This window comes from Haliotis rubra, unplaced genomic scaffold, assembly GCF_003918875.1.
Source record: "Haliotis rubra isolate DU_JTF1 unplaced genomic scaffold, ASM391887v1 Scf333, whole genome shotgun sequence".
In the NCBI taxonomy this organism is placed as follows: Eukaryota; Metazoa; Mollusca; class Gastropoda; order Lepetellida; family Haliotidae; genus Haliotis; species Haliotis rubra.
The window spans coordinates 995876-1056823 of NW_025767006.1; the positions used below are offsets into that span (position 1 = coordinate 995876).

The window sequence follows — 60948 nt, forward strand, 5'->3', positions numbered from 1 at the left end:
AATGGGCGTTACTAGGCTGGACGACCATCGTCTTTAATTTAGCAACGACAGTGCTTGTTTCACTTGCAAAAGTTTCCGCCGACACCCCGTCGCTTGATTACGAGTCCTACGCTCTACTATCACACCACCGGGACTCCCGAACAGTCAATATTCGTAACTTTGGATCTAGGCTGGAGGTACATCGAAGGATGCCTCACGATAGACCATCGCCGTTTTTAAGGGGGGCTGGGGAACTTATTTCATAAAAATAAGCCTCTAAGCCGCATGTGTGGCAAAATCCCCCCTCTATTACTACTCTTAGATATAAACACCATTCTGCACTATTCTTTGTCTGCCACAAACTATAAATGAAAATATTTTTAGTCCATTCATTGTACGTAGTAAGCGAGTGAGTAAATACATTTAGCAATATTCCAGCAATATCACGGCGGGGGACACCAGAAATGGGCTTCACACATTCTACCCATGTGGGGAATCGAACCCGGGTCTTCGGCGTGACGAGCGAACGCTTTAACCACTCGGCTACCCCACCGCCCCGTACGTAATAAGCGTTCAGTTAATGTGTTACATGTCTTGCCCCTGGTCATTGTCCATTACACGTATTTTTCCCATGTAACTGTCGGGAGCGGGCTTTAATAAGTTAATAACTTGTGCCCAATCCCTTTCAACACTTAATAAAATATGTTCAAACAAACAATGACTGTATATAGTTTTAGACAACGGAAGATCGAAGAATACAAACGCTATGATCTAAGAAGGCTTATTCCTGCGGAATATTCATTCAGCGGATGAAGCCATTAGTACTGATTTGATTGGCTAATCTGTTCGGTTTATAGGAAGGTCGGTTAGTTTATTGATTGTCAACACGAACACCTTCGCTTTAAGCCTTTGCTTTAATGCAGTATTTGCGATCAGATCCGGGTGTTGGATCTACAACATGACGAACGAAGAAGGACGTTTCAAACTTGTACAATTCCGCCAGAGCTGGTAGTCTCTATGTTCAGTACGTCTCGCACTGTGATTTCAAAACTTTGGGGCAGGTTTCTTCACATTCGCGACTACTCGTGTCATTCCGGCAAGCCTGATGGCGACGCGTACACGTCTCGTGGCCATGTTCACGACTTGGCCTTGTCTAAGGCACGGAGACGAAAATAATCTAGGACTATTTCCAAGGAAAGATAACTCTGAATTTCCAAACATGGCTACTTCTAGAAATTTATGATACAACACGAAAGTCACTTTAAGTAAGTTTCTTATGTCGTTAACAAGTATCAGTAACAAGATAATTTCATAATCACGGAAAATAATAACGAAAATCGATAATCGAACAGAAACTATTTGACTCATTTCACATTTTACTACGCGCGATTTGATTGGTTTGCCACGGTTCTTGGCAATAATAGCGGACTGTGCGAGTCTTCTTCTTCTTTCTACGGAAAGTGGCGAGTAGTTATGAATGGTTTCTTCAGACACAAACAGTGCGCCCAAAGGCAACAACACAAGCCAGGTCGACTAAATTAGAATCAAGGCTTTATGAAATCGGGTTTAATCAGCAAGTACTTGTTGTACAACCGTTAATAGATCTTCATATCGTATTCAGACGCCCCTTGAGTGTACAGCGTAGAAACTGGAGAAACTCCCTGTGGTCTCATGTTGTGATTTCTTTCTGGACATTCATTTAGGCGCGGAACCCGTGAGGATCCCTTCACGGGATATTGTCCCTTCTATGGATTCATGCTTTATTGTATTTATAATAACTCTTATCGAAATCGGACCCGAAAAAGATCCGGGTTAAAATTGGTCTTCAGTAGCCCATGCTTCTGATTTGATTGGCTAATCTGTTCGGTTTATAGGAAGGTCGGTTAGTTTATTGATTGTCAACACGAACACCTTCGCTTTAAGCCTTTGCTTTAATGCAGTATTTGCGATCAGATCCGGGTGTTGGATCTACAACGAGACGACTAACGGGATCGGGTGGTCAGGCTCGCTGACTTGGTTGACACATGACATCATATCCCGATTGATTGGGTTGATTAATGCTCATGCTGTTGATCACAGGATTGTCTGGCCCAGAATCGTTTATTTACAGACCACCGTCATTTTGCTGGAATATTGCTGAGTGCGGCGTAAAACTAACTCACTCACTCTATTTCCTTCGTATCCAGCCATAACCACACTCTTTGTATTTCCGTCATCTGGTTTTTCCAATATCCACTTCTTTATTTTGAGATAACATATCAACCATAAGTATGGGGAAATCACTCGACTATTGATTTTCAAGTAACATTAACTAGCCTCAGGGGCAGATTCAAACAGTCTCTCCTTCACATTCTAAACAAACAGCCGTCAACAGACTAAAATATTTTAAATCGATGCTGCACGAAGCCTAAGCTTAAATCTGACACATAAATTGCTGAGTTGAAACATTCTCGACATATGTCCTCTTAATAATTTTTTAAAATCTATTTTTTAAATTTCTTAAAAGGTTCACGGAGAGGATGTTTTTCTTTATTTCCGCCTATGAGGAATCTAAGCTTTCGTAAGCAAACGTAATAACATACAATCGTTGATAGGTTCTTGTTTACCAGTGGGCCATACGGATGACGCTGTTAGTTTATATTCAAACCACCCATACAAAACCTACATCTGTAGCCATTAACAGTACAGTGTGACTGTCGCGGGTAATGCGATGCCAACAGCATTATCTACGTGTCTCAGACACTTTTCCAAGCTTCACGGAATCAATAGCATACTGCTGCAGGCTTACATTCAATCCTTGTGTTGAGTTATAGCTGGAGGCGGAAGGTCGTCATAATGTGTGTAATTGAAGAGAAATAACCATCATATCAATTAATAATAAGTCTTAGGACATAACAAGTAGCATCCTGAAAGCGTAGACGTGGACTACATGCCACTATTTCATACTTTGCCCTTTATCATGAATCCTATGAGCGGTCAGAAGATATACTGAGGGAAACAAATACGGGAACACCTGTTCATGGCGGCGTTTCTGTTTATTCTCAGATTTCAACCTCAGTACAATACAAATCTTGCGCGTATACCTGGAAAAAATATATAAACACTTGTTATCTCATGTGTTCACTTATTTGTTTCACTGGGTATACATTATTTTGAAATATAGTCAACGGTAGGCAATTAATGTAAAATGTTCTGGAAAAAATGTTACCAATAGAGGTCATTATTTGCATCTGAAATAAACAACTCATAATACAGAACAAATACCAAAGAACAACCTTCAAGAAAATGTCCCATCTGAAAAAAGAACCATGTGCATAAGAGAATGTCAGTGACATGTAAAACCACACACACACACACGCATGCACGCACGCACGCACGCGCACGCGCGCACACACACACCCTCAGTAAGGCATGTTGGTAACATGAAGCAAGGCATGTAGTCATTCCACAAACGACATCCTTACCTTGTCAGCCTGCAGCCAGGTATAATCTCTTAGGTCATGTGGACAAGTGTTCCGTTTACGGATGACAAGGTCTGTGGATCGAATCCATCATGGAAATTTGTATGGCTGCTACGTATGATTCAGAGTTTCCATATTTGTCAGATTTCTAAGACTGGTATAAACATCAGCAAAATATTCATCAAATATTCTTGTTTTCAGGTGATAAAACGCTCAATATATAATCGAATGGCATAATTACATGATGCATCTCGGTGTTTCTTGCGCCTTGCATGCATTTATAACCAGCACAGCGGAACGGGTCGATTAAAACTCGGCATACTGTGTTAATTGCAGCGTCAATGTTTTAACAGAATGACGCCCATATTAGTCACTGTATCTAAAAGGGCGACAGTTGTCAGGGCAAGTAGCGGGCAAACTGGCAACTTTATCTGTTTTGTTTAGCTTGTGAGTGAGTGACTATGGTTGAACTCCGCTTTGAACAATATTTTATCATCCAAAACTGTGTTCCACAGGAGATATCGCTTGTGTGAGATCAAACGATATCTCCTAGGAGATATCATTTTGACAGAAGATTTTGTACAATGCCCTGACAATGCTATGACGTCATGTACTTGATGACGTCACAATGCTATGACATCGCTGCACTGCAAGTGTAATGGCAGTACCGTGTTGAGAGATGTACATATTTCATTGAAAATTAATGAAAAGTGATTTTGGGATGATAAATAGAATTTCACCCTCGTGTCTTCTGATATCAAATATATCAACACTCGTTGAGAAAAAGTTAAAATATCCTCGGCAAGCCTCGGATATTTGCAACTTTATCAACTCGTGTTGATATAATTGATATCAGAACACACTTGGGTGAGATTCTATATCTATTACATCAACCAGAGTTATGCAGATTTTAGATATTTACAAGTGGCGTGGAGCAAACAAGCCAGGTTATATAATGAAATAAATCTGAGATTCGAACCATTGAACTAATGACACATAGACAATGTGTCAGAACAGCACAAGTCAGTAATGACGCACAGACAATGTGTCAGAAGAGCACAAGTCAGTAATGACACACAGACAATGTGTCAGAAGAACACAAGTCAGTAATGACACACAGACAATGTTTCAGAACAGCACAAGTCACCAATGACACAAAGACAATGTGTAAGAACAGCACAAGTCAGTAATGACACACAGACAATGTGTCAGAATAACACAAGTCAGTAATGACACACAGACAATGGGTCAGAACAGCACAAGTCAGTAATGACACACAGACAATGTTTGAGAACAACACAAGTCAGTAATGACAAACAGACAATGTGTAAGAACAGCACCAGTCAGTAATGACACACAGGCAATGTGTCAGAAGAACACAAGCCAGTAATGACACACAGACAGTGTTTGAAACAGCACAAGTCATTAATGACACACAGACAATGTGTCAGAACAGCACAAACCTTTAATGACACACAGACAATGTGTCAGAATAACACCAGTCAGTAATGACACAAAGGCAATTTTTGAGAACAAAACAAGTCAATAATGACACACAGACAATGTCTGAGAACAACACCAGTCAGCAACGACACACAGACAATGTTTGAGAACAACACCAGTCAATAATGACACACAGACAATGTTTGAGAACAACACCAGTCAGTAATGACACACAGACAATATGTCAGAATAACACAAGTCAGTAATGACACACAGACAATGTGTAATAACAACACAAGTCAGTAATGACACACAGACAATGTGTCAGAATAACACAAGTCAGTAATGACACACAGACAATGTGTCAGAATAACACAAGTCAGTAATGACACACAGACAATGGGTCAGAACAGCACAAGTCAGTAATGACACACAGACAATGTTTGAGAACAACACAAGTCAGTAATGACAAACAGACAATGTGTCAGAATAACACAAGTCAGTAATGACACACAGACAATGTGTCAGAATAACACAAGTCAGTAATGACACACAGACAATGTGTCAGAACAGCACAAGTCAGTACTGACACACAAACAATGTGTCAGAGTAACAAAAGGCAGTAATGACACAAAGACAATGTCTCAGTTCGTTTTGACAAGGTATTAAAAATGTCTCGGCTTGACTTAAGTCAGTAAATAAAATGTCTAGGGAGAGAAATGAAAACTACCCGAGACAATTGATTGCATTCCCACATAAACTGACCCTGACTGGAATCTAATTCAATATTTCATTTGCAGTTCAGTCGATTTCTGGTATTCGTTAGGAGATGCTTCACACATATTACATCGATTTGTGCTACTGCGTGGAATTCAAAGGCAGAAACACTGTTATACGGCCTATTCTGTTCCGAAGAACTCCCCACATGGGTACAATGTGTGAAACCCATATCTGGTGTCCCCCGCCGTGATATTGCTGGAATATTGCTAAAAGCGGCGTAAAACCCAACTCACTCACTCACTCCGAAGATCTCTTTGGATGAAATAAACAAGACAGAAACCTTGTACAAGCACAAACAAATCTGTGCTTGTTCGACTTGTCCAGGTGGTCCTGGATCATTGAAAAATAGAAATGATAGCAGGTGTTCGCGAAAAGATACCTTACCATACCGATTGCACCGTCACAGACACGTGTAAAGGCGAGGTGTGTTATAGTATTAACAATGTATATCAGCATATATCAATGTGACGGTAATGGGGCGTCGTGGGCGAGCTGGCTAAGGGGCCAGGCTAGTGGTGCTTGAGGTGACGGGATCGAGCCAACCTGTGACCGGGTGTAAAAACCTTGGATGCAACGTTGCGTGCAGACTCTCTCAGTGTTGTCACAAACCCTAGTGTACAGTACACAACCCTGTACACTTAAAAGAACCCACGAATCCGTTGGTATATGACCAGATGGTGGCCACATGAATACGTGCAAACACCTAGTTGCGGGTAGAGCAACGTGCAGTAAACTTGGACAAAATACTGTGACTACGTGTCCCAATCCACCCAGCTGTAAATGGGTACCTCCTAAGGATGGGAAAGCCACATTAACTCGGTGCGCCTAGTGGCTGCAAGAGTTGTATGATCCCCAGGGAGTTGAGATTGATATTACATTTTGCCGTTTGAGACTGACATCCAATGATCGAGGGAAAAACAAAGCGCCTTTGAGCAGGTGATCTGGATATTGGCGCTATTTAAATATATAGAAACGAAGAACAAACAATACAACTCCATTAAGCCAAACGCGCTATTGAATAATGGAAATACGCCATAAAAATAGACAAGTTGTTAAAGCGGTCGCTCGTCACACCGAAAGTCGCAGTTCGATTTCAATTGGTACAATGAATGATGGTCATTTCTGAAGATGCGAGAAAATGTGAATGTATATACGACATGATAATTGATGTGGGCGGGAGAGAGAGAGAGAGAGAGAGAGAGAGAGAGAGAGAGAGAGAGAGAGAGAGAGAGAGAGAGAGAGAGAGAGAGAGAGAGAGAGAGAGAGAGAGAGAGAGAGAGAGAGAGAGAGAGAGAGACTGACTGACTGACTGATTGACGCTGGTTTTACAGAAGATAGCGTGATTGAAGTTTTGTTTAACGCCGAGTTAAGCTTAAAATTTGTATGATATATCGCAACGCAATACTGGAAGAAAGTCCGAGGTGCATGTTCACGCTGATCATGTAGGGGGAACAGCACAAGATAGTGCTAAAACACAAAGGAAAATAATCAGGACCAATACAGAATCAAGGATTTTGGCACGCCTGAAAAACGCAATCATGGACAGCCTCGTCTCGGCCTCTTTACAGTCGATCAATAAACGTTTACTGGCTCTCACCTTACAATACATATTTTAGAAGACACGTTCTGCCAGCTTTACCTGACACACCCGTCACAGTCTCCTGAATATCGCATATCGCTAATACAGGTATATGCAACCAAATCCTTCCCCCACCCAGAAGAAATATAAAGCAGAGACGATCGTACGATTCTGGGTACACCATGAGCAAGTGTTTGTGAATTGCTATCAATTAGTAATGATGTCAGGTGTTCGCGAAAAGGTGAGCGTACCCTGTCCCACCTGTGACGCTCCTCACAGACATGTGCAATGACTACTCAACTGTTCACTAGAAAAACACACGGAAGCAAAAGGTACAAGACAGTGGAAGGAATTACTTATAATAATAATAATAATAATAATAATAATAATAATAATAATAATAATAATAATAATAATAATAATAATAAGAATAATGCTATTTTTTGCGCCTAGAATCCAGCACGATGCTGCTCTCCGGTGTTACATTATTACCCTGACGGAATTGTACTTTCAAAGCTGCTACTAAGCGCTTCGCGCGACCGTATAGGTCCATACATCCGCTTCTCAGGTACCCATTTGAACAGCTGGGTGGACTGAGTGCAATGTGGACGAAGTGCCTTGCCCAAGGACACAACACAGCATGAGACTCTGGTCACAAATTTTGGTGTCTCCACCGGGATTCGAACCCGGGCCTTTGGCGTGAGAGGCCAGCATGCTAACCATGTGCTCCACTTATCAGGGCCCCGTTCCTCAAAGCGATCGTAACCCTACATGATCTAAATGCCCATCAATAGTCTAAGATGATCGTAACTCATACTTTAACATAGACTTACGACAGTCGTAGCACTACGATCGCTTGGAGGAAGGAGGCCCTGATTAGTAATGAACGACAATAGATCATGGATATACATGTAACATCAGTTAAACTTCAAGCCCAAATGATCTTGTCTTGATTTTGCCAACCCGAACAGAAATTCTGCTCACATGCATAAAGTAACAGATCGGCAAGAAGAGGAAAACAATTGGAGCATATTTCTTGCCTAATGTTGTAACTTCAAATTTTACGTAGCTGTAACTTTGAAAGATATTTCTGTCTCTCACGACCCATTGTGGTTTTTATTGTCCCCAAGGTGAAGATAGCTTGCCATGCGTTCAGTAGCTAGAATAGTTTATGAGGGAGACGTTATACAACATCCACATACTCATATGCCACAACACTATATAATACAAAGGAAAACAACGATCGATATATGTGATTGTTTCACAGTAATTCCCATTATTTCTGTGTGGAGTATGTCAATGAAATACCATTGTGTCAGACGTACAGACACCACGAGATATATATTATTAACACCTCTCGGCAAATGTGGAACAGGACGTTCATCACATTGACATATCCTTGTCGAACACCTACACCGATACTACAGTATTCTGTAGATTCAGAGAAGTTTATTCAGGATAATAGCAACATGCCCAGGCAGATGCCATTACTTGTATATAAACGTGCTGGTGTTGGTGCTGGTGTTTGTGCTGGTGTTGGTGCTGGTGCTGGTGCTGGTGTTGGTGTTGGTGTTGGTGTTGGTGCTGGTGCTGGTGCTGGTGCTGGTGCTGGTGCTGGTGTTGGTGTTGGTGTTGGTGTTGGTGTTGGTGTTGGTGTTGGTGTTGGTGCTGGTGCTGGTGCTGGTGCTGGTGCTGGTGCTGGTGCTGGTGCTGGTGTTGGTGCTGGTGTTGGTGCTGGTGCTGGTGCTGGTGCTGGTGCTGGTGCTGGTGCTGGTGCTGGTGCTGGTGCTGGTGCTGGTGTGTTGGTGCTGGTGCTCGTGCTGATGTTGGTGGTGCTGGTGCTGGTGCTGGTGCTGGTGCTGGTGCTGGTGCTGGTGCTGGTGCTGGTGCTGGTGCTGGTGCTGGTTGGTGCTGTGTTGGTGTTGGTGCTGGTGTTGGTGTTGGTGCTTGGTGCTGGTGCTGGGTGTGTTGGTGTGGTGTTGGTGCTGGTGGTGTTGGTGGTGTGTTGGTGTTGGTGCTGGTGCTGGTGGTGTTGGGTGTTGGTGTTGGTGTTGGTGTTGGTGTTGGTGTTGGTGTTGGTGTTGGTGTTGGTGCTGGTGCTGGTGCTGGTGTGGTGCTGGTGTTGGTGCTGGTGGTGCGCTGGTGTTGGTGTTGGTGCTGGTGCTGGTGCTGGTGCTGGTGCTGGTGCTGGTGCTGGTGTTGGTGCTGGTGTTGGTGCTGGTGCTGGTGTTGGTGCTGGTGCTGGTGTTGGTGCTGGTGCTGGTGCTGGTGCTGGTGCTGGTGTTGGTGTTGGTGTTGGTGTTGGTGTTGGTGCTGGTGCTGGTGGTGCTGGTGCTGTGTTGGTGTTGGTGTTGGTGTTGGTGTTGGTGTTGGTGTTGGTGTTGGTGTTGGTGTTGGTGTTGGTGTTGGTGTTGGTGTTGGTGCTGGTGTTGGTGTTGGTGCTGGTGCTGGTGCTGGTGCTGGTGCTGGTGCTGGTGCTGGTGCTGGTGCTAGACCCGTAATATATTAATCTATTATATAAATTATTATATATCGGATGTACGCCTAACGCATGTTTCCTCTGATCCCTGTTAGATACATATTAATAACAAATTGCCGATAACACATGCACTTATATAGGACATGCATGTTCAATCAATGAGCATTCAAACTAATAAACTGATTATAAATATAGTTTGCGAATATTTTTGAGGGAAAAATGAAATTTGAGAAATTGTTGTTTTTTTTCACTTGTCTTTAAATAGATACATTCTCGGAGTCACATAAACCCCATTAATTCGAACCCCTACTATTCCAATTCCAATGACTTTACTGTTAGAAAATATAGCTCAAACAGCCATAACAGAACTGGTTTATGGAAAATAAATGTGATAAATATAAAAGCTTCAGACAGCCAAACTGATACTTATCACTGACAAATGTGTCCCCTGATAAAGTATTATTGCAATTGCCTATTCAAGGGAAAAAACACATTTGCGAATCTTCAATGTCAGGGATATTTGAAAAGTTCATTTACTTTAAACAGACTTATTTTACTTTATTTGAACTTTAAAATTAAATGAACAGCTGGGTGTAATTACGTTAGAATATGTTTTCAACAGATTAGTTTTATTATTCTTATTTGCGGTAATAAACCAGGTTCAATTCAAAACAGCAATGTAGAGGTGCTTCTTCACTGTTTGATATCATTGGAATCACTACAGAAATAAACCTATCGATCTTGTTTAAAGTAGTTCTGGCGTTCATACGCCAATATGGAAGTTGAGGGACACGAGTATCTGTTCAGCTTGACCCGGAATAACACGAGTTGGTCAAGAATATAGACAGACAGACAGACAGACAGATTTTATTGACGCAAGCCATATGGGCCTCTGGCCATACATACAATACAATATAGATAATATTTATGTTGGATGGTGAGGATGACATTATTAATAAGTTAAAAGTTGTTTCTTACACGGAATGCTTCAAACACATAATTACATAGAGAGCGTTGAGTACTAATATTTTCTGATGATAATAACTGTACACATTTATAAACTGAATAATTCTTACAATAAAGAAAAAAATATTTCTTTAAATGAATAGATCTTAGGTTAGTGTACGATGAACATTTGAGTAAAAAGTGAAATTCGTCTTCTATGTCATTAAGATTACAGTTAGTACAAATTCTTTCATCCCGTGGGATTTTATTACTACCATGTCTACCAGTTTCAATTAATAATGTATGATGATAATCTTAATTTGCATAATGCAGACCTGTGGTTACAATTTAAAACATTAACTAAATACATTTCAGAGCCAAATTTTACCTTAAATTGTTTGAATAACATATAAGTAGTAGATTAAGCACCCAAGCATATCGGGCTATGGACTCCAGGGGCTAGATTTTCGAAGCTCTCTTAGCGCTAAGATAGTCGTTAGTTGATGTTAATGAATGGCACTTACGACTATTTTAGCGCTAAGAGAGCTTCGAAAATATAGGCCCAGTAATTCAAGCTGTTCATACGATTAAATTAATCTGTCCTTGTTTATCGACGGCCCTCATGAGCAGTTAGAGCATGGGTAGTTATACACATGTTGTCTGGTCCATTCTTTTACAAAGAGCTCAACATATGCTTGAGGGCTACACTAATCAATCAATAATTTGAAACCGGTCGAGGGGGACATGTTTTTCAATTTAACTTGGGGCAGTGGGGTAGTCTAGTGGTTCAAGCATTAGCTCGTCACGCCGAAGGCCCGGGCTCCATTCCATACATGGGTACATTGTGTGAAGCCCATTTCTGGTGTTCCCCGCTGTGTTATTGCTGGAATATTGGTAAAAGCGGCGTAAAACCAAATTCACTCACTCACTCAATTTCCACTACAGTCCATGGAATATGTACTAGGTGAATACATCCTGACGTTTAAAATTTAATATTTAATGTGTGAGTGCATTGTATACTACTATACCAACCCACCAGCCGGGGTTTGTCACAGATGATCACTTTCAGGAGGTTCCAATGCCTGCATTCAGTACAAGACATTGACGATCAATGAAGCGCAGAAAATAATAGTGCCCAAGACGTGGATCGCGAAGCCTTTGTTTCGCTATCTTGTCACGACACTGCTAATGCCTTCAGTGTTTTGTGCGCCCCCTCCCCCCGTCGATAATAATTTGCCCTAGGGGCCAGCATAATAGGCCTAGTGATCCGAAATTTCTATGACGATTCTAATTATCTGACACAAAATGAGACTAAGGTCTCAGTTGACAAAAGTGTTGAATTAATTAGTTCGTCTAATTTAGCGAATAAGTCGAATGGCCAGAACGTCAATATTTGATACAAAAATACCTGTTGAGTTTTACTGCTCACACAATTCATTCTTCAAATAGTTTATCTAAACGTTTCAGTGTACTTTCGTTGTGTGCCAGATGTACAGTGCTAGATATACATCCCAGAAACATCTCAGGTTCCTGAATGGTTGCCATTCAAGCCGGCAATTTATGCCTGAATGCATGCATGATGTACGTGCATCTCGATTTCAATGTTGTGTTTGTGCGAACTCTTCCCTTTCCACAAACAAAAACATTTCAAACCTCAATCTCAAACAATACGTTATTGGGCAATACAGACTATACGACCACGATTCATGTTTTCCTCAAACTTGACTTCCGGTGTATATCTGAATAGGTTCAAATACTCCATTGATACTTAAATGTTATTTCCAATATTACGGCGTTTCTTTTGCCTTTCAGTATATATAAGAAACAAAATATGCCGTATAGGGCTTGATATACTGTTTATAGGTAACAGATATATGTTGTATACTGCTTAATATACTGTCTATAGATAGCAGATATATGTCGTGTACTGCTTAATATATTATTTATAGATAACAGATATATGTTGTGTACTGCTTGATATACTGTCTATACATAACAGATATATGTTGTATACTGCTTGATATACTTGTTTATGGGTAACGGATGTATGCTGTATACTAGTACTGCTTGATATACTGTTTATAGGTAACAGATATATGTTGTATACTGCTTAATATACTGTTATAGATAACATTCTGTTGTCAAATAACGTCACAGCAGGTGACGTCACGCTCCATAATGGCGTCATAAATCTTGTTTCATGATCTAACATTGTTGGGTCAACAGCCCGTTGCGAGTAAGTTGTTTGAACTTAAAATTATATTTATGATACTGTTTTGTCTTTTTAAACACAAATTCCACCCGTTTTAGCTGGATAGGGGAGTTAAATGACCTATGGCTTCTGCAAATGACAATGTCCTGCAAAGCAGTGTTACCTCAATAGTGTAGGGATACATTCAAAGGTTTTGGTGAATCGGTTTTCAAATTGCGACCGTATATGCTGATTATACGGTCGGAAATTTATAGCATTGACCAATCAGAGCTCGTGTTACATACTAAGTTGAATTAGAATAACAGATATATGTTGTAAACTGCTTAATATACTGTTAAAGATAACAGATATATGTTGTATACTGCTTAATATACTGTTATAGATAACAGATATATGTTGTATACTGCTTGATATACTGTTTACAGGCACTTGCTGAGCTAGACCACCTAATTATGATTAGGTCCCTAACACTAACCCTTACCCTAAACCCTAAACCCTCAGCCCTAACCCTAACCCTAACCCTAACCCTAACCCCTTGAAATAATCCTAATAAATAGAATGCATTGACCGAACCGGCAGTATTAAAATGCAAAAGGAAAAACAACAAATGGTACTCACGTATTACACCAGACATGTACCTACTATATTGGATTAGGTCCCTAACCCTAACCCTAAACCCTAAACCCTAAACCCTAAACCCTAAACCCGAAGCCCTAAGCCCTAACCCTAACCCTAAAGTACCTAACCCCTTGAAGTAATTCTAATAAATGCATTGACCGAACAGGCACAAACATGACTGACGTGTCCAGTGTAATGCATTATTACAAAAGGAAAAACAACAAATGGTACTCACGTATTACACCAGACATGTACCTACTATATTGGATTAGGTCCCTAACCCTAACCCTAAACCCTAAACCCTAAACCCTAAACCCGAAGCCCTAACCCTAACCCTAAAGTACCTAACCCCTTGAAGTAATTCTAATAAATGCATTGACCGAACAGGCACAAACATGACTGACGTGTCCAGTGTAATGCATTATTACCGCTTCGAAAAATAAAATACTAATGAAAAACTTTTCTATGTTATGGTGCAAATTACTGAATGAAAAAAAAGATATATGTATGTCAGTTTACACTGGTAAATAATTTAGACTTAACAGTTACTTAGAACCCAAAATATAAAATATATTTACATAATTTAAATAATTACATTGACCAAAATTGCGAATAAATTGCATTCTCGCTAAATCTAAAAAACCCAAAATACAATAATACACAAAACATAACACCTCAGCACCCCGTAATACAAACAAATATGAGCGTATTAGTGAAAAAAGAAAAATATTTCAAACTTGTGCTTGCAAAAAATTGCGCAACCGCCGGTATACAACTACTGGAAACTCTCAACATCGTTGGGCTTATGCAATGACATAGCTAGTAGAGATGAAACACCAATGAGCGGAGCTTATACGCACTCGCTGAGCTAGACCACCGTGTTGTCATGCAGGCGTCATAGGGCATTGTTTTGAGAACGTGCTTTCGAACAAAATCACATTACATTACGTAAAAGAGTATTATGACGTATTTTTAAAGTTTGTGGTGCTGTATTCTAAAGGTAGGCCCGTAACTTTATCAACTCGTGGTGATATATTTGATATCAAAGGACACTCGGGTGAGATTCTCTATATATTGACGCAAATGTAGTTATATAACGTTAAATTTACGGCTATATAACCACCGGTATACGTCCCCAATTCGTCAAACACAGTACAGTTATCCCCATTCTGATTCAACTCGTTTTACGGTTTTTTTTCGTGAAAGAAATTCATTATTTAAACCAGGTCAAAGTTCCTCTAGGTCAAAGAAAAAGTAGCTCCAGTTTCAAATTTCAACACGTTTATTATGTGCACACTGACTAAATCTGACAATGATGAATAAATCATAGTGTTATAGCTGATACGGACAGAATTATCATGAAACCGCCCTCTAGTTATCAGAAATGAGCGGGCCGTTGCAAATGATAATGACCCGCTGATTCCTCAACGACGGGCCATTATCAGTTTTGTTTGTCAAATGACGTCATAATCTTGTTTCATGATCTAACAGTGTTGGGACAATAGTTCGTTGCGAGTTAGTTGTTTCAACTTACAATTAAATTTATGATACTGATTATTTTTTTTAACACAAATTCCATCCAATTTAGAGTGATATGGGGAGTTAATTGACCTAGGGCTTCTGCAAATCAAAATGCCCTGAAAAACAGCGTTACCCAAAATAGTGTATGGATTAATTCAAAGGTTTTGGTGAATCGGTTTCCAAACACATGCATGCTGATTATACGGTCTGAAATTTATAGCATGGACCAATCAGAACTCATGTTACATACTAAGTTGAATTAGAATGCTTAATATACTGTTATAGATAACAGATATATGCTGTATACTGCTTGATATGCTGTTTATAGGTAACAGATATATGACGCATATATCATGTACTGCCTGACATACAATTTATAGGTAACACATATGTTTTGTACAGCTTAATATACAGAAATTACAGATCACAAACATACGTCGACTGATACTTGACATAAAACCGAATGGTAGCAGGCATGTACACTAAACAAAAACATTTAGTAAGGGCCACCAAAATAACCTAAAAATCACACGCAAATGTCAGCCACAGATTGAAACATTGATAACAACGTGTTTTAATGTATTAGAACAATCTGTAGCACGACTAGATGCTACCTTTGGCAGCCATAATCTGATATCAGTCACAAAATATTGAGACGACCTATAAGCAGCAAGGTTCACGCCATCAACAGGCTGTCAATGTAAAACTTTGTACACAATGTCAAGAATGTTCACAGTGATGTCAATATCGCGCGTGGCCTCCAAAAGCACTAATCAGTGCTTGACAACGCTTTGTTAAACTTTGAACGAGTTTCCTGAAAGCGGCTTGGGGGATTCGTTGCTATTGGCAACAGGCAGTCAGAAATCCGGTTCTGCACGAAATCCTAAGCATGCTCAATGGGATTCTGTTCCCATTGGATTTCTCTCTGGTGAATAGGCTGGTCATTCTAATCGCTCGACACTTTCTCTCTGAAGATACTGTATTATCGTCCATTACCAGGAATTCCTGGCTTATGACGCATACGGATGTTCGCACGTTGGATGAAGGATCTCATCTCACAGTTGGCTTTGTTCCATTCTGAATGACTTACAGGTCTTTGGTTCCGTCCAAACTGATGCCTCCCCGGACCGTCACTGACCCTCTTCCAACATTGGTCGTGTTACACGACATAACAGTTAGCAAACCTCTCATGTTTCGAGCGCCAGACACGAACTCCAACCATGAAAGTTGTGGCAAAAGCGTGACTCGTGTGTGGATAGAATGGGTCGTAACTCATTCACTCCCCTGCTGACACATTGTGTAGCGACTTCCACACAGTTCTCGCATGTGAGGTCAATGTAATGTTTCTGAATTCATTGTATTTTTATTTATTATTTATATATATTTTTATAGCGCTAATATCCAGATCACCTGCTCAAAGATGCTTTGTTTTTCCTTCGATCATTGGATGTCAGTCTCAAACTGCACAATGTATTATTAATCTCAACTCCCTGGGGAGCATACAACTTATTATTCAGGAATTTGAGCTAAGAAAACCGATTTCGTTTGGCAAGTAGGGTCACTTGGCGATCTTCCCAGGGCGTGGTTTTCTTTGGTCGTGCTGTTTTAGGACTCTTCTTCCCTGACCAAAATGTCTGATACCTGTCCCACAATCTATGACTGACATTAAATTAACGTCCCACTTTCCAGGCTTTTTTTCAGTAAACATGGCGTTACTTGGTTTAACTGGGAGATGAAACCAACAAAGCATTTCGCTTGTCTAAGGATAGTAAACATCAGGGAAGACTAACGGTGTGTTTTGGCAACAAGAGATGGTAATGTCAGACCATGACCCCAACAACACGTGTCTGACCATGACCCCAACAAGACGTGTCTGACCATGACCCCAACAACACGTATCTGACCTTGACCTCTGAAACACGTGTCTGACATGACCTTTACAACACGTGTCTGACCATGACCCCAACAACACGTATCTGACCATGACCCCAACAACACGTATCTGACCATGACCCCAACAACACGTATCTGACCTTGACCTCTAAAACACGTGTCTGACCATGACCTCTACAACACGTGTCTGACCATGACCCCAACAACACGTGTCTGACCATGACCCCAACAACACGTATCTGACCATAACCCCAACAACACGTGTCTGACCATGACCTCTACAGCACGTGCCTGACCATGACCCCAACAACACGTGTCTGACCATGACCTCTACAGCACGTGTCTGACCATGACCTCTATAATGCGTATCTGACCGTGAGCTCGACAACACGTGTCTGACCGGAAACTATGGATATCTGCTTGGGTTACAATCATCAAACTTATATGTTTTCTGCCATTCTGTCAGAACTTATTAAGGGTTCTTAGACTTTTTGTTGAGTATATGAAGCTGTACATAAATTTAGCCTAAACGTTGTCTGTTATATAGGCCTATACCGATACTTTTTTCGTGTTTGGGTTCCTGCAAGAGATAGGTCCGCATGAGGTGGTTCGGTAACATGTGTCTACAGAAGCAGTGTAAACCATCAAGAGGTCAATACCAGCGAAACGGTTAACTGCATGTCACAGCCATACAACAGACAGTGAGTGAGTTTAGTTTTACGCCGCTTTTAGCAATATTCCAGCAATATCACAGCGGGGGACACCAGAAATGCGCTTCACACACTGTATCCATGTGGGGAATCGAACCCGGGCCTTCGGTGTGACGAGCGAACGCTTAACCCACTAGGCTACCCCACCGCCTCTAGTAATCAAGGAGCCCTCGGATGTAATGAATAATGCAGGAATCATACAGAGGCAATCACGTCGTACATATTTGATCATTTTTGTGATCGTTAAATATTTATGTTCGCCCCCATATCCCTCTTCATAGATTACTGTCCATTTAAGAAATGAAGCTTTAACAGAGAATTCACTCATGTTTAAAGTTCCTGTAGCAACACCACTGTTTACCTCAGTATCCGGTTACACAGTTGTTTCTCAGTATGCATGTGCCGTCAATCAAGTTCTAATTCCCGAGGGCACAGGTATTTGCACCGTTTGCGTTTTCTGTGCAGACTTGCCTCCCTTTATTGATCCAGGCTCTCATGGCCCTCCATTCAGTCAAAACCCTTGAATCGATCTTCAGCAATCCAAGCTTGTAGTAAGAGACGATAGGCAGGCAGGCAGGCAGGCAGGTAGGTAGGTAGGTAGGTAGGTAGGTAGGTAGGTAGGTAGGTAGGTAGGTAGGTAGGTAGGTAGGTAGGTAGGTAGGTAGGTAGGTAGGTAGGTAGGTAGGTAGGTAGGTAGGTAGGTAGGTAGGTAGGTAGGTAGGTAGGTAGGTAGGTAGGTAGGTAGGGTAGGTAGGTAGGTAGGTAGGTAGGAAAACAAATAAGTGAACAGTGCTTCATGGCAGTATTCCTTCTCCCACCCAAATACATTACAAAGTTTGCGAAGAAACCTGGAAAGCACGCGCACACACACTCACAATCAATCAATCACTCTCACTCACACACACACACACACACAAGCACATCGGCTAAAGACGTATTGAATTATCCCATGTGCCACAGTGATAGTGATTACATACTAACATTTGTATATAGCGCCGATATCCAGCTCAGCTCAGCTGCTCAAAGGCGCTTAGTTTTCCCTCGTTCACTGGATGTCAATCTCAACGGCACACCGTATTGTCCATCTCAACTCCCTGGGGATCATACATTTGATTACTCATTGTCAGCACTTAGACAGATTGTGTGCATTCAAGTATAACATTCTTTTATGTTTCCCTGACAGAACGTGCCATGACCAGTCGTTGGGCAAATCCGGTAATCTATACTGAATTTTATCCGTCATGTTCGCGAATGGACCTCACTGTACACTGTTCGTTGGGAATACAATACCACATGTCGCATGTGCTTGACATTTTAAGAAAATTGAGAGCTTTGGAAATTTGACAGCAACGCATCTTATTATACCGAAAAACATCCTCTTACGATGAAAGGGGAGCGGAAGAATGAAAAAAGGAATGGAAACCTGAACAAAATCATTAGAGTACAGTATTTTAAGGTGAAGGCTGCAGTTATTTACACAAAACCTCTGGCGAATTGTGTAAATCCTTTATTTTCCTTAAACAGAGTTTCAATGAAATTCTTTTACGATGCTCTATCAATGCACCCACCAGAGTTAACATAACTCTCTAACGTACTGTACCCGTGAAGATCCGGGTTAGAATTGATCTTCAGTAAACCATGCTTGTCGTAAGAGGCGACTAATGGGATCAGGTGGTCAGGCTCGCTGACTTGGTTGACACATGTCATAGGATCCCAACTGCGCAGAATGATGATCATGCTGTTCATCACTGGATTGTCAAGTCCAGATTCAATTATTTACAGACCACCGTCATATAGCATGAATATTGCTTAGTGCGGCGTAAAACTAAACTCACTCACTCTAATACAATATACTACACTTATGACGAACGCGCTTAAAACGAACTAACGGATATAACGAACTAACGGATATAACGAATTGCTGTTTTTATGTCCCAACCACTTGTATATTTAGTCAAAATATATATAACGAACTACTGTTATAACGAACTCAAGTTAAAGATCCCTATTAGTTCGGTATAGCCGTAGTTTACTGAGAATGTTGTATATCTGCAATGAAAGCAGGGTCAGTGGTAAGATTCCAACTGTCTTATAAACTCGTGTTTATGAATCCCTATCAAGTACTGATGATACCAGGTGTTCGCGTAGAGGTGAGCGCATCCTGCCCCACCGACGGCATCCGTCAGAAAACAAGATTAAAGTGTTTAACTGAAAACAAACACGAGAATATATGGTACAAATCAGTATGGAAATAGCTTTTCACATTGATCACTCACTCAATTCACTCACTCACCCACCCATCAAAACGCACTCACTCACTCACCCAATCACGAGTCACTCACCCACTCACCCACTCACCCACCCACTTAATCTTGCTGTAACCTTCACCAAACAACTTCTGAGGAAGAGGCGTGCGTTGGTCTTTAAAATTCTGGTTAATTTTCTTTAAGATCATGCTCGATTCTTCCTCAAAATGTGTGACATGTAGACTCAAGTATACAACGTTCAAGCTTCTAGAATATTGCTCGAGTTCTCTTTGGTTGGCATTTTAAAAGTTGATTAGCATTATTAAGTCAATATACTTAATGGATGGGAACGTCTTTATTCCATTATGATGAGACGATTCCGTACAGATTCTTACACCGTTGTGAAGAAAGAAACACTCTAGCGAACACGGCAGTATAATGTACACTTTGTCATCCATCAAGTACTAGCCTTTCGATAATATTGGAAAGTTGAAGCCATCACAGTTTCGTGCATATACTATACAGCGTAAGCATCGCTACTAACGGCTATGGGTACAATGTGAAGCCCATTTCTGATGTCCCCCGTCGTGTTATTGCTGGAATATTGCTAAAAGCGGCGTAAAAACCAAACTTTCTCACTCATTAACGGTTGTATGGCTGAAACATTGCATGTGGTATTATTATGACTCGATTTCCAAAGTGAAATCGTAGACTGCTGCCTGAAAGTTCATTCCCCTTACACGCGTGGGCAGCACCTGACGCAATCCGTGTGCGTCACGCATGTGGAACCGGTGAGCCACGCGTGTGAGACCCGTGTGTGACGCGTTGCACACGGGTGTGAGTCTCGTTGGTCATTTGTGTGCAACCCATGACACGCATTTTGAAGGGAACAAACTTTTGATCAAAGGAGGACCCATGAACAAACTTTTGATCAAAGGAGGACCCATGTTAATCTAAAATTAGAGGTCGTTACAGAGAGATCAGTTTTAAATTATCTGATGACGTCTTTTTCGAGGTTATCTTGCAGGAACATGAGTTGAACACAAATCTATAGGCAACAACAATTATTTTGAAACCAACAAATGACAAGGAAATTGAATCCAAATTACAATTGTATTTGACGTTAACTAGATTTAGAGATCGATAAATATTACTGTAAATTGTACAATGGCAACAGACAATAAACTGGTTGTACACAATTCAGGAGTTGCATTGATTATAATGTTCACCATGCAGCAGACCCGTGAAGATGCGGGTTAGAATTGATCTTCAGTAAACCATGCTTGTCGTAAGAGGCGACTATCGGGATCGGGTGGTCAAGCTCGCTGACTTAGTTTACACATGTCGTATCCCAACTGCGCAGAATGATGCTCATGCTGTTCATCACTGGATTGTCAAGTCCAGATTCAATTATTTACAGACCACCGTCATATAGCATGAATATTGCTTAGTGCGGCGTAAAACTAAACTCACTCACTCTAACGTACAATATACTACACTTATGACGAACGCGCTTAAAACGAACTAACGGATATAACGAACTAACGGATATAACGAATTGCTGTTTTTATGTCCCAACCACTTGTATATTTAGTCAAAATATATATAACGAACTACTGTTATAACGAACTCAAGTTAAAGATCCCTATTAGTTCGGTATAGCCGTAGTTTACTGAGAATGTTGTATATCTGCAATGAAAGCAGGGTCAGTGGTAAGATTCCAACTGTCTTATAAACTCGTGTTTATGAATCCCTATCAAGTACTGATGATACCAGGTGTTCGCGTAGAGGTGAGCGCATCCTGCCCCACCGACGGCATCCGTCAGAAAACAAGATTAAAGTGTTTAACTGAAAACAAACACGAGAATATATGGTACAAATCAGTATGGAAATAGCTTTTCACATTGATCACTCACTCAATTCACTCACTCACCCACCCATCAAAACGCACTCACTCACTCACCCAATCACGAGTCACTCACCCACTCTACCCCTCACCACCCACCCACTTAATCTTGCTGTAACCTTCACCAAACAACTTCTGAGGAAGAGGCGTGCGTTGGTCTTTAAAATTCTGGTTAATTTTCTTTAAGATCATGCTCGATTCTTCCTCAAAATGTGTGACATGTAGACTCAAGTATACAACGTTCAAGCTTCTAGAATATTGCTCGAGTTCTCTTTGGTTGGCATTTTAAAAGTTGATTAGCATTATTAAGTCAATATACTTAATGGATGGGAACGTCTTTATTCCATTGTGATGAGACGATTCCGTACAGATTCTTACACCGTTGTGAAGAAAGAAACACTCTCTAGCGAACACGGCAGTATAATGTAATACACTTTGTCATCCATCAAGTACTAGCCTTTGATAATATTGGAAAGTTGAAGCCATCACAGTTTCGTGCATATACTATACAGCGTAAGCATCGCTACTAACGGCTATGGGTACAATGTGTGAAGCCCATTTCTGATGTCCCCCGTCGTGTTATTGCTGGAATATTGCTAAAAGCGGAGTAAAACCAAACTTTCTCACTCATTAACGGTTGTATGGCTGAAACATTGCATGTACGTGGTATTATTATGAATCGATTTCCAAACTGAAATCGTAGACTGCTGCCTGAAAGTTCATTCCCCTTACACGCGTGGGCAACACCTGACGCAATCCGTGTGCGTCACGCATGTGGAACCGGTGAGCCACGCGTGTGAGACACGGGTGTCTCGTTGGTCATTTGTGTGCAACCCATAACACGCATTTTGAAGGGAACAAACTTTTGATCAAAGGAGGACCCATGTTAATCTAAAATTAGAGGTCGTAACAGAGAGATCAGTTTTAAATTATCTGATGAAGTCTTTTTCGGGGTGATCTTGCAGGAACATAAGTTGAACACAAATCTATAGGCAACAACAATTATTTTGAAACCAACAAATAACAAGGAAATTGAATCCAAATTACAATTGTATTTGACGTTAACTAGATTTAGAGATCGATAAATATTACAGTAAATTGTACAATGGCACATACAATAAAGTGGTTGTACACAATTCAGGAATGGCATTGATTATAATGTTCACCATGCAGCAGACCCGTGAAGATGCGGGTTAGAATTGATCTTCAGTAAACCATGCTTGTCGTAAGAGGCGACTATCGGGATCGGGTGGTCAAGCTCGCTGACTTAGTTTACACATGTCGTATCCCAACTGCGCAGAATGATGCTCATGCTGTTCATCACTGGATTGTCAAGTCCAGATTCAATTATTTACAGACCACCGTCATATAGCATGAATATTGCTTAGTGCGGCGTAAAACTAAACTCACTCACTCTAACGTACAATATACTACACTTATGACGAACGCGCTTAAACCAAACTAACGGATATAACGAACTAACGAACTAGGCGACTATCGGGATCGGGTGGTCAAGCTCGCTGACTTGGTTGACACATGTCATCGTATGTCAATTGCGTACATCGATGGTCATGTTGTTGATCACTGGATTGTTTGGTCCAGACTCGATTATTTGCAGACCGCCGCCATATAGGTGGAATATTGCTGAGTGCGGCGTAAAACTAAACTCACTCACCTACACACCATGCATCAACTTTAAAAGACCAAAATAGGCTTAGGGTGGATATCCAGGGTGAAAATATGATCTTCACTTGACTTGGACGGTGAATACAGAGGCATGTGCTTACCCACTCACATGGTCTTAATTTATCTTATAATGTTCCCTACCATGCTAGATAACTTTATAGCTAACTCAACACACTGGGGCAAATTCCCAAAGCATCAAAATATAATAACTTCTACACCACTACTTAAATAAGATCGTCATGATACATTCCTGTCAACATATTACACTGAAAACAAGTTCTTGAACAGCCACTGAATCTTAATGAAAATACAATTTTGACAGCATTGGTTAATAATAGAATTACTTCCACATAAGAATGTGAATCTCACCAATCCCAGCGTCTAACGGGATCAGGTGGTCAGGCTCGATGGTTGATACATAGATGCTTATAATGTCTGACCAAGACCCGATCATTTACAATCCACCAACACTGAGCATGGCTGGAGGAGTGAGACGTTAATCAACAAAGTCTGTTTCTCTGTTCTTTCTCAGTGTGGCGTAGTCTACAGGTTGAAGTGTTCGCCGAAGACCCGGGTCGATTTCCATATGGGTACAATGTGTGAAGCCCATTTCTGGTGTTCCGATATTGCTGGAATATTGCTAAAAGTGGCATGAAACTAAACTCACTCACTCACTCAGTGTCAATATCACGGGGTCTGACGCACGATTTTATACGGCACTCCAGTCATCGGGCCTGACACAAGCTCCACGACGTGGTCGACAAGAATTGGATGCTGCCGACTAAGTGTAGGCTGTTTCTATCATGGCGACAGTCACCATCCATATTTCTTCATCGATCTGTTTTGCGTACCGACCCGCCGTACCCCTCTCTAGATATATTGACATTTAGGAGAATTTATTGTGGGAAAATGTCTTATAATCCATAGCCATACGTACATATATACGGGATAACATCAATATAAACAAGGATCAGCCAACGACAAAGGTTATGCTTGGGTGAATCTGCATGTTTCACCATTATACCAACCTTGCTTTACTGCAAACATGTGAAGGTTATTTCGGCATTTGACACATCAGGGACAAAACGATGTTCGATGCAATTCCCAATATTTGACATGCACTATATATTTCCTTGTGAACAACAGAGTGAATGAGTATGGTTTTACGCCGTTTTAGCAATATCACGGCGGGACACACCCGAAATGGGCCTCACACATTGTATCCATGTGGGAATCGAACCCGTGTCTTCAGCGTGACGAGCGGACGCTTTAACCATTAGGCTACCCCACCGCCCCCTGAACAACAGACTAGATTTTGACGAGGCAAAGCTTTCAGGTTAACAGTAGACATATCAAGTGATGCCAATTCTTATTTTAGTTTCTGACGTGTGTTTCCATGTTATTTCATGTGAACAATTTACTCGCCTTTGCATGCGTTTGTGACGGTTGACCCGGTGAGACAGGTTACGCTCACCATTTTTACGAACACCTGGTATTCTGTTATTGGTTGATATTCATACATGCACGCGTAAGATAACGTCGGACTCTCTTATTATCGGATATTTGTTATGTGATGGAAATTGTTCTGTCGCCTTTGGATGGGAGTTTGAGATTATTTGCCCTATCTATCGACCGTAGTTTTTTTCAAGTCCAATCTGAAGCCTTCACACCATGAGTATATACTGTCCAAACACCATTCACAGAGGAAGTATGTACATTGTCCAAGCTGGGTATCCATTTAATTCCGTTTAGGTTGCAAACAATCCTCATCTTCTTCCATGAAATGCTTCATCGAAAGCCGACACCTGTGTCTGAGATGTGGCTTTACGAACACGATGCAGTCAACCCATTCAACAGTTTCGCGTTATGAATACTATAACAATGGTCGCCCCACACACAAAAACCAAACCAATTTGCTTTTTCAGACTAACACAGCATGCTGACAGAAAGCAAGTCCTCGGGCATAACGGTATGCTCTCTGGAGACAACTCACGATCGATCAAGCAGCATTAGAATGTATGTTCGTAGTTCTTAATCGATTAAAGTCTGTCTCTAAAGGAACCGGGTAGATCCTGAAAACATCAGCGTCAGGCACTAGTTTGTGTCTTGGATTCTGAATGGAAGCTGATGAATCTTAAAGGAAAGATATTTTACAGCGGATGTTGTGTGTAGGGTCTAACAGAAGCTGGCGAAGACCTTCAGAGCAGCTGTACCCAGCAAGAACAGAGACCCCAAGGTTCAAAGACCATTGTGACATCTTCCACGCCTGACTAGTTGAATACTTAAGTGAGCTACAAGTCTTCTAGTGCATTGCCTTTTTTAAACATAAATGGTATTTGCTGCTGTCTGTCTAGATGAAGATGTGACGATTTCGATGAACGAAGATGGATTTTCAAACCCAGTTTGTATGATGTGTATCTTAAACAGGAAACACATAAACACTTTGACACACCGAAACTGAAGTATTGGGCTAAACACAACGAGATGAAGTTGGAATTGGTACTGATGCTTCAAGTCAGCCTCTTTGTAGGAGGGGCGAAGGGTGAGTATCATTAACACTGCGTCAAGTCAGACGCTGACATGACTTAGCTGTCAGAAAGGTCAGGTAATCATACCGACAGACAATTATTGACTTGTTGGTTCACATTAAACAATATCATTTTGACATTTTGTTTATAAACAACCTGCAGTATTTAGTGTGATTAACGGGATTAATAGGAATGCCAAAATAGGATGTAGATAATTACAATGTAAGAACGTAGGCTAATATAATTTCCTTTGAGAAAACTCAGGGATACAAAAATAGACCTTCATGAAATCTTCATTGATTGGGTTTTTAGCGTAGCCATTCCACCCGAAAATACACTTTGACTGGATACCCAAGGTAGTGATATGTTCTTCACCGACGGATTTGATGTCGGTGGGTATAGAATAACGTAAATATAAATGACAGCTGTAAAGGTATATCTGCCACGACTCCACAATGGAGATGGCGTAAATATGGGGCAAGCGATTCGTTTTTGTAATTTTAATCATTCTGCATAGTATGTACAAACAGCCTTCCTAGACCTGTTGTTGAACGGGAAGCCCAGACGTTTAAAAGGCGACACAATTGGATATTGCAGAGTTACGTCCCCTGAGCACTCCAGAACCCTATGATCGTCGGTTCGAATCCCGGTTTGCCAAGATTATGTCACTCAGCCTTTCTGAATCTAAACAAAGTCTGATACCTTCATCAGTGGGAGCTTTCACATTGTACACTGCTCAAAGCGGCATTACTCAGTCGTAAAACATTTTATCCTATTACAACGAAAACGAGATTTTGACTTAATTTATCACGTCCAGTGATGATAATGATGACGTATATGCCGTTCTAAACAGTTGGTGACGTCATCAATTTTTGAATCATTGGACTGACATGACGTCAGAGCTGTAAGGACCCGTGAAGGTCCGGGTTAGAATATTGATCTTCAGTAACCCATGTTTGTCGTAAGGGGCGACTAAAGGGATCGGGTGGTCAGGCTCACTGACTTGGTTGACACATGTCATCGGTTCCCAATTGCGCAGATCGATGTTCATGCTGTTGATCACTGGATTGTCTGGTCCACACTCGATTATTTACAGACCGCCGCCATATAACTGGAATATTGCTGAGTGCGTCGTAAAACTAAACTCACTCACTCACTCAGAGCTGTAAGATCCGCTTCGCATTCAAAGAAAACAATGGCTAAAGTAGGTATGTCCTCGCAAATCGTATGAAGTAATTTTTCACCTGAGACATTTTTCTCTTCATCCTTTCCTTACGTGTAACATGTTTTGTTACTTCTGTCCCGGGAAGTAAATTCTATATTGCTGGCAGTAAAATCCTGGTGCGTGTTATAAATAAATCCATACGAGTTTATGAATTCCATAGACATATCTTCGGTGACATATTTACGAGGGACAAATAGACATTTCTTGCTACAAGTGGCACTGGTAGGTTACAGATGTGAGAGCAAACCCTTTCCGCTCGCACAGACCAGTAAACCCTACTTACGACAATGTAACTCGGGGATAGCTGAAAGTCTCGGCCAAATAAGATTTGCTGCATTGATGGAACGTGTTGTCAATATTTTTCTAACTAACGAGACTGGTGTGTCCTGATCCCAGTGGTTTGAAGGAGTCCTCTCGGTTCTTCAAAAGTTATTTCAGGAAAACTGGCGTCTGCGTCATGTTTGCTAGGCAGTTCTGTGCTCAAGTTTTTGAAGAGGTGGGCATCCGATGGTGCTTAAACTGCTGTATACGGGGGTGTATTCTGTGTTCATAGCCTCAGTCACTCATTGCAGTAATGACGACAACGGATTTGTGAACATGTGCATTGCCCAGGAGAAATTTAGTGGGTTTTCCAGGAAGTGTTCTGTCGATATTCTCAGACAGTATCTATTGGGTTGATTGGCATGACATTTCTGGATGTGGCATGACATTTTATGGAGGTGGTGTGATATTTCTGGAGGTGGAGTGACGTTTCTGGAGGTTATGTGACATTTGTGGAAGTGGTGTGACATTTCAGGAGGTGGTGTGACATTTCTGAAGGTGGTGTGACAATTCTGGAGGTGGTCTGGCATTTCTGGAAGTGGTCTAACCTTCCTGGAGATGCTGTGATTTTTCTGGAAGTGGTCTGGCATTTCTGGAGATCTGTGAGATTTCTGGAGGTGGTCTTACATTTCTGGAGGTGCTGTGACAATTCTGGAGGTGGTCTGGCATTTCTGGAGATGCTGTGACATTTCTGGAGGTGGTCTGACATTTCTGGAAGTTGTCTGGCATTTCTGGAGATCTGTGAGATTTCTGGAAGTGGTCTAACCTTCCCGGAGATGCTGTGATATTTCTGGAAGTGGTCTGGCATTTCTGGAGATCTGTGACATTTCTGGAGGTGGTCTGACATTTCTGTAAGTGGTCTAAACTTACTGGATGTGCTCTGACATTTCGCATTAGTCAGCTGCTTGGAATCTTTTGGAGTCCCAGAAAAACCAAAGTCATGACCCTGAAAGCTGATGGGACAGACTTTACCTTCTTTGGAGGAGGATACGTCAGATGTTCCCACTGCTGCGTCTGTTACTTAGTCTCTGGCTGATAGTGCTCAACCCAAGGCTCGTCCATAGTTGCAAACCCATCAGTAGATCTCCTTCAAAACGACATATATTCTCAAGCGACGATGAAAGTAAGAGAAGTAACTGAGATACCCGCGCAACCCGTGCCTCAAGAAAATATCAAATTGTCTGTTCGTTTGTTGATTAAGCAATATTCCAGCTATACAAACCAGTGATTGACAGCATGAGCATCGGGATACGATGACATGTGCCATCCACGTCAGCGAACCCGACCACCCGATCCCATTAGTCGCCTCTTACGACAAGCATAGCTTGCTGAAGATCATCAAATATATAATGAAATAAATGTGATCAGGTGGTGTTTATATGTCTGGGAAACGTGAAATTTTCTAATCCGGATTCCGCTAAAATGATATTCATGTCAGTAGAATTTCTGCCAGCAAATGAAAATTGGTGGTCGTGGGGGATGATTCCATGCCATTGTCTACTGCTGAAGTAAAGAAAACTGACAAATAAACAAACAAACAAACGGAATAGAGACACTAATCATAGTGATCCTACCCAAATGCTTGTCATATCATTGTCAGAACCTCCTCATGTTCTTGTACATTGCTTTCATGTCCCTTCCCAAAAAGACAAATCTAAATTCGTTTTCTGTTTTATCATAAAAAGACTAATTTCCAGTCGCCTCCACAAATATGCGTATCCTTTTTATTGCCACCCTGCTACACACACCCTCGCCCCGGAGACGCTCACATTTGGTGGTGACCCTCCCCCGAACCACCCTGACCCTCCCAAACATATCTATATTCTAGGTTGTGTGCATGCGTTTGAGTCTCTCGACGTTATAGAATTTCCACTGGTATGTTGAACACTCAAAGAACACATATGTCGCCTTAGAGGCAGCGAACCTAAGCATACCCGTCAATAACTTGCCGCCATTTTGATTTGAAAATGGCAATGCTGTTATCGTGAGAGAATCTCAGCGACTGCAGGGACTGTACGACAATGTCGGACTTATTGCTGAACGCTTGCGTTGTCAACGGGAAATGTCAAAGTGTGTTTCTTTAACCCAAAGTGGACTATATGTAAGGTTTTCAACTAATTACTTCTTTAGTAACGACAAACGTTCCGTTCTGTCCATTCTGAGGAAAAGTTGTTATTGTAAATGATTAATGGCAAGAATATTTATACAAGACACGTTTTGAGTTACCTTTGGGAAAAACAGATTCAGTTTTACAGAATCATCGCTGACACGACATATGTTTCCTCGTCCACTTTATTTGCTCTTTCATATGTAAGACGGTTAAATCTTGATTATTGATTTGGAATTATTGTTCTTAGATTCGCTGTAAAGTACTATCGATTTATTTTCCTTTGTTGAGTAAAATCGCAGGCAACAAATATTCCAGCCACGTCGCGGCGATGTGTGCATAAGCGATTCCTCGCCACACGTACCAGTGGTCGACAGTATGAGCAACATCGCACGCCAGGATACGATTGTCGTTAGTTTGTGGAATTCCAGAAACCCGCCAATAATGATTAGCGCTTGCTCGTGGTTTTGCCCAAGGTTGGAAGGCTTCACATTCGGGACCAGCAGTTTGAGGCTTCCACTGCCATTGGGCTAACATCATGTATAATCTGAATGTAAAATAACGCCAATACCAGACAATAACCAGTCTCGATTATCCTAAGATTTCACGTGAAAGGCGTAAAATGCAAAATGAACATTATATGAATTGGCCATGGAAAAGTTGAAAGGGTAGGTATGTCATTCTTTCCTTGAAGCAATCGTCACTTACAAAATTTGTTTAAAAAAAGTAAAACATATTGTATATATAATTTTTAAATAATACTGCTCAAATCTAACTCATTCATGCATCAATACTGGTCACAGACCCGTTAAGATCCTGGGCCTAGATTTTCGAAGCTCTCTTAGCGTTAAGATAGTCGTAAGTACCATACATTACCATTAACTTACGACTATCTTAGCGCTAAGAGAGCTTCGAAAATCTAGGCCCAGGTTAGAACTTCTTAAGCCCATTCTTAACACATTGGCTACGATCAAAGTTAAGAATTCTTAGAGCTACGAACGTTTCGAGAATAAGGGCCCTGGTTTGTACATGTCATGGGTCCGACCAATGTGTGTGTCCCCAAAAACATACAAACCGTTCGTGATAGGTTTGTTTCTGATGGGCCGTTGCATCGGACAATTTTTGTAAGCCATCCTGAACGAAGCCTGCAGCTCTATCAACCAATTATTGTTTGTCTATGTTCATGACGTAATTCATGTCAGGTGACCTCGCGCATATATTTGTTGACACAAGGTCAAGGTCACAACCCTAGCAGGGGTTAGGCCAGTTGGTCCGGGGCACCATCACCACCCCCACGTGAACTGTGTGCTGACATGACGCAAAAAGATTCTTGTATATACACTATAGTCCGTTTGGCTCAAAAGCGGACCGATGAATTGCAATCTAACTCGAAAACTAATAAGCAGAAAATACTCAATGAAACACTGATCATAATCAAAACGTCAGACCAACTCTGTGATTTTTTTGCAGAATTTATGTCCTAAAAATAAAAAAGTTGTTTAACAAACTATCACTAAAATATTGACACAGTTCACTATTTGTTACGAGGGAGGAGTGCAGAAAAGGGGACAGCCAGGTGTTCGAGAAAGGATGGAGACGGCACAGCACAGGTTAATGAATCAATAACTTTGTCGGTACTTGTGCACGTGCTCCTCTAACACCTGGCTGTGCCTTTCTCTGCACTATAGGGGAAACTGCAGTGTTCCTTTATTTATACTTCTGGTTTTCACCCAAATAGTGAGTGAGTATGGTTTTACTCACCCAAATAATGAGTGAGTATGGTTTTACTCACCCAAATAGTGAGTGAGTATGGTTTTACTCACCCAAATAGTGAATGAGTATGGTTTTACGCCGCTTTTAGCAATATTCCAGCAAAAGAACTTGGGGACGCCAGAAATGGACTTCACACATTGTACCCATGGGGGGAACTGAACCCGGGTCTTCGGCGAAACGAGCCAACGCTTTAACCACTAGGCTATCCCACCGCCCCTTTTCACCCATTTACCCAGGGAGAATGCTACGATCCTCTTCCTCTCAGCAACTGACTGTGGCCAAAACTCGAACATCATCCTATGGTGACAAGAGTTTGGGTAAGGCAGGTCCTGTCCTCTGTAAGGAACTTCCAGATCACATACACAAATCACAGACTTTCAGACATTCCAGCACGAAGTGAACACCCTGCTGCTCCAAAGAGCCTTTGACCAGCGCCTTTCACCAACACCTGGATTTTAGGCCATATAAGTTGGAACGTTATGATTATATTATTAGAAATACGATTCAAACCTTTCGAAGAAACCTGGAAAAGAATAAGGGAACACTTGTCCTTTCATGCGTTACCTTAGTTTCCTCCGTCATTATCTATCTATCTATCTATCTATCTATCTATCTATCTGTCTGTCTGTCTGTCTGTCTGTCTGTCTGTCTGTCTGTCTATATGTCTGTCTGTCTATCTACTACATCTATCTATCGCTCTTTCTCTCTCTCTCTCTCTCTCTCTCTCTCTCTCTCTCTCTCTCTCTCTCTCTCTCTCTCTCTCTCTCTCTCTCTCTCTCTCTCTCTCTCTCTCTCTCTCTCTCTCTCTCTCTCTCTCTCTCTCTCTCTCTCTCTCTCTCTCTCTCTCTCTCTCTCTCTCTCTCTCTCTCTCTCTCTCTCTCTCTCTCTCTCTCTCTCTCTCTCTCTCTCTCTCTCTCTCTCTCGCATACAGACTCAGACTCAGGATTTTATTCTCATAAATCATACAAAATGATATCGAGAACATACATATATTTTGATAAACACAAAGTACCATTTTGGCTTATATGCATATGAATATAATATAAATATATAACGAAAACAGGGATAATACAATGTTCGTTAAACGTGACAGTTTCTGTACCAAAGGATGATAGTCAGATTTCATAAGGGAAACAAATGTATCAATATGGGGGTTATTACAAAAATAGCTAGGGAGTATACTTTTTCTTACATCATCTAGAGCTCTGCACGATAATATAATATGAAATTCGTCACATATAACAGGCTGGTTACAAATTGTACATATTCTATTTTCTGTGTCTATATTATACCATCTGCCGGTTTCAATCGGTAATCTGTGATTGCATGTTCGCAGTTTTGTTAACCAGATACGTTGTTTCAATGGGAGACTGATTAAATAAGGTTCTGAGTTGGGAGTATGCTTATATAAGGAGTAGTATTTACCTTTTGATGAGTTTTGAAGGTCAGCATTCCATGATTGCTTAAACTGATCTATAAGTGTGTATTTAACATAGTTTTCCAGCCAGGATGCGGAAGGTAACCTTTGGGACTGCCATATATAAGATAACCCAACTTTTTGAAGTATACTTTTCACTACATTTAAAAGATCAAATTGACACATTAGCCATTACATTATACACTATATGAGGAAACTTATGTATTGATGTAATGACTTTACACCAGTAACTTATTATTCTTGTTTTAATCATTACTTCAATATGATATCTACCGAGTTCCCCATAAACCATAAAATTTGGAGTAGATTGTCTTACCTTAAATATATACTTACAAAATGTCAGATGCGTTCTTTCTAAAATAGCTGCATTTTCATACCCCCAAACTTCTGACCCGTATAATAAAATTGGTAAAATGCACACACACAAACACACTAACTAACACACACACACAAGGTTAAAGCAAATATGAATACACCACAGTCTTCACATATGTCAACGCGTTGTTAATTGGTTGCTGGAGGTTAAGGGTCTTGTATAAGGTATTGTTTGTTGCCAAAGGACGCCCTCAAGCGTGATTAGGCATCCGTTTGTGGCTTCCTGCTAACTAACCAACCTTTACAGAGTCACTAACAGCCTCATGAGTTGTCACAACAAATGGCCCAAGGCAGAATGTTGTTTTCGTTCCTTTCAGTGACCCGAGACGTTCATAATAAATTTATGTTTCATTCCACCCACGACCTACACAATAACGCTGATGAATGCGATGAATGCTTGCATGATACTACGGGGCATCTATTTCTTATGTAAAAGCCTGTACAAAGAGAATTGGTTCTCGAGGGTATTGTATTTCAATATTTTTTAATCAAAACAAAGAAGCCCGGAACATTGTGAAATGTACTCTTCAAAAAAGAACCCAAAGCTTCTTTCTAGCTCACCAGCATATAACATTTGATCTCACTGACACAAGGAGTGAGTGAGTATGGTTTCACGCCACTTTTAGCAACATTCCAGCAATATCACGACGGGGACACCAGAAATGGGCTTCACACATTATACCCATGTTGGGAATCGAACCCGGGTCTTCAATGTGACGAGTGAATGCTTTAACCACTAGGCTACTCAACCACCCCACTGAAAACAAGGAAGTGACGTAGCATATTGTTAGTCATGGGTTCTGTAGATATAGTGGCAAACTGATAAGCTGATTGGCTTGATATAAGACATATAATCGGGAGGTAGAGGCTAGATGGGGAGGAGGTGGGGGTAGCCTAGTGGTTAAGACCGGGTTCGATTCCCCACATGGGTAGAAAGTGTGAAGCCCATGTGTTCCTCGCCGTGAACACTAAAAATTAAAAACTAAAACTCACTCGTTCACTCACTTAATATCTGGGTGCAATTGGTCTTAAGCAACCCACCCGTGAAGGTCTGGGTTAGAATATTGATCTTCAGTAACCCTTGCTTGTTGTAAGAAGCGACTAACGTGATCGCGTGGTCAGGCTCGCTGGTTTGGTTGACACATGTCGGTTCCCACTTGTGCAGATCGATGCTCATGCTGTTGATCACTGGATTGTCTGGTCCACACTCGATTATTTACAGACCTCCGCCATATAGCTGGAATATTGCTGAGTGTGGCGTAAAACTAAACTCACTCACTTACATTGCTGGCAAGGCTGTATCTTTATTATCGTGTGTGTATTTGTTTGTTGTTTACCTCGGAATATTCTATTTTCAACTTCTTTATCTAACGTATTACGTTTTCATCATCTCTGGTTTCGAGTAAGTATCGAATGTTTTCCGGTTGAATAACAACATAGAGATTGTCTAAAGTAATCGCCGGAGTATCAGCAAAATACTTACATACAACAAACAATTCTCCTTACATACTATGAACAATCTCTTTAAAAGTGAAATAGCATTAAAATATTTAAAATATACCTAATTCACGTTATCTTTGACGTCTTTCGTAACACAAGGGTCAATTTCGAAAGGTGTTGACATGTGGAGGACAGTTCGAAATCAATAAATGATATCCGATACAATTCCCTATTTTGACTTGTACCATACGTTCCCGAATTATTTCAGGTGAACAATTGACTAGACTTAGTATATGTTTATGACGGGTGCCACCGGTGGGGCAGGATACGCTCACCTATTCGCGAACACCTGGTATCATCACTACTTTCATAGTGATTCATAAACACATACTCTGTCATCGTATCGCATGGTGACAATCACTGGATTGTCTGGCCTAGACTCCATATGTTTATAAACAACATCATGCAGCTGTATTATCGCTGAAACAAACATATGCTCATGATATAGCCACAACTGTACACTCTGCTTTTAGTAGAAATTTGTTATGGATGTAAAAGAGTTTTGTCGCTACGATGCCCAAGACCTTTCAGATTTATGGATCTGTGACATTTTCATGTAATTTCCGTTCGCCACTGACATCGATTACACTGTAACCCATAACAATGTACAAACAAAAACACCAGGACCATTTTCTGACCTTTAAAAATGGAAGTTGATTATTGTTTTGTCGTGAGAACATGTTTATGAATCTGTACAAATACTGATGGCACAAGATGAGGGCAGTGTGAATCACCTGTTGCAAAGATTAGTCATACCATAAAGCCTTTTCAAAAGCTATATTGAGACCTTGAATATTTTTTGAGCAAGAGTCACGTAGCTCTGACATATCGTTCGATGTGAAAGGAAAGATGGCTATTGGATATTCAAAGTCACCCCTCTGGTACTACAGCCGTATAGAGAGTTTCATTTCACTGTGAATCAGTGAGTTTAGTTTTACGCCGCTTTATGCAATATTCCAGCAATATCACGGCGGACACCAGGCTTAGGCTTCACACATTGTACCCATGTAGGGAATCGAACCCGGTTCTTGGGCGTGACGAGGGAACACTTGAACCACTAGGCCACCCCACCACCCCCAAAACCTCACTACCCCGCCCCGGTAAGATGGGATCCACTGATATTTTTCATGAATGACATACATCAACCAAACCTGCGAGCATGACCACCCGACCCGTCAATCTCCTTTTCCGACAAGCATGGGTTGCTAAAGAGTGAGTGAGTTTTACGCCGCACTCAGCAATATTCCAGTTATATGGCGGCGGTCTGTAAATCATCGAGTCGATCGTAGGACAAACGGTACTAAATCGTGCAATACGTCGCATTCGCTATGAGTTAGATCAGCGTGCGTTGTATCTGCGTGTCAAGTACGCTACGTATACGTCCCAATATACGGGGTTCACAGCTCGTGCCGGGAGATCAGCGTATTGCCACGTATGAACCGCTTATCCCCCACGAACACATAGCAGACTTGTACCGAGCTCGACTGATGCGGGACCGATGCACTGCGTATGACCCGCGTAGCAGCGTACGCAGCGTAGGTGCGTGCATGCCCAAAACTAAATTTATCACGCGTACTGGGCCGCATTGCCCGCATGCCGGCGTTCATAAAACTTACACAACACGAATGAGATGCATATGAGGTGCGTATTGTGCGTACTGCTGCGTATGAAAGTAATGTCAATGCTCAACTCATAAGGAATTAGGATTATGGCTGCGCAATATAACCGGTTTACCGGTATTTACCGGTTCAGACATGAAAACGATACGTATTGCGATACGCTGATCGAAACCCGGTATTTTGACTTGCAATCGGAACACTTCGTAACACTCGGAAATCTTCGGGTATTTCCTTTTTTCATTTGTGCCAAATATTATTCACATTTTTATTTTATCATGATTAAAAGTTGTTATTAAAGCTTAATCAAGCATGGTAATTTGGTTGTGTTTTTGCTCTATAAATCAAGCATTAACTCGATTATAAGTATTTTTTTGTTTAAAAATACTTCATGCAATATATTGCAATACATACCGCAATACATGCTTTCGCATCGCAATATATCGCAATATGACAATTCCCTGCAATACCCACCCCTAATTAGGATACGCAGAAGTTTAGGGTCTTTTCAGATTATTGTCTACAGACTCGTCACCGAACATTAAAGTTAGCATTATGATGGGCGGTACTACATGTATTCCCTCTTTAAACATGTACACACCAATGTCTCCATCTTACATAACAGAGTATAAGTATCTGTATAACTAACAGTATACAATTACTCTGGGTATAATGGGTGCAATGTTTGAAGTCCATTTCTGGTGTCCCCAGCCGTGATCTTGAAATAATATTGCTAAAAGCGGCGTAAAACCATACTCCCTCACTCACTCACTACAGGCTGTAGATGATAGCCGCATGTTCCATTACAGGTAGATACTAACATGATAACTGACTGACTGACTGACTGAGGTTGGTTTTACGCCGCTTTTAGCAATATTCCAGCAACATCACGGCGGGGGACACCAGAAATGGGCTTCACACATTGTACCCATGTGGGGATTCGAACCCGGGTCTTTGGCGCCTAACATGATAACAGGGTTACTGATCATATAGCTTTTCTGTGCGCTGTCATGTTTGAAAAATACAAAAACGGCTATTAGTATAATAAAATACTTTGGAAATATATATTGTTTTGATCTTCATTAACTCAAAAGTATTAACTGATAACGTTACTTCCCGTGTAATACGAAGTGGTCTTTTGACTTCTGTTTCTTATGAACAAGTGAGTGATTTCAGTTTTACGCCGCTTTTAGCAATATTCCAGAGATATCACGGCGGGGGACACCAGAAATGGGCTTCACACATTGTATCCATGCGGGGATTCGAATCGGGGTCTTTGGCGTGACGAGCGAACGCTTTAACCACTAGGCTACCCCACCCCAAAACCTCACCACCCTATCCCCGATAAGATGAGATCCACCGCCTCTTCAACACTCTTGACCCGGAAACGAAATATCGTTTCATCTTGAAAAACTTGGGAGTACGATAAAATACAATAAAGACATGAAAGGAATAGGACACACCAAAATGAACTTCAATATACACCCAAGAGGCAGAGTATAAGAGCATCTACGACATAGACAGAATATGAACTTTTATAAACCAAAACAAATTTGGAATGTATGCATGTAAGCAAAAATATATATGTAAGTATGTCCACTATGACAGGCAGTAAAGAGAGTTTGGTGTGATGTTCATCAAACTAAACATCGGAAAGGAATTTATTACGATAGGTCCAAGAAAAGACTGACAATACTCCAAATCTTCCATTGTTCCGTTCTTAACTTGTATTCCACATGCTCTTACTTGCCTGCTCCAATGCTCCATTTAAATCAGTATCTGAAATTATATTTTGAAATATTCATTTTGACAAGAACCTAACAGAAAAAGTTTATTTGTTTATGATCCTTCCTCAGAGACTATCATATTTCCTTATGATCTCCCCTGATTCTCCCTGCCCCTTCCTTATCCTGCCACTCCCGTCGGGTAGCCTAGTGGTTAGGTCCGGGTTCGATTCCCCACACGCGTACAATGTGTGAAGCCTATTTCGGGTGTCCCCCGCCGAGATATTGCTGGAATATTGCTAAAGGCGACTTAAAACCAAACTAACTCACATACTACTCCTGTATTTATCGATTGATCAAGAATTATTCATTATCCTTGTAAAACAATATATACTCTCCCAAAAAAGAAACGCATATAGGAAATTCAACTGTATTTTTATGTTTATTTTGAAACATCTTGTAGGCTTTATGAGTCAATGAAATATAGCGAAATTGCACACTGGGAACGCAGACTTATCAGTGTTTGGCACCAACTCGAGGAAAGTCAGTGTGAGTGTCACATGGAGACGTGTGGTGGCGCTGAAGTCAATACCTCGTGTGACCACCGTGGGCATCCAGAACTGCGCGGCATCGCCTCGGCATCGAACGAATAAGTCTCAGAATCTCGTTTTGCCCAATCGCAGCCCACTCTGCCTGTAGTGTCTGTGCGAGTTGCTGAAGTGTCTGGGGCTGAGGGTTACGGCGTCGCACCCGTCTGTCGAGGGCATCCCACAGATGTTCGATCGGGTTTAAGTCCAGTGATCTTGAGGGCCAGGGGAGCACATTGATGTTGTGGTTCTGGAGGAAGTCTCTAGTGTGACGTGCTGTGTGGGGCCTGGGATTGTCCTGTTGAAACAAGTCCCTCTGGCGATCAATGATTGGAAGGAGGTGTGGGCGTAGGATTTCGTCACAGTACCGTTGAGCTGTCAGGTTGCCCTGGATCATCACCAAATCACTTCTCCTACGGCAGGTGATCTCTCCCCACATCATAACACTTCCCCAGCCGAATCTGTCCACCTGGGGAACGCAAACGTCGGCGAAACGTTCACGTCGACGTCTGTACACCCGCATTCTTCCATCGCGTCGTTCCAATAGAAATCGTGATTAATCACTGAACCAGATTCAATGCCAATTCGGTAGGTTCCAGGCCTGAACGTTGGTGCACCATTGAACTCGATGTCGACAATGTTGTTGTCGAAGCACAGGGCCAAAATAAGGTCTTCTGGCAGGTAAACCAGCCTCTCTCAACCTGTTCCTGACGGTCTGTGCAGAAAGCCTCCTCAATCCGGGTATTTGTCGAGAGGTACTGGTCGCCGTAGCTGTTCGATGACGCAGGTGATGTACCCGGATGTAGCTCGAGGTCGCCCACTACGAGGGGCATCTGCTACCGCATTCTGCCGGCGATATTTCTCCCAGAGCCGTGAAATGGTGCTTTGGTGAACATTCATGCGTCGGGCAACTGCACGTTGAGACTTGCCAGCTTCAAGCAAACCAATGGCGATATGACGGTTGGCTTCACTTAGACGTGGCATTTTGCGTTCGTCAACAATATTCCAAATACAGTGAATAATCGACAGACAGCGATCAACCTTTTATACCCATCATTGAGACAATCTGATCCCCAACTTCCACGTGCATTACATGTGAATTGTGTATTCTGTGACACTACACGCCGAAATTGAAAATCATGCTGTTAAATACGGGTATTTTACGGATGGTGCGTTTTGTTGTGATGTTTCAAAACATAAACACCATAGGACTCATAAACAGAGCAAAACCTTTTGTAAAATGAATCACGTTTTCATTCATTGCTACATGAAATTGCTATTTTCATGATGCGTTTCTTTTTTGGGAGAGTATATAATCAGGTACATGATTAAATATTGAATAAATATCTAAAAAACGTCTATATTAGTGAAGAAATAATGAAGTCTCTGTATATCATGTTTGACATAAAGAATAAATCTAAAACCTAATATCATCTGACCGTAGTTATACAACAGCTGCATAAATAATAAATAACAATAATATTCACTCATGGGAAAACATGAGCTCTGTGACCGTGTGGCCCACACTACTGCAAACACTACGGAGTGTTTAGACTAACTAATCGATAACATCTAACCAGGTACCGTACATCCCCTGATGTTGATGAGACAAGCAGAGAGATCACGTTAATCTCTGTCTCCAGCTTGAATTGATGATGTTTCTGTCTAATCCAAAAATAATGGAATTTTCACAGAATCAATTTATTGTATTTTGCCACAATACGACCCGTTCTGAACATGCATTTATATATGTCATGATGGAGTGAACCTGAGGGTGAGTCACGCCGAAACATTGACATTTAGTAGAAACGTTCAGTTTACTGTTACTTGCAATTATCATTACCATCCCATTTACAGCCATCTTTAGTTTCAAATTATCGTAAAAACTAAGATCGGTTGAAAAGATTTATTTCGTTTTTCTGTTATACCTGTAATTTTGTTCTCTTGTTCTCAAGAAGATATATTGTATTTCTGAAAGCCATTTCTTGCATAGCAGGGGGTGAGTAGACTGTGAGGTTCACAACAAAGACACTCTGGGATGGCTTGAATGGAATGAGATCTTTTACTTGATAGTTTGCATGATTATTTGACAAAATTATTTTTAGCAATATTCTATCAATATCATGGCGAGGGCGCAAGAAATGTGCTTCCCACATTGTACCTATGTGGAGAATCAAACCCGGGTCTTCAGCGTGACGAACGAACTCTTTAACCACTGGGCTACCCATGTGGCTACCCGACCACCCCGCAATAGCTGTAACCCCTAGGGCACATTCTACTCGGGGGACAATGTCGTGGTATAAACACATTGTAGCCATGTAAGACCATTCTGCAACCTGAAGCTATCATCAATCTGCAACACCTGCACAAAATCGATCATATAATGTTTCATTGGTTTGTTTTGTTTTTATTTTTGTTTCACGCCGCAATATTGCAGCTATGTGGTTGCTGATTCTAATTAATCGAGTCTGGACCAGACAGTAATTATGATCAACAGTTTGAGCATCGATCCATACAATGACATGGTTTATGATCTCATTGATAGCATTTCTGTAAAAATATTGGGTAAAACAATTCGCCAAGAAGTAAGCATCCCCACGGGCACCAATTGTGCTCCCCTCCTTGCGGATCTGTTTCTTTATGCATATGAATCAGAATTTCTGCTTGGGTTGGCAAAATCAAACAAGGTAATTTGGCCTAGATGTTTAACTGAAGCTTCCGGTACATCGATGATCTAATTTCGTTCAATAACCATCAAATTATCCAATTGCCTTCGTAATAAGTTTCGTAATACAAGTGTCAATGTCAGTAAAGCTTTCAAAAAGTTTTATGGTAGATATGAGGAGAACAGTTCGAAATTTGATGCATCAGTGACAAAGTTTCCCATGCAATTCCCTATTATGACTTATACCATACGTTCCCGAATTAGTTCAGGTAAACAATTGACTAGACTTAGCGTAATGTTTAAGACAGGTGCCACCGGTGGGGCAGGATACGCTCACCTTTTCGCGAACACTATTTCATAATGATTCATAAAAAACATGTTCTGTCATCGTATCTCATGGCGACAATCACTGGATTGTTTGGTCCAGACCCGATTCCTTTACAAACAACATCATACAGCTACAATACTGCTGACCACAAACAGCTGCTGGGGCGGTGGGGTAGCCTAATGGTTAAAGCGTTGGCTCGTCACGCCGAAGACCCGGGTTCGAGTCCCCACATGGGCACAATGTGTGAAGCCCATTTCTGGTGTCCCCCGCCGTGATGTTGCTGGAATATTGCTAAAAGCGGCGTAAAACCAAACTCAGTCAGTCAGTCAGACAAACAGCTGCTCATGACATAGTCGCAGCTGTACAATCGACGCTGCTTATAGCAGAAATTTCTTATGGATGTGGAAAGGGTTTTGTCACTTCTATGTATCCACCAAGTTAGCAAGCCTGACAACCCGATCCCGCTAGTAGTCTCTTACGACAAGCATGGGTTACGGGTTTCTTCACGGGTCATATTGGTTTAAGAATCTGTAACTGCAGATATTATAGAGGTCGGATATATAAACAAAAAACGAAAGAGAATAATCTATCTCCAGTATCTACCGAAATGATTGTTCGCTGGTGTTGACGTTTTGTCATGTGCATGTATGTATACGTCAACTGATTTGTTCCCTGTTGTTGACGTTTTGTCATGTGCATGTATGTATACATCAACTCATTGTTCCCTGGTTTTCACGTTTTGTCATGTACATGTATGTATACATCAACTCATTGTTCCCTGGTTTTCACGTTTTGTCATGTACATGTATGTATACGTCAACTGATTGTTCCCTTGTGTTGACGTTTTGTCTTGTACATGTATGTATACGTCAACTCATTGTTCCCTGGTTTTCACGTTTTGCCATGTACATGTATGTATACGTCAACTCATTGTTCCCTGGTTTTCACGTTTTGCCATGTACATGTATCCATACGTCAACTGATTTTTTCCTGGTTTTCACGTTTTGTCATGTACATGTATGTATACGTCAACTCATTGTTCGCTGGTGTTGACAATTTGTCATGTACATGTATGTATACATGAACTAATTGTTCGCTGGTGTTGACGTTTTGTCTTGTACATGTATGTATACGTCAACTGATTGTTCCCTGGTTTTCACGTTTTGCCATGTACATGTATGTATACGTCAACTCATTGTTCCCTGTTGTTGACGTTTTGTCATGCTGATGTATGTATACGTCAACTGATTGTTCCCTGGTGTTGACGTTTTGCCATGTACATGTATGTATACATCAACTCATTGTTCCCTGTTGTTGACGTTTTGTCATGCTGATGTATGTATACGTCAACTGATTGTTCCCTGGTGTTGACGTTTTGCCATGTACATGCATGTATACGTCAACTCATTGTTCCCTGGTTTTGACGTTCTGTCATGTACATGTATGTATACGTCAACTCATTGTTCCCTGGTGTTGACGTTTTGCCATGTACATGCATGTATACGTCAACTCATTGTACCCTGGTGTTGACGTTTTGCCATGTACATGTATGTATACATCAACTGATTGTTCCCTTGTGTTGACGTTTTGTCTTGTACATGTATGTATACGTCAACTGAATGTTCCCTGTTGTTGACGTTTTGCCATGTACATGCATGTATACGTCAACTCATTGTACCCTGTTGTTGACGTTTTGCCATGTACATAGCATGTATACGTCAACTCATTGTTCCCTGTTGTTGACGTTTTGTCATGAACATGTATGTATACGTCAACTGATTGTACCCTGTTGTTGACGTTTTGCCATGTACATGCATGCATACGTCAACTGATTGTTCCTTGGTGTCGACGTTTTGCCATGTACATGCATGTATACGTCAACTCAATTGTTCGCTGGTGTTGACGTTTTGTCTGTGTACATGTATGTATACGTCAACTGATTGTTCCCTTTGTGTTGACGTTTTGTCATGTACATGTATCCATATACGTCAACTGATTGTTCCCTGGTTTTGACGTTTTGCCATGTACGTATGTATACGTCAACTGATTGTTCCCTGGTGTTGATTGCGTTTTGTCATGTACATGTATGTATACGTCAACTGATTGTTCGCTGGTGTTGACGCGTTTTGTCTTGTACGTATGTATACGTCAATCGAACTGATTGTTCCCTGGTGTTGACGTTGTCATGGCTGTACATGTATGTATACGTCAACTCATTGTTCCCTGTTGTTGACGTTTTGTCACATGCCCTGATGTATGTATACGTCAACTCATTGTTCCCTGGTGTTGACGTTTTGCCATACGTACATGTATGTATACATCAACTCATTGTTCCCTGTTGTTGACGTTCGTCAACTGATTGTACCCTGGTGTTGACGTTTTGTCTTGTACATGTATGTATACGTCAACTGATTGTTCCCTGGTGTTGACGTTTTGCCATGTAAATGCATGTATACGTCAACTCATTGTACCCTGGTGTTGACGTTTTGCCATGTACATGTATGTACACATCAACTAATTGTTCCCTTGTGTTGACGTTTTGTCTTGTACATGTATGTATACGTCAACTGAATGTTCCCTGTTGTTGACGTTTTGCCATGTACATGCATGTATACGTCAACTCATTGTACCCTGTTGTTGACGTTTTGCCATGTACATGTATGTATACGTCAACTCATTGTTCCCTGTTGTTGACGTTTTGTCATGAACATGTATGTATACGTCAACTGATTGTACCCTGGTGTTGACGTTTTGCCATGTACATGCATGCATACGTCAACTGATTGTTCCTTGGTGTCGACGTTTTGCCATGTACATGCATGTATACGTCAACTAATTGTTCGCTGGTGTTGACGTTTTGTCTTGTACATGTATGTATACGTCAACTCATTGTTCCCTTGTGTTGACGTTTTGTCATGTACATGTATGTATACGTCAACTGATTGTTCCCTTGTGTTGACGTTTTGCCATGTACATGTATGTATACGTCAACTCATTGTTCCCTTGTGTTGACGTTTTGCCATGTATATGTATGTATACATCAACTAATTGTTCCCTTGTGTTGACGTTTTGTCTTGTACATGTATGTATACGTCAACTGATTGTTCCCTTGTGTTGACGTTTTGCCATGTACATGTATGTATACGTCAACTGATTGTTCCCTTGTGTTGACGTTTTGTCATGTACATGTATGTATACATCAACTGATTGTTCCCTTGTGTTGACGTTTTGCCATGTACATGTATGTATACGTCAACTGATTGTTCCCTGGTGTTGACGTTTTGTCTTGTACATGTATGTATACGTCAACTGATTGTTCCCTTGTGTTGACATTTTGTCTTGTACAGGTATGTGTACGTCAACTCATTGTTCCCTTGTGTTGACTTTTTGTCATGTGCATGTATGTATACGCCAAATAACCGGGTTCGATTCCCCACATGGTTACAATGTGCTTAGTCCATTTCTAGTGTCCCCGCCGGCGTATTGATCGAATATTGTAAAAAGTGGCGTAAACCTTGAATTCCTCACTATGTTTTAAAGGCTCAAAGCATTCTTTGTTACTTATGAAGCTAGAAACTATGGAATAGTCCTAGTGCCACAGTCCGATTTATTTTATCTCCTAATTAGGGGATATTATCTCCTAATTAGGTGATACTAACTCCTAATTAGGAGATAACTAAGTCCTGATACTAAGTCCTAATTAGGAGATAAAAATAATTCAGACTGTGGCACTAGGACGCTTCCGTAAGAAACAGTAATGGCTACATTTGCTTAGGACAACTGACACCCGGTTAGGTGAAGACCAAATTGTTCATAATTTAGTTGTAAATTCCTTCGCCACTAAAATTGCACTTTTATTGCATGTCGTGCAAACCCTATATGATATATGATATGAATGAATGTGCTGTTGCATATGTTACAGAAGCGGACGAGAATGGGATGTGCCTTAAAGAAGAGGTTCTGGGCGAGGCAGATGGGAACACATACTATTGTAAAGACCCCGAATTGCCGCTCTGCTGTCAGACGGATGGTACGCACAAATGTTGCGAGTCAGAAGAAGAGAAGACATTGTACGTATACAACGTAACGATAATGTGTGAGTGAGTGAGTCCTTGAGTGAGCGTTTGTTGTTTACTCACTAAGCAATATTCTGTTTGTTTGTTTGTTTAATGTTGTTTAATGCCGCACTAAGCACTATTCCAGCTATATGGCGGCGGTCTGTGAATAATCGAGTCTGGACCAGACAGTCCAGTGATCAGCAGAATGAGCATCGATCTACGCAATTGGGATACGATGTCATGTGTCAACCAAGTCAGCGAGCCTAATTGCTGAAGCGAGCGTGGTTAGACCATCTTCACAGGTCAGCAATATTCTAGACGGCGGTCTGTAAAACGGGTAATATGCCGCTATTTCTGGAACAGTGCCAAGCACATCGAAATATTACAAAAACGAGACAAGCCATTTGTTTTGCTTACTCTTAAATTCTGGAACCGTAAACCGGATGACGTCATTCGTGACTGTTGAGTCATATATCACCACGTCACAGCGATCAATAAATATACAAGATGTACAACGATTTGATGCTTCGCTGGTGCGAGTTTAAAGCATGTAAGAAACGTATTACAGCACTCCTATTTCACAACTTGTTGTTTTAAAATGCATCTGATTAAAGTTCTGTGTTATATGTTAAGGGGCGGTGGGGTAGCCTAGTGGTTTAAGCGTTCACTCGTCACGCCGATGGCCCGGGTTCGATTCCCCACATGGGCACAATGTTTGAAGCCCATTTCCCGTGTCCCCCCGCCGTGATGTTGCTAGAATATTGCTAAAAGTGGCGTAAAACCATACTCACTCACTCACTGTTATATGTTAAAGCAACATTTAGATTGCGTTTTCAAACAACTCACAAGGTACACAGCACCTGTCAAGCGTTCACATTGTAATCTCTACGTAATAGTATGACGGTATAGGGGTATTACGATATTACGGTAACAAATAGCCATGAAGGCTGTTTACGCCCTTTCATCATTGTTGTATGGCATGGCTCAAAGCTGCTGTCAAGAGTAATCTAAGGATCGATATCGGAAATTGGGAAGACAGGAGATAAACCTTAATCACCAGGATTTGATATAAATTACATAATCTTATAGGATTTGTGTTTTGGTTTAACGTTGATGTTGCTAATATTTATGACATAGTGAACCATCGACCTGTGCGTGTTTGCAGAGATATGAAGATCCGTGTCAGAGAATATTTCACAAAGAGACTAAATAAAAGGACACGATCTTGTACCCATTCCGATAAGGGTTAGTTTAAATAACCATAGAGGGACACTATCGCGTTGTAGAAATTCAATCGAAATTACAGAATTGACAGAAGCGTGATACTGAAACTAAGCAATCCAGTGATGTCACTTACAGATTTCCATAATAAACGGAGATGTGCGAACAATTCAAAGGTCAGATACTGATCTGGCGTGAAACAGCAAAATAAGAACCCCACTTCATGAACGCGGTTCAGTGAATATAAGAACCATTTCAATTATCATAAAAATAATTTATTGTAATACGTCAACCACTACTACAAAAAGGAAAAGTACATCTTGAGCACGTGTTTTAGAATTACTAACAGACTGTGATGATGCCAGATGTTCGCGTAATGGTGAGCGTACAGCAGTAAGTCAAAAGTAGATACCCGTTAAGATCCGGGTTAAAATAGGTCCTCCGCTACCCATGCTTGTCGGGATTGGGTGGTCAGACTCGCTGACTTGGTTGACACATGTCTTCGTATCCTAATAGCTTAGATCGATGTTTATGATGTTGATCACTGGATCTTTGATGGGCATGGTCTGACGGCGAGGAAAAGAACGCCCAGCAGCATCTTTTAGCAATATCCCACCAATATCACGGCGGGACACCAGAAATGGGCTTCACATTTTGTATCCATGCGGGGAAACGAACCCCGGTCTTTGGCATGACAAGCGTACGCTTTAACCTCTGGGCTACCCGGAGATGCAGAGGTAGTATGGCTCGGTGAATGAATGAATCTTTGGCAAATCATGACGTACTGATTGGATGCATCGCTGATCATTATCCAAAAGCGCCAGCTTTGAAATTTCCAATATTGCCCCTATGGCCCGGTGATGACATGCTCTGTCACATCCCTACTATTTGATAAGAGTGTATATAATATGCCATTTTAATGACACGTTTTTGTCAGTTTGAAATCAGCGACATGTTTTCATACTATCAAGACTTTCTCGATATTCACATACATTTTTTTAGACAAGCGGAATTAATACCATGTGGATTCTCAAAAACGCAAAAGATTTGCTTACTTTTTTTAGAATCTCAGAAACGGACCGAGTTCCGTTTTGATTTTTCAACATAATATACCACTATCCCACATAACAAACTGAAGGGAAAACTTTATTCCTTGATTCATGGGGCTTTTGTAAACAAAAGTGGTGAACAAAGGCATACCTACTTATCTATCTTCAGAGGTTCAATTTGTCAAAAATAAAAGCAAATGTCATTTGAAGTTTACGAGAAAACAAAATGTGAAATCAGAAATGCTGGACTTTCTCATTGATAACATCTTTGTGAAAATTGGGGTTAAAACATTTCGCCAAGAAGTAAGCATCCCCACGGGCACCAATTGTGTTCCACTCCTTGCGGATCTGTTCCTTATGCATATGAATCAGAATTTCTGCTTGGGTTGGCAAAATCAAAAAAGGTAATTTGGCCAAGATGTTAAACTGAAGCTTCCGGTACATCGATGATCTAATTTCGTTCAATAACCATCAAATAACCAATTGCCTTCCACTGATTTACCCACCTGAACTTGAAATTAAGGAGACAAGTGAGACGGCCTCAACTGTTTCATATTTAGATCGATGCATAGAGATTCAGAGTGAAGGCTGTATGACAAAAGGGATGATTTCAACTTCCCAATAGTCAACTTTCCTTTCATGTAGAGCAATAGTCCAACAGTTCCAGCCTTTGGTGTTTACATTTCACAACTTTTGAGGTACTGTCGAGTGTGCTTTTTTTATCAGGACTACAAAGAGCGTTTTGCCACTCGTGCTCAGAAGTTGTTTGATCGAGGTTACAACAAACAAGGCCTCAGTAAAGCTTTCAAGTAGATGTATGGTAGACATATGGAGGAAATGTCCACATTTGATGCATCAGTGACAAAACTGATGTCCGATGAAATTTCCTGTTTTGACTTATACAATACCTTCCCGAATTATTTCAGGCGAACAGTTGACTAGACTTTGCATGTGTTTATGACAGGGCCACCGGTGTATCATCACTATTTCACAGTGATTCATAAACACATGCTCCGTCATCGTATCGCATGGCGACAATCACTGGATTTCTAGTTCAGACCCGATTCGTTTACAAACAGCATCATACAGCTGTAATACTGCTGATACAAATATCTGCTCATGATAAAGTCTCAATTGTACAATGACTCTGCTTTTGGCAGATATTTCTTATTAATGTGGAAAGGGTTTTGCAATTTCTATTTCTATAGAACGAAATTGCCCTAAGTCATCTCTTCTTCAAACAAGGGCCATAAGGATCCTAAAGTGAATCTTACGTATGTCATAATGTATTTTAAAGTTACGAAAAAGGCTTTAGGGCATTCGATTGTGTAACCAGAGCATACTTTATCGGCAAAAGTTGATTTGCACTTACAAACCAAAAGCTGCTGGTCCAAACAGTCAGCCTAATATGCGAGTTTCTTAGAAATCAGGAAAGGGATATATAGAAAACACAATCATACATGTACAGTCCAACCAGGAATTATTGAGAATTTAAGATTGTAATTATTTTTTTTCACTCATTATTCACGTATTAAATGTGGATATTAGCAGAACATAACTCCAGATTCAAAGACAGGTGAACAGTCAGTATTTTGTCAAGTCACTATGGGCAGCAATGCAGGCTTCAATGCGGCGGGGCATACTACTGATCAAAGAAGTTAGAAAGTCGTGGTCCATGCTGTCCCAATATCGAACCACCTCTTCTTTCATTTCAGCAATATTTGTCGGATTTTTCTTATTGACACTTTCCTTCATAAGTCCCCAAACATTTTCTATTGGATTTAGGTCAGGGCTATAGCTTGGCCAATCTAATAATGTCCTATTTTGGGTCCGAAACCAGGCCTGTGAATGCTTTGAACGATGTTTTGGGTCGTTGTCCTGCTGGAAAATCAAAACATTTTCATAGAACACGTGAACAGATGGAAGTAAATGTCCCTCGAGAATATCTGTGTACCGCTCACTGTTCATATTCCCTTCAAATACACAGAGGGGCGTTCCCCCTACACAGATATGCCACCCACACGTTAAATTTAGGACTGTACTTTGGGCGCTGATACAAAGGTTTTTCAGTTTGTTTGATCCAGAATTTCAGTGTATTAGGAAACAGCCACACACAACTTTCATCTGAGAAAATCACATTGTCCCAGTTAAAATTTCTATGCTGTAAGCACCAGTTCAACCTTCGCTCCTTTTGTTCAGGTTTCATGATCGGTGATGGAATTCCTCGACTTTTCTGCCAACCCATTGCATGCAGCTCAGTTCTAATTGTCTCCTTACAGACAGCCACAGTTCCTCTATCAATCATATCCAGCCTTAAGTTTTCTAAACTCCTTCGTTTGTTTTTAGAATAAGAATAAGAATACCAAGCCGCCCCCTGTCATCGAGTCAATTTTCTGGGCCTACCTGCGCCTCCCTGGTGCTCAATGCCATATCCATTTACAATATTTTTCAAAACACGATAAACAGTGGATAAAGGGATGCCTGTTCTAACCTTGAAATCACTTTAGCTGATCTGATGTCCTTGTTATAATACTCTAAAATCAACTTCCTCTTCTCTAAATCATCCGTACTGAGGATCACTGAAAATGTCGTCTGCTTGCAAGTAAACAAAGGGGATAACTCTTCACAAACTAATGAAAAAGGATTAACGGAGTTGTCTCTCTTGAATGAAACCAATCGCTTGATAGCTGGTCAAGGTTGTTTATACTAGAAATCCAATTAAACATATTCCTAAAATTCTCAATAATTTCTGGTTATACTATATAGTTTTAGTATATAGATACGTACGTACCTCCATCCATTCATATGTACGTACTCAATGCAAATATACATACATGCACACGCGCGCACGCACACACACACACACACACACACACACACACACTTTATACACATGGATTGTCTGGTCCAGACCCGATTGTTTATAGACCGCCGCCATATAGTTGGAATATGCTGAGTGCGGCCGCGTTATACAATCAATCAATTAATGTAGAAAGACAGCAGCTAGTTCTCCTACCGTCATACAAAGGATAAAGTGTCCTTTGATGACAGAACGTATCTCTTCTTGTCAAGCGAACTGGGTTCTGAGAGAACATTACCTGGCTTCGGGGTCTTAAAATGTATCAATGACAGTTTCTCGTTTCCATTACCTCTAATAACAGGACCTTCCCTGCTGCTAGGACTGGAACAGTATTGGCTCCTAAAGCTATTAGCAGTGTCATTCACACCAACCTGATATTTCTGACTGATTCCATCATCGTCAGGTTATCTCCTTTAAATCACCCTGACTGATGATAGAACTGGAACAGTACAAAATGATGGACGTTTAAATCACGGTATGTCTGCTGGACCTCCCTCCATCAGATGGCATTAATACAACGACGTCAGAAGTGGGGACACACACGATGGCCAGAAGTATGATAGATTTATCTGAACCTCTCTGCCACATACGGCTTGTATAAGACCCCTACAGCGTATTATTCTCTATTATTGGTAGAATATCCAAGTCTCATGTCGCTTTATTGTTGTCTGACATGCAATGAACTGCTAAACGAATTCTTTTCGTAGACTGTTTAATGCCTTCGATAATTTGATGATGATATGGACCCTTTATCCAACCTCTTGAGTAAATGTTTGTAGTTATGTTTCACATATGTTGAACAGGACATCTTAAGGATGGACTAAACACTGGAATGTCAGATTCAATGTCACATGACCAACAACTACATACACTGAAGAAGATGAACGCTCTTCACATCTTGCCACATTTATCTTTAAGTAACAGGAGCAATGGGGTAGCCTAGTGGTTAAAGCGTTCGCTTGTCACGCTGAGGACCCGGCTTCGATTCCCCACATGGGTACAGTGTGTGAAGCCCATTTCTGGTGTCCCCGGCCGTGATATTCCTGGAGTATTGCTAAGAGCGGCATAAAACCATACTCTCACTCACTCAGTCACTCACTCACTCTAAACAACAATCTGTGTAACTCACTTAGGTATGTTTAGACATACTTGACCATTACACTTTATAACTGTTGAACAGATCATCTTCTAGCCAACTTGGTGGTTATTCATTATGGTGATTATCGACAGCCAACCTGCGGTATTGAAACTAGTTACTCTCGATGATTCTCACAGATCCTTGGGATTCCGGATAAGAATATAGATTCAGAGTGCATGTTTGCTGGAGACCTCTAGATTAATTAAGTTCTTTATATGATTCCAGACTGCATGTCATTGTATGCCATTTCCGTGGACATATGCTCATGCTCTCAAGAACTGGATCGTCTAGCCCATTCTTACTTTTCACTGGTCAGACGTGATCGACCCAGATGTATCTAGAAGTATCTATAAAGTAATGGGAATGTTTCCAGGAGTAAGATTGTACCTATTTGAGTGTGACCAGTTGATGAGCCCTTTCACCTGTTATTTTTTGTAATGCGAGTGTTGGGCAGTGGGGTAGCATAGTGGTTAAAGCGTTCGCTCGTCACGCCGAAGAACCGGGTTTGATTCCCCACATGGGTACGTTGTGTGAAGTCCATTTATGGTGTCCCTCGCTGTGATATTCCTGGAATATTGCTAAAAGCGGCGTAAATCCAAACTCACCCATTCACTGTAATACCAGTGTTGATAAGAGACCCACCTGGAAACATCGAATGAGTGAGCATTGTTTTAAGCCGCAGTTATGTTCCAGTATTATCACGGTGGGGGACGCTAGGAATGGGCTTAACACGTTTTACACATGTTGAGAGTTGAACCCGGTGTCTCCGGGATGACGATTGAAATTAGTTAATATTACGGTATGCTTTATATAATGGCGGTGGGCTATTAATACGTGTTATGTTCCAGTATTATCACGGTGTGGGACGCCAGGAATGGGCTTAACATATTTTACACATGTTGAGAGTTGAACCCGGTGTCTCCGGGATGACGATTGAAATTAGTTAATATTACGGTATGCTTTTTATAATGGCGGTGGGCTATTAATACGTGTTATGTTCCAGTATTATCACGGTGTGGGACGCCAGGAATGGGCTTAACATATTTTACACATGTTGAGAGTTGAACCCGGTGTCTCCGGGATGACGATTGAAATTAGTTAATATTACGGTATGCTTTATATAATGGCGGTGGGCTATTAATACGTGTTATGTTCCAGTATTATCACGGTGTGGGACGCCAGGAATGGGCTTAACATATTTTACACATGTTGAGAGTTGAACCCGGTGTCTCCGGGATGACGATTGAAATTAGTTAATATTACGGTAGGCTTTTTATAATGGCGGTGGGCTATTAATACGTGTTATGTTCCAGTATTATCACGGTGTGGGACGCCAGGAATGGGCTTAACATATTTTACACATGTTGAGAGTTGAACCCGGTGTCTCCGGGATGACGATTGAAATTAGTTAATATTACGGTATGCTTTTTATAATGGCGGTGGGTATTAATACGTGTTATGTTACAGGCATTCTGTGATGTTTCATTTTTCATAATATAAACACGTTTTCAATGACAGTGAAATTAAAAACTGTAACTTCAGCTAGTGAAAACCTGATCCTTCACAACGAATTCACTAATAATTAAGACATACGACTCAACTCAGATGATTTAACGGAGCACTATTTCATCTCATGCTGTTTTCTCATCATTAAATCTTACATTACCGATTATATGGCACTTATTTTATTTCACTTTGACCTTGTTAATGTCAGAAAACAAAAATACCATTAGGTGAAAATGATACAAGTCCAATTTATTACTAAAACTCAAGATCGTGACAAGATTTATCAAGTATGGTTATATCAAGAATCGGATGATCTTGAAAAATAACTTCTTTCAAGACATAAACAGTGATATTGCCTCTGTCCAGAAGGACCATTCCAAGTGAAATATTTGTATGATACAGTTTACAGCCAATTCGGCAATATTTTATCCATGTTATAACAGGTCGTCCGCCACGACCTATAAAATAATCAAAATCCTTCATTTCAATATAGTTTACTATGATAAATGATATTTTGCACCGTTGGTCAAGGTTATATTCTATACTTGGTAGTCTTTCACTTACAGTTAAGAGGCGTGGAGGTAGCCTAGTGGTTAAGGCGTACGCTCCTCACGCCGAAGGCCAATGTTCGATTCCCCTGATGGATATAATGTGTAAAGCCCATTTCTGGTTTCAAATATGTTTTGCACTGTTCAAAGATCTTTGTCCGATTGAAAAAATGGGTACATTTTGTCGTATAGTCGTCTTATAGCTGGTACACTCACTCACTCAACCCCGTTGGGATTCAGGAGCAGATTAATAATCCGACCCTCAATAACCTATATTTGGCATTATTTATCGGATGGTTAACTGCATGCCATTGCCACTCCGATCGCGACGGATATTGTTGATACTCATTACATCAGCCATTGGTTTGACTGGGACAGACTCGGGTTATTACAATCCGTCTATTGCTGGGATATTGCCGTGCCAAAGTTTAAACAATTCCACGTTAATGCATCTTTTATTGCAGGGACGGTGGGGAAGCCTAGTGGTCAAAGTGTTCGCTCGACCCGGGTTCGATTCCCCAGGTGGGTTCAATGTGCTAAACCCATGTCTGATGTTCCCCGCCGTGATGTTGATGGAATATTGCGTAAGGCGGCGTAAAACTAAACTCTATCTCTCTTTAATTTCAGCAAAGACCAGGTGATGCTATGGGGGTTTGTGTGTCTGACCGTTCTGAGCTTCGTCCTGGTATTCTGCCTTCTAACCAGAGAGGGGGACTTCTTCCAAGCAGAAACCTTCAGACAAGCTGCCAACCATTTTGCAAGTAAATGTGGCATTAAATGGTTCAGGTACGTATCTCCAGTAGCTCTCGATACAGGGACCCAAGGACATGTAGCAACACAATTCGTTTACTGAGTTGTGCCCCTTACTCGAAACAGGATCGTGGTTCCAACCTCAAACTATGAGTCTTTGCATTGGCGCTACAGTAGTGATAAACGCCACGACGGGGCGGGTGTGTGTGTGTGTGATGGTGGTGGTGGGTGTGTGTGTGTGTGTGTGTGGGGGGGGGTATGTTACAGTCAGTATGTGAAATCAGTCATTTCGCAAAATGACTAATAATTCGCGAAATGGCTGACCCTCTTAGTCATTTCACGGAATCACTTAATTTTTTAGTCATTACACTAATATATATACATATATATATTAGTGAAATGACTTAATATATATATATATATATATATATATATATATATATATATATATATATATATATCTTGGTATCAACGTTAAATATCTATACATTTAGTTTACTAAAGATTCGTGGTCAAATTAACGATGCAATAATAGCTATTTGTGCATTTAAAGTAGCTTGACATTTGCAGCGTTAGACATTCAAATCTCTTCAATAAAAGACTATCGGTGATTTGACAAGATTTAATAGACGCCATTTCAGGCGGCTGTTTCTGGATGTTAACTTCTGTAGCATGAGAATCACGATATTTAGGAGTAAATGTTTTCTACTTCATGTAAAGTATATTCCAAAACGTCGTGTCTCTCATATCACACAAGTTGACGTTAATAAAATACCTCTTCATGTGTTTCACTTTTTAAATTTCATTCAAAGACTCTCACCAATATTCCTTCGGAGCTTTAAACATTCTTCAACGAGTGTTGATACTACATATGTAACAAAAGATACCTGGGGTCTAATATAATTGATACTTAGTACTTAAACCTAGTACTTTTCTTTGATTCTGGTGATTCTGTTATTTAATCTGTTGAACACTTTAGGACAGGTACAGATGAAGGTTGTACACTGTGGGGTCTAGATGTTGGGCCTTGTTTATGGACACAACTGTTTTGCTTACTGGGTATTTGGTAGCTCAGTCTTAGGCACTGCTAATCATGTGATTGGTTGTGAGTTTAAATCCCAGAGTTGCCCACGACAATCCGCAGTCAGCTCTGGACCCGTGAAGATCCGGGTTAGAATTGATCTTCGGTAACCCATGCTTGTCGTAAGAAACTAACGGCATCGGGTGGTCAGGCTCGCTGACTTGGTTGACATATGCCATGATATCTCATAACTCTACTATTTCCCTAAACGATATAGTGGGTAATATATTTCATTTCAGTCAGGATTCTGTTAAGTTTCATTTTTCATACGGTCACCGGTATTGAATGCTTGTCAGAGTGCCGAGAGTGTGATTCAGATCAAATCACATATGTCCTTTGTCTGAAACCTTGGTCGAAGCCCGCCAAGAGGCAATGAAATGAACTAAGCTTTACGCAGCTCGTATGTGTACACAGAGGCAGCGTGAAGTATACGTGATATGATTAATGGTATACATGACTTTTTTTTTTGGAACAGCCCACGCTAAAAAACGGCGTAAAACTAACCTACTCACTCACTCTGTTGGTGCAATGGGAATGATTTTACCATACACGTGATTTGCAACAAGTAGGTTTAATACATTACGTCAATGCGAAAGAATAAGCAGGCTTTACTATCCTCAGGAACTTGTTTTTCTTGGTTGTTTGTTGTTTAACGTCGCACTCAGCAATATTCCAGCTATATGGCGGCGGTCTGTAAATAATCGAGTCTGGACCAGACAGTCCAGTGATCAACAACATGAGCATCGCTCTACGCAATTGGGATACGATGACAACCCATGCTTGTCATAAAAGGCGATTAACTTGATCGTATGGTCAGGCTCGCTGACTGGGTTGAAACATGTCATCGTAACTTAATTGCGTAGTACGATGCTCATGATGTTAATCACTGGATTGTCCGATCCAGACACGACTATTTACAGACCGCCGCCATATAGCTGGAACATTGCTGAGTGCGACGTAAAACTAAAGTCACTCACTAACACGGAGCTTTTTTTCTTTTTCTAATCGCCTGCACCCGACTTCTTTTGGCACGAGTAAATTTAGTTTATTGAACTAAGACTTTTTAAGGATGAATATTTTAAAGGTTTGTATGGGCATGATTTCTTGGATTAACATGTTTTAACGTTAAGTGTTTTGTTCAATTCTTTCCAGCCGTGAGAAGACAGACAACAGAGGCAACAAGCGCCTTGGAAAAGCTGATCCGAAGACCAGTCGCGATGAACTTCAGAACATGCCTTTGGCTTGGTTTTAGATATATCTCAGTTGTACACTGTTATATATAACTTGATTTACACATTGTTGTCTTATATCTTATTTATATCATTTTAATGCAATGATTTATTCTCACACTCCCTGCAGCTTGCAATGTACTATCATAAAGCTTGTTCAATATTTCTAAATACATTGTATGCTGGCGGGAATAAGAAAGTATTCATCTGAAAATTAGATTTGAAAAATGCAAAAACAAAAACAACAACAACAACAAACGTTACTAGGATAAGAGCTGTCACTGTTGCATTACAAATCTAAGGTTCAAGCACAATTAAGGTCAAACACCGGTATGTATTGGATCATCATGTAAGCACGATTCATATCAAAACACCGGTATGTATTAGATCATAAAGTAAGCACATTTAAGATCAAAACACCGGTACGTATTAGATCATAAAGTAAGCACAATTAAGATCAAAACACCGGTACGTATTAGATCATGAAGTAAGCACAATTAAGATCAAAACACCGGTACGTATTAGATCATAAAGTAAGCACAATTAAGATCAAAACACCGGTACGTATTAGATCATAAAGTAAGCACAATTAAGATCAAAACACCGGTATGTATTACATCATAAAGTAAGCACAATTAATATCAAACACTGGTATGCATTAAATCATCAAGTAAGCAGAATTAAGTATGTATGTATAGCGTACAACCACTCACTCACTCTTGTTCGTTTCATTTTTAGCTACGATGAAACACTGGTGTGTAGTTACTTTTGTCCGTGAGTGTAACTGTTACATATTGCTTCAAACACATAAAACACATCAACCTTGAGAAGGCTGCCTGGAACCATCAGTTGAAATGGAAACTATAAAAAAAAGATCTACTCCAAATGTCATAAACAGAAAGACATAGAACACAGGAATATTGTGTCTAGTATCCTACTCAAAAGAAGTTAAGAACACCCAACTCTATAATGATCGAATTACTATATTGATATCAAAGGATTGGCTGTTCTTTAGTGTCTTCAGAGTTGTATAAATTACAAGCTACGACAAAAAAAAATAGTTTAAATCATAAAACCAGTATATCAGGTATAGGACAAAGAAACACAGATACCTTTCAGATAACTCCCTATCTGAGTACGCTATACCTACATGATTGTATAAAAAGGTGCACAGGTAAACCCACTAATTAACTTCGGTAGATCTACATGATTGCATGACGGGTGCATAGGTAAATCGACAATCCATTGATTAAGTACGCTAGATCTACATGATTGTGTAACCAGGTGAACAGGTAAACCGACAACCCACTAATTACGTACGCTGGACCTACATGAATGTTGTAAACATGTGTACAAGTAAACCGACAACCAACTCAAGACCTACATGATTTTTTAAACAGGTAACTGTACAACACACTAATTAAGTACGCAAGACCTACATGATTTTTTTAAACAGATTGAGGCAGAGTTTAGAAGAACTATACTAAGCAGCAAAATAAACGTCAGTACGAATTCAAAATTAGATAGGCACTGTAATCAAATCATTACAGAAATGGACATAATAAGAGGATCAAACAAGAAAAATTGTGTACAAGATCTTGACACATCAATGAATAATTCAACACAATTTCAAGACATTACGTGAATGTCGCAGTCCATTCAGACTCTTGACTTCAGTATCTAGTGTGACCACCACGAGCGGCAATAACTGCAGCACAGCGTCTATGCATGGAGTGCACAAATCGATTGGCACCTGGAAGCACACTCTGAGAAAGGGCTGGCGCAATAAATCGGCTGTGTTCGGTCTTGGTATGACATTATTCAATCTCCTCTGAACTTCATCCAAAAGATGTTCAATTGGGTTTAAGTCAGGACTAAGGGCTGGCCACTGCATAATGTTGACACCGTTCTGCTGTAGGAAGTCTCGTGTAGCTCTGGCAGTATGGGCCCGGGCGTTATCATGCTGGAAAATGTTGTTCCGGTGACATGCAAAATGTGGTATGACGTTGGGTCTGAGAGCTTGGTCGATGTAGCGTACCGCTGTGATGCCGCCTCCTCTTCCTGGACCAAGGTTCTGGAACCCCACAGAACCCACTCTCTGGTTCAGGCCTATTCCACCCCATACCATGATGCTTGCACCTCCCCATGAGTCTCTTTCCATAACACATTGGTCTGAGTAACGCTGGCCACGTCGTCGTCATATTCTTGTTCTGCCATCTGCAGTTGATACGCATTACCGACTCGCATCTGTGAACAGAACAGTTCTCCATTGCCTGTATCGCCAGTTTTGGTGTTGTAGGGCAATCTGTAGACGTTCACGCCGATGACGAGGGGAGGATAGGCCCACGGTAAGGTCTACGGCAATGGAGGTTCCCGCTGTCGGCGTACTGTATCAGTACTGATTGATCTTCCGTGTGTTCCCACTGTCTGGCGTGCTGTTTGGGATGCCTGCATGAAGGGATTCCGTACATACTGTCACACAACATTGCGGTCTTGTGGTCACCCTTGGTCTGCCAGTACGGGGGCGATCATTTGTGGTGTTGGTGGCCCGGAAACGTTGCTGCAGTCTGTAGATGGTCCGAACGTTGACCTGGGAGTGATTGGCAACGGCTTGTGCAGTGTGGCCAGCTTCAAGTCTTCCTAGCCCCTGGTTCCTCTGAGCTGTCGTGAGACGCGGCATCCTGCTCACGTTGTAATGTGAATGTTTCAACCAGGTTTGGGGGTGCATTTTATAGGGCTGTCCTTGTGAACAGCATGAGTTGCATGAAAACCATTGAGAATACCGTACCATCTCCGAGATCAGGTTGCGTTTTGGAGATCATTTCCTGGGTTCCATTCTGAGTTTGGGAAGGAATGTCTTTGCTCAGGTAAAGTTGGAGATGTAGTCAAAAATATACAATCAAAACATTCAATGAGTTTACAGTTATCCGATTCTGCGAAGGAGAATTCCAAACTGACGTTTCTTTTGCTGCTTAGCATATTTCTTACAACATATTCAACACAGTTTTCCTATCCGAGAAAACCTTATGTATTACACTCTGTATCTGGCATTATGTATGAAAAATACTTTTGATACTTGTTACTGTATCACAATGATGCAAAATCGAAAAAAACAACCAATATACGGTAACAAACATAATGTAGTACTTGCAACATCCCCAGAAATTGAGCGAAAGTTTAGATTTGATAAGAAACAGGATACACTGTCTTTCCCGTCAGAGATGTTGTCATGTTTCATTTGGCATTTGAACATCTTAGTTGAATTTGTAACGTATTTAGGGCATAGATTTGTATTTACATCCATATGTACATTAAAGTAATATTCAAGAATGAAATAGTTTATTAACTTTGATTTTTGTATATATGGAGTTGTACTTATATTCTTTGGCATTTTGATATAAATGTTTTAATTACTGCTGTGATAAGCATAGTATCGCATATATATATCGCATATATTGTATCAGCTGTATCTGTGATAATGGAAATATTCTGGAATATTGGTGTCTTGTAATCTTTTTGTGTTTATTAATTAAATTTCAGTTTATCTACGCATTTCGTACACTTCGTATTTGTCGATATCTCGAACATATTCTTTCTGCGCCAGGAACCAGGACATGTACGGGTATTTTGAACACGTTTCGCTATATGTGTTTTACGGTAAACCAATAAAGGCCATTTTAGAGGTTTGAAAATCGTTAGCACCATATTGAAAATGTTAAAACTGTTGAAAGTAATGCATATGTATGTCTTTCGTTCTGCTGCTTTGATAATGATTCTGAATAAATTCCATGTAACTCTGTGTGTATGTATTGATTCACTTGTTGTTCATCCAATTGAAAGGGTGGTGGGGTAGCCTAGTGGTT

At 40.8% G+C, this 60948-nt stretch overlaps 1 protein-coding gene and 1 long non-coding RNA gene across 2 annotated transcripts; one reads left to right on the forward strand and one right to left on the reverse strand.

The window, feature by feature from the left end:
• Positions 1 to 3038: 3038 nt before the first annotated feature.
• Positions 3039 to 14354, reverse strand: LOC124284296. Its single transcript, XR_006900521.1, has 3 exons — positions 14189 to 14354; positions 10700 to 10707; positions 3039 to 3049 (listed from the first exon to the last, which is right to left on the reverse strand). It is a non-coding gene; the product is annotated as an uncharacterized LOC124284296 (long non-coding RNA).
• An 11150-nt stretch (positions 14355 to 25504) lies between these two features.
• Positions 25505 to 58538, forward strand: LOC124284318. Its single transcript, XM_046720399.1, has 4 exons — positions 25505 to 26000; positions 45568 to 45715; positions 54653 to 54811; positions 57009 to 58538. Exons 1-4 carry the CDS (start codon positions 25943 to 25945, stop codon positions 57106 to 57108), a joined length of 465 nt encoding a protein of 154 aa, XP_046576355.1. The 5' UTR covers positions 25505 to 25942; the 3' UTR covers positions 57109 to 58538.
• The last annotated feature ends 2410 nt before the right edge of the window (positions 58539 to 60948 follow it).

Coding starts and splice junctions, on each gene's coding strand:
- LOC124284318 (XM_046720399.1), top strand. CDS start 25,943: ATGAAGTTGGAATTGGTACTGATGCTTCAAGTCAGCCTCTTTGTAGGA. Junction 26,001..45,567: donor CTTTGTAGGAGGGGCGAAGG/GTGAGTATCATT, acceptor CATATGTTACAG/AAGCGGACGAGAATGGGATG. Junction 54,812..57,008: donor TGTGGCATTAAATGGTTCAG/GTACGTATCTCC, acceptor AATTCTTTCCAG/CCGTGAGAAGACAGACAACA.